We start from the raw sequence: 72,089 nt of genomic DNA, 5'->3' as shown, positions 1-72,089 counted from the left end.
CATGAGCTCCTTGAAAGCATGAGCTGTCTTTTGCCCTTCTCTATATCCTCAGTCCTTAGCAGAGATCCTGGAACGTAGCAGGAGCTTAATACATACTTACTGGCTGACTGGTTAATATTAAGCTGCTGCAGTTCAAGAGTTATGAGTTGCCTTGGCCCCATGTATTTCCTATATGTTGGCCTCAATGACATTATATTTTGAGCTTGTGCTCACTTTCTCCATGGACAGAGTATACATTTGTAGGAGAGTGCATCTTTGGCTTATGTGGGAATTTTTTGTAGCTATTTTTCTTGCTATGCCATTTGAGTGAATGACTTTGCTAAAAGCTAATGAGGAAACACATTAGTAGGGGCTCATAACCTATAATTTTAGAAGAGGGGGGTGTGGCACAAGGTAGGCCCATGAACCTGAGGTAACAGCTACCGTCTGGGCACCCAAGCTCTGAATGCAAGTAAAGGTTGGAAAATATCCCAAGAGTGGTAATACGTATATACATATATATCTACACACACACACACACACACACACACACACACACACACATACACACACACATATATACACATATATACATGCACATATGCATATGTACACTTGGTACATAATAAGTACTTAATAAATATTTGTTAACTGACTGTGGGTGTGGAAAATCCCCCCACCAATGCAGATCAGTAATTCATTTATAAATTTTAGCCCTAACAGAGTTATCTCAGGCAATGAGAGGTTTAATGATGACTACATAGCTAGTATGTGACAAAGATAGGCCTTGAATCTAGTTTTTGCTAACTCCAAAGCTGGTTCTCTACTATGCCATGCAACCTCTTAGAAGTTTATTTTGAAATATATTTAATTATTTTTCAGCAAATTACTTGGTTTTTCATTTTTACAAAAGTAAATAGAGAATATAGTCCATAAAACTTTGAGAGATCCTTCCAAGACAATTTTTTAAACTTCATGTTTTCATGGGTTCATAGCACTTAGAGCCAGAAAGGTTTTAGAGATTATCCAGTCTGACCCCTTATTTTACAAATGTGAAAACAGATCCAGAGAAGTTAAATGATTTGCCCAAGAACACAGAGTAAAAGAGCTGCAATTCAAATCCAGGTCTAACTCCAAATCCAAGGCTCTTCCTGCTCTATTGGATTCCTTTTTCTCAAGTCATTCCTGAATTGGTGGGAAGTAGCATGGCATCCCTATGGTGTGCTGATATAATAACAATTGAGAAACCTTTGATACCATTAATACCTATAAATATTTGCAGTTTGTTACACAAGCAAGACACATAGCAGGAAGTCTTTTACCACCCAATGATAATTTTTAAAAATCTATTCAATCTATAGAATTATAGAATTTTAATGCTTCTTTCATGAAAAGCAGTTGGATACTGACTGCTAGCTAAAGTTATTGGGAGGAAATTACTTTGTGAAGCTTTAAGTACTATATAAATGTGAATTATTGTTATTATAGGAAAATTACTCTTATTTTAATTTAATGGAGTTGACATAGAAACAGTCCTGGGACAAGCCATTATCCTGCTATTATTTTTATATGTAATTTTCTGTGGACTATTGCACAAGTGAAGAAAATAACTGTATGTTGCAGTAGAATGAATGAATCAATGACAATTACCAACAAGTATCATTAAGTATCTACTATGTGCTAGCTGCTGTGCTAAGTGCTGAAGATATAAATATAAGGGAAAAAAACCCTTTTTCCCCTCAGATAATTTGCATTCTAATTTGAAAAGATAACACACAAAGAGAAAACAGAAATGGGATGCAGAAGAGAGGGCAAGGATCCTAAAAAGAAAGTAAAGACCAGCAAGTCAGTTGAGCTAAGAGTGGAGTGACCACACCCCTCATGAAATAGTGGTTAGATACAAATACAGTTAATGAGGCAACCTCTACTGGCAAGGATCTTCCATTCATAAAAACCATTAGGATATAACCTCATCTTCTGTAGACTCATTGAAAGCAGCCTTAATACAACTGGATTAGTAGACAGAATGACAGGAGTGATATGCACCTTATTCTGTTTCCACATGATTTAGATTTCTCCCAAGGTTCTGGATTTTTAAAGTCTTTCATTTCACACAGATTGTGATCATGAGCATTTGGTATGGAAACACCTATCAAAAAATGCTCAGTTTTTGTGGATCCATGTTGTGTTCAGGTGATTGGGCCACAGTCTAGTCTGTGATCATGGTCCAGTTTCAGTGTAGCTTCTCTGAGTTCTTTGGAATATTTTGGTGTCTATATTTCAAGTAGAGGACTTTTCTGTCAGTACACAAAATAAACTGAAACATTGTTATATAATTCTATTTACTTGGTTATGCCTTGTTAGCTGTGAAATTTTTTTATACTTTCAATTTCCTTATACTACCCTTTTTCTACCATTTCCTTGGAGAATCTGCATTTATCATGAATTCAGACTCATGTAATTCCTGGTTTGATGACATAGTCCTGACTTGCTATTATCAACCCCAGTCTATTTCCTTTAAAATATTCACATAATGTAGCCATTTATTTAATATTTCTTTGTTCACCTATTGTTCAGTGAGTTTATGTGTACGTTGATATTGGAGGGCCTCTTGATTCCACTCTCGGATCTTAGCTATTTGTTGAGTTTTATGTAGAGGTCAGCCATTTTTGTTACATTTAACAAATATAATGGTTTGCACCTGTTGTCAGCCTCTACTATTGCAAGGTGAAGGGATGTCTGCTTGTTCCAGCATTGTTTCTATAAGTTTTTTTTATCTTTTTATCACATATTCTTTATTTTGTTTTTTTCTATCTCTTTTTATTAATTTATTTTGATTTATCAACAATCACTTCAATAAGCTTTTGAGTTTTAAATTTTTCTCTCCCTCCCTCCTCAAGATGGCACACAATCTGACATAGGCTATACATACATAGGCTATTAAACATATTTTCACATTAGTGATGCTGTAAGAAAGAATTAGAACCTAGGAAGAACCACAAGAAAGAGAAAGCAAAACAAAACAGAAGAAAAAAACAGCAAGTAGTATGCTTCAATCTGCATTCAAACTCCATAGTTCTTTCTCTGGATGTGGATAGCATTTTCCATCATGAGACCTTTGGAGATATCTTAGATCCTTGCATTGCTGAGATGAGCTAAGTCAATCATAGTTGATCATCACACAATGTAGCTGTTACTATCTACAATACTCTTCTGGTTCTGCTCACTTCACTCACCATCAGTTCATGTCTTTCCAGGTTTTTCAGAAATCCTCCGGTTTATCATTTCTTATAGCACAATAGTATTCCACTGCATTCATATACCACAATTTGTTCAGCCATTCCCCAATTCATGGACATCCTCTCAATTTCCAATTCTTTGCCACCACAAAAAGAACAGCTATAAATATTTTTGTACATGTGGGTCCTTTTCCCATTTGTATGATCTCTTTGGGATACAGCCCTAGAAGTGGTGTTGCTGGGTCAAAGGGTATGCACATTTTTATAGCCCTTTGGGCAAAGTTCCAAATTGTTATCTAAAATGGTTGGATCATTTCACAACTCCACCAACAATGCATTAGTGTTCCAATTTTCTCTCATCTTCTCCAACATTTATCATTTTCCTGTTTTGTCATGTTAGCCAATCTGATAGGTGTGCTGTGGTACCTCAGAGTCGTTTTGATTTGCACTTCTCTAATCAATAGTGATTTAGAGCATTTTTCATATGACTATAGATGGCTTTAATTTCTTCATCTGAAAACTTCCTACTCATATCCTTTGATCATTTATCAATTGGGGAATGACTCATATTCTTGTAAATTTGACTTAATTCTCTATATGTTTTATCAGAGACACTGGTTGTAAAAATTCTTTCCCAGTTTTCTAATCTTGGTTACATTGGCTTTGTTGGTGCAAAAACTTTTTAATTTAATGTAATCAAAATTATCCATTTTGCATTTCATAATGTTCTCTATCTCCTGTTTGGTCATGAATTCTTCTGTTCTTCATAAATCCGATAAGTAAACTATTCTCCCAGTTTGCTTTGTGTCAGCCTTTATATCTACATCATGAACCCATTTTGACTTTATTTTGGTGTATGGTGTGAGATTTTGGTCTATGCCTAGTTTCTGCCATACTCTTTTCCAGTTTTCCCAGCAGTTTTTGTCCAATAGTTATCACATATTCCTAACATGTTCAGCAATCCTCTTCCTCCCTTTAGTGAGGAAGTGTTAATGTTTCTGCATGTGCCTTCGGGTGTTGGATCCTTTGCTTTGTGAATATTGTACAAATTTTTGGTAGTATACTTTCCAAATCTATTATGGTCCATTTTATAGTTCCAAAAATGTAAATTAAGATTAGTGGTACATAAGCATTAATTTCCTTAATGTACTCTTTTTACAAAGTTTTGACTTTAGAAAGCCAGTGAGTCTCTTAATGTATTCAACCACAACTTTTTCCTTGATAGTTTTATGCTCAATGAATCTTGCCTGGAAAAGAACATGGTTTTTTTTTGTGTCTTCTAGCACATAGTAGGCACTTAATAAATACTTGTTGACTGACCTTAAGCTTGAAACCTTCATTCTCTATCTTTTTTTTACATACAAGAAGAATGTTGTATTTATTGAGTCCAAATGTCATTTTTATATCATTGGAGAGTGATTCCACATGATGAAGGAGTTGTTTAACAGGTTTCTTTTGTTATGTTTTGGTGAAGCCAGATAGCCTAAGGTCATCTATGCACATCAAATGATTAACAGAGTCTTTTGGTTTGATTTCCTCATTAACCTAGAAACCCATATCTACTTCTATTTAGAAGAGACAATGATGTGCTTAAGGCTAGAGAACCTTATATGTATTGATATGAGCTTAAACTTATGATAATGGGCTTAAACTATCTCCCTGAATAATGCTACATTATAAATGAATTATTCTTGACATTATTGTGTTGATTGTACAAATAGGTGACATAGACCCAAATTTGGTAGGAACACTGAAGTATTTGATGTCCATATAAAAATGGTTATCTATTTTAAAGTTTTTCTTGTGGACATCAAATCCTCCTTTTTCCCTCCATAGTTCCATCTATTTTGTATAATTGCAATATATGAACAAACCATGAGTGTGGAACTAAGTCAGAGGCTTTGCAATAATCAATAAAGGCAATTTAATGTTACAGTGCTTTAGGATGACTTGTTAAGTAATTATTGAATCAACACTTAGTTTCTTTATATCTCCCTCCTCAGCCAATGTACTGTTTTTTATGGGTTTGTGTATTTTATGATATAATAATAATAGCTAATATTTACATAGCATTTTAAGGTATACAAGGTACTTCACAAATATTATCTCATTTTATTTTCACAACAGCCATGAGAGATACTAATATTATCCCCATTTTATAATTGAAGAAACTGGGACAAACAGAGGTTAAGTAACTTGCTCAGGGTCACACAGCTAGTAAATCTGAAGCAGGATTCGATCTCAAGTCTTCCTGATTCAAGGTCCAGCACTCTCTCCACTGTGCTACTTGATATAATTACATCATTACATTACATATAGCATAATTATACTGCATGTCCCCAAAGTCTTTAAGCTCTAACAGCTTGAAACTACATTAAGAATTTTCATAAACTCTGTATATAATATTCATTTTATACATAAGCTGAATAATGTGTAGAAAGTACAAAAGCACATAATTGGTTTGTTTGGAGAGATCACTGGTAATCTAAGCTCTTTGCAAGTAGAGATTGTTTCAATCTTTGTACTTGTCTCCCCAGGGGATAGCACAATATTTAGTGCATACTAAGTGCTTAATAAATGCTGGTTGATTGAAGAAAGATGGGATCAGACTGAGAAGTAGCTGGTAAAGTTCTTACTAGTAGTTCCTATGCACTATGAAGCATCTGAGCCAGTGATTATGGATCTTATCTAGACCTATCACTTTTCAGTTTTGCAGAAAAGTTAAAGTTAGGTGTAATTGGTCTGCTAGTTGATTGCATGCCACTGAACTCAAAAAAATTTTTTTTCCAATCTAAGCATATCCATGTTCTTTTCAACATCCTATGATGGTTTTGTTTTGGTCATCTGTTTCATTTTTGAGTAGAATTTATGAAATTTGCATTTAAGTGAAGACTTTCCATGTCTTTGAGTTCTTCAATTCTTCTCTCTTCAGATTTTAACAGCTACTTAATTTTATATCTTATTTTATCTAATCTAAGTTTAGGGATCAGATTATTTCTTACAATTTCTCTCCACTGGTTGCCAATACATTGCTGTGTGACTTGGAGTCTGGGATGCTGTTGAAAAAAAACCAACAGTATAAAGCCCTCACCCATCAATGCAAGCTGTACTGGCAATTTTGTTATTAAATAATCCTGGTAAATAAGGAAAGTATTCATGTATTCAGTCTTTTTCATGTGCACTTGTGGTCAGTGGCATCTGTACTGAAACTTTTCCAGCAGGTAGAATACCGGCATTTTTTATTTGTTTTAGTTTGTCTTGCCCGTTTGTGGTACCAAAGCATGAAGAAGTTTTTCTACTTGCTTAACCATCCTCTTTGTCAAGCTGATCATTATGATCAGCAGATCTTTATAAAGATTATGAAGGTTTCAAGTAAGTCTATGCTGTCATGTCTATTTCTGTGATTCTCTGGAGTGGATACATCACATTGACCAAGGTACTGTTACTATTACTACTAGCTAGCATTTATATATAACTTTAAGATTTGTAAAGCACTTAACATGTATTAACTCATTTGATCCTCACAATGACCCTTTGAGGTGAATGTTACTTTCATCCCCATTTTACAGATGAGGAAACTGAGGTTCACAGTAGTTAAATGACTTGTCCGAAGTCACACAATCAATTACAATGGTAAAATCTTTCTGACTCCAAGTCTAGCACTCTATGTACTGTACCACCTAGCTGCTCCATTACCAACTCAGTCAGTATTGTTGGATCCCAAATGGCTAGTATTTCAGAATTCCTGATAGGTTATCACAGCTACTGTTGGGGTCTCAGGGCACACTGACTCCTTCTCTATATTGCTCTAGGTGGCAGTCACTTACTTTGCCATTGAATCCCTACTCTTAATATGGAGTATAATTTGGACTTTACGAGGGTTATTATTGTTGCTGTTATTGTTGTTATCTCATTCTTCTTGAGACAAGTGGTTACATTATTATTTTATATTCAAATGTGTCATAGAATATACATAGGTAGATAAAATCACTGCTTTTCAACTCTTTTAGTGGTGGCCAAGAAAACTGATCAGTTAGGGAATGGCTGAACAAGTTGGGGTATGTGAAAGTAGTGAAATACTATTGCTCTATAAGAAGTGGTAAACTGGAGGATTTCTGAAAAACCTGGAGAGACTTACATGAACTGAGGCTGAGTGAAGTGAGCAGGACCAGAAGAACATTGTACACAGCAATAGTGACATCGTACAATGATCACTATGATAGACTCAGCTCTTCTCAGCAATACAATGATCCAAGACAATTCCAAAAGACTCGTGACAGAAAATGCTGTCCACATCCAGAGAAAGAACTATGGAGTCTGAATGCAGATTGAAGCATAATGTTTTCACTTTTTTGTTTTTTTTTTTTGTTTTTTTGTGGCTTTTCCCTTTTGTTCTGTTTCTTCTTTCACAACATGACTAATGTGGAAATATGTTTAATATGATTGCACATGTATAGCCTATATTAAATCACTTGCCATTTTGGGGAGGGGAAGTGGAAGAGAGGGAGACAAATTTGGAACTCGTAATATTGTTTAAAAAATGAATGTTGAAAACTATTTTACATGTAATTGGAAAAAATAAAATACTATTAATTTAAAAATTAAAAAAATAAAATAACTGCTTTTTGTAGCTCATCCTCCCTAAACTCATTGGAGGTATGATTAGTATATTTCCAGGTGTGGATAGTTTAAAATTATTATTACTATTATTATTATTGGGTTTTTGGTTGTTTTTGTTATTGCTAGTGACTGTTGAAATTCTATATTAGGCTGTGTTATTTTGTATGAGCATCAGGAAAATTTTCCCAACAGCATAAAATTGGTCCAAAGGAAACTGGCTTACTTTCAAACGTGTAGCCAACAGTACCAGTTCCCATACTTCTTTTAGACATAATTATTTCAGGCTACTGAACCTAGTGATAAATTGATGTGCTAAGGTTTTTACAATATATTGGTGTTTGTTGCACAGCCATACTTCTCTTTTCAACCTTAACTCAAATATGCTGTAAAGTGAAGCTTACTTCAGTTTAAGAACAAGTCTAATTTCTATATCACTGTATGATGGATTAGATATTTTTCCAAACTTTTTGACCGTGTCCTTAGCTAAATCCTACATTAGCTTAGGGAATCTGGGTCAGTGACAATGAGTGAGAAGGAAAAGAAAAGAGGGGGGAAAGTTTAAAAAAATGATTATATGGCCAGGAAAACTTTTTTATTTTAAAAGTATATGTGAGGAGGGATGCTATGGGGTCTGGATGGCTGCTATCCCCTTAATTGCAACCTAATGCCACTAAAAAACCAAAAATTTTCCTGAAAACTCCTCATGCTCAGGAAAAAAACAAGAAAAAACAACTCTGGGGTCATACTCTTCCTTCCAGACAGAGGCAACTCAAGAAGAAGTCAAGTTGCAGAATGTATTCATTTTTCTTGAACAATGATCAGAAAGTGATCTCATTACTGACAGCATTTATTGCCTCTTTGACTGGCTCTGTCTTTCTCTACTTAGTGCTAGACAGCATCCTGCCTGCTGAATGGTGAAGGCCCATTTTCAGTCCTGTCCATGGTACTGGAAGAAAAGAACGAAATCCATTTTGTCTGAGTCCATCAGCCATAATCAACATGCACTTTTCAGGCTGGGATATGGCTTCTTTCTTCTTACTGCTGTCTCAAGGAGGTATTGTGCCAAACTTGTCAAAGAAAAAATAGAAGATAAAGCTGGAGACCTCACCCTGAAGTCTAATTACAGGAAGAGATGAGCTAGTGAAGAAGAATCTACAGGCAGTGGCTATGGAGCAAAAACCTCTAAAATATGAAATTTAAAATACTGAGAAAGCCAGTAGCCAGATTAAAAGGAGGAGGGGTGGCTGCGAGAAGACTCTTAAATGGGATGAAAATGCATACAATATAGGTGACAACCTGTAATTCATATATTGTCACAAATTGCTAAGACAGGACTAAGAGCTTTAGTCAACCAGGATCTTTGTTTCTCAGTAATTGTTAGTGAATTCTGTTCCTCCCTTACTATTTGTGAGAGGCTTCTTCTAGACCTCTCGCATACCAGTAGTGTGACAGAATTATTTGGCTGAGTATGCTTACAGGCATTTCTCAAAGTCAATCATTCTGAAAATTGCCTGTGGCTACGCTCAGCCAAATCAGGCAGCTAGGTGGTACAGTGGATAGAGTGCTGGGGCTGGAGTCAGGAAGATGAGTCTTCCTGACTTTAAATCTGGCCTCAGACACTTACTAGCTAGGTAACCCTGGGCAAGTTACTTATCCCTGTTTGCCTCAGTTTCTTCATCTGTAAAATGAACCAGAGAAGGAAATGGCAAACCACTCTAGTATCTTTGCCAAGAAAACCCCAAATAGGGTCATGAAGAGTCAGATATGACTTAAAAAAAAACAAAAACGAAAGATGAAGCAACAGGTAATTCTCAAAGTCAATCTTTCTATAACATTCTTAATATTTTTGTGGGGTCATGGCCTCCTGGGCAGTCTGGGGAAGCCCATGGACCCCTTCCCAGAATCAAGTTTTTAAATGCATAAAATAAAATATATAGGATCACAAAGGAAAGCAATTGTATTGAAATATAGTTAACAGAATTTTTTAAAAACCGAGTTTATGTACTCCACGTCAAAAACTCTTGTACTAGAAGCCACTCAATGTTGTTGCTGAATTGACATTAAATATACCCCAAGGAGCCTAAGTCTAGAACTGAATCACCAAATAATATGCATTCCCAGTAATTTCTCTCTTTGCCCCAAGTTCTGTGATGGGCAGGCTCCAATCATAGATACAGTCTCATTAAGTAACATGTCTCTTTAAGCCACAGGCAAAATGAAAAGTCAACTCAGTGGGGAAAAAATCAGTCATCAATTGGTGGGCATTATAAAATTATAGATTAAGAACTGGAAGAGGACTTAGAACTCATCTAGTACAACCCCGTCATTTCAGGGATCCCAAGGTTGCATACATAGAAGAGTAGCACAGCTGGGGTTCATACCCAAGTCCTCTAACTCCAGATACAGATGTAGCATCATCCATTTGCTTTTGGCATGGCCAAGTATTATGAGGATCTTTTGCTTTCTGAATCCAAACTTACTATTGCATCATTTGTTTTCAGGATTCTCTTCTATATCCCCAAGTTTCAGTTGTATAATAATGGGATAAGGGCTGTATATAGCTTGCCAGGTGACTTTCTGGAAAGTTAATTCCCTAATTCTGTAGCCAGGCAGCTGTGAGAGCACCAAGCCAACACTCTGTCCACCACAGCTCTTTCTGTGTTTTCACACAGGGCTTTTCAATTCCATCCCGCTTGTATTTATTGAATGCAATTGAAGGAATTGGACTAATTAACTTCCTGAGTTATAATTTTCTTCTTTTCTCTTGTGTGTGGAAATCTTATGGCTTTCTGGAGCATGAAATTTATTAGTTGTAGGGTTTTTTAATGTTTTAAAATGAATTCCAGGCAAATCTCTCAGAAAAAGGAAATTTTGACACAGCATAGGAAAAGATGCAGCCACAGATTCAATGTGTCTGAAACTTTCCTCTGCAGGCTCATCAGAGGATTTCTTTATATGAGTCACCTCTTGCATCAGTTTGGGTTCCCTTTCATTTGTGGTTATGCTTGAAATAAGAGACTTTCACAAGAGACAAGTTGAATAGAAAAAACAAAGAAGTAGCACATGATGAATTCTCTGCTCTAGGGGCAGCTTCAGTGTCTGGGGCTGGGAAAAGGGAATAAACACTGATTAAGCATCTACTATATGAAAGGGACTCAGCTAAACACTTCACAAATATCATCTTATTTGATACTGAGAACAACTCTGTGAGGGAGGTACTATTATTATATTCATTTCATACTTCAGGAAACTGAGGCAGACAGAAAATCAGTTACTTGCCCAGGGTCACATAGCTGGTAAGTCTAAAGCAGGATTTGAATATAGGTCTTCCTTCAGACCCAACTCCACTGCACCATCTAGCCTGAGTGAAGCCTGGCATGTTTGGGGAGAGGAGGAGAAAGGAAATTCACTTCTTTAGCCAAAAGTTTTAATTGATATCCAGGCAGGTGCATTTTGCCAACACATGCATCATTTTGAGATTTCCCTGAAGTCAAAGTCAGTGGGAGAAATTTGGGAGAGTAAGGTCGGCAAGGTGACAAGCTCCATCTGTGCCTGTCCCTTTATCACTGTCCCTCCTCCACTGAGGGAGTCAGTGCTCAGCCTATTGCTTCTCCAAAAGGGACTGGCAGGGCGCTAAATGTTTCACAGGTACTACCTATCATCTTTGTGAGATGAGAAAAGTATTAAGCCCTTCTCAATCAGCCCCTTCTAGGGAATGGAGCCTCTCCTCAAAAAAGACTGAAGAGGGAAGCAAACAAACAGAGTCCACTTATGATTGCCTCAGAGGTGTCAAACTCAGAAGGAACCTGAGCAGACACTTCCTACCTGTTTGACCCAGGACAAGTAATTTAACCTCTTTTGAGCCTCAGTTTTCTCATCTGTAAAGTACAGGTAGTAATGCTTCACAGAGTTGTTGTGGGTATCAAGAGGAATGATGTGTGAAATGCTGTTTGCCTCAGTTTCCTCATCTGTAAAATGAGCTAGAGAAGGAAACAGCAAACTACTCTAGTACATTTGCCAAGAAAACACCAAGTGGGGCCACAAAGAGTAGGACATGACTGAAAATATATGTATGTATATGTATATGTACATATGTATAATGTGTATATATGAATGTATGTATATGTGTGTGTGTGTGTGTGTGTGTGTGTGTGTGTGTGTGTGCGCGCGCGCGTATGAAAACTCATCAGTTCAAGAAATAGACTCAGGGCATTTTAGGTAGCTAGATGGTCTATATAGATCATAGAGAAGTCAGTCTGAAGTCTTCCAGTGACTGGCTGCTTATGATGGTCTTCTAAAATGTAAGACTGAAATATGATTGGCTCCATGATCACATGGTCCAAATTTCTGTAGCAATTAATGAGAATCATTAACTAAACAGCTGCATATACAGATTTGGTATTATAGAAGCTGATGTTTTATGGGTATTCAGTCACCCAAAGCACTTAGAAAATTTAAAACTTTTAAATATTCATTATTCTCAAAGATTATTTTCAATTGATTTGTCTCCATTTACAATAAGAGCTGCAACCACAAGAAATGATTACCAAAAAAATGACTTCTGTACTAGGATTTCCACTTTGCATTTATCATACTGAAGTATCATATTAAAATATATATCATAGTAAGTACCAAGGAATGCTTGAATTCATTTTAGAAAATATTTTGATTACTATATCTTAATATAATTATATTTTACTTTAGGCATTTAAAAGATATTACTCTGAGAAGGGGTACATAGACTTCAATCAGATTGCCACATGGGTCCATGACACACACAAAAAAGGATGAAAACCCCTGTATGAAAGGAATTTTCCTATTGTTTTAACCATTCCAATTTTGATCTCACACTGTGCAAAGTTGCATTTTCAGTTTAAACTTTGTGAGCAGGGCCTCACCTTTTTATTAACATGTAAATCTGTTAATATAATAAAAATGACATTTAGGATAATGAAGTACCAGTCTTCCCATCAGGCTCATTAGAAATGTTACATCCCAAAGTGCCTCCCTGGAAAATAATGGAAATCATTATTTGATACAATGATATGTGTAACATCTCCTTTTAATAATGGCTGTGGATGAACCATTGTAATTAAATGAGGTAGAAATGCATCCCAAGACCTTTCCAGGTGCAGCCATGCTTATGGCCTGAAATTATAGGTTAAGTAGGACTTTAAAATAAAATTTAAATTTCAACACAACTTAATGAAACTATGTCAATGATCTGCCATTTCAATATAACTTATTTATAATTTGTAGACTCCAAGTTAGATTTGTAGTTAGGAAACCTTAGTTTGAATCCTGGCTCTGACGTTTACTACCTGTGTGAACACAGGCAAGCCAAATACCCTCCCCAGGCCTTAGTTAATCATCTGTTAAATGGGCTTGAGGACCTCTAAGATCCCTTCCATCTATGAATCTATGATCCTATGATACAGGAAGGCTCAAAAATGAAAGTGCAGAATTATGGAGCTCAGAAATGTTAAACGACTCACTTCTGATCACACAACTAAGGCTAGAGGAGATGGAATTATGGGCCTATGTCTTTCTGACTCCAAGTAAAGCACTTCCCACTAAGCCACAGTGCTTGATTTAATGAAACTGGAAGCATCAAAATGTTTTAATTGCTTGAAACAATGTTAATGATAATGATAATGCTTGGGCTATTTAGGTTATTTATAAAATAGCCCTATTGTCCAGTACAGTGTCCTACTTTTGGAGCATTCAGTCTTCCAACAGCCTCTCATCTACTATGAATTTCATTATGCAGGAATAGTTGTTGGAACCAGAGGAAAAAATGTGTGTTGTGGGATTTTTAAAAACGCATATTTCTCATTTAAACTTCATCAACCTCATAAATGCTTCTTGAAAAAAAGTTTGTTGGATTGCATTGCTTATTGAATTCATCAGTTTTATTTAATTCTCTTAGTCAAAGTTTTTTTGTCAAAATTTCATCATAATCCATTATGTTTGTGCTTTAATAAACTCCAAAAGATCAGTTTCTTCATCTATAAAAATCTCTAAGGTACCTTTCCAGCACTAACAATTTGCAAATCTATGACATATAGAATAGATTCATCAAATGTAAAGCTAGCAATTACACAGCACTTTAAAGTTTGCAAAAAAGTACATTACAACTTTTTGTTCATTTTATACTCACAACAACCCTGAGAGGCAAAAGCTATTGTTATCCCGATTTTGCAGATGAGAAAACTGAGGGAGAGAAAAGTTAAATGACTTGCCTATGGTCACACAGCAAGTAAGCTTGTGAAGTTGGATTTGAGCTCAGGTCTCTCTGTCTCCAGGTCCAGTATTCTGTCTGCTGTACCAGCCTGTGCCATGCAGCTATAGAGATAACTGGTTTTAGCCCCATTAATTCACAAAACTGTCTACAAAGTCCTCCTTTGATGTCTCATCATGATAAGGAGGTGAACCTGGGTTTTTGAAAGCCATGGCAAGTGAGTCCAAGCTCTGGCAAGTTCTATCACACTAGAAATCAATTAATGATCAATAATTTATAAATACCCACAAAGCACCAAACATTGAGTACCAACAATAATCCACCTCTGCTTTTTTGAGCGTCAGCTAGCTCTCTCCTCTTCTGTCTCATCTATAGTCCATATCATGCCCCTAGCTGAGGGTGTCCCCAAGGCTCTGTCCTGGGTCCTTGTTTCTTCTATCTCTATACTCTTTCACTCAGCATCCTCATCAGCTCCTAGAGGTTTAAATATCAGCTGGATGGTACAGTCAATAAAGCGTTAAACCCAGAGTCAGGAAGACCTGAATTTGAATCCTACCTCAGACACTTACTTAGCTAAGTGACCCTAGGCAAGTTATTTGCCTCATTGTGTTTCAGTTTCCTCATCTGTAAAATGAGGATAATAGTACCTATCTCTCAGGATGTCTGTGAAGATTAAATGAGATAATACGTGTAAAGCATTATACATACTTTAAAGTGCCATATAAATGCTAGCTGTCATCATCATTATCTTTATGAAGATGACTCCAGTATTTGTATATCAGCCCTAGTCTTTCTCTATTGATCTCTGCTTTTATATCACCGACTGCATAGTGGACATTTCAAATAAGGTATCCTATAGGTATAGCTCAATCTCAAAGTGTCAAAAACAAAACTCACCATCTTTTTGAAAAAAACCTATGCTTCTTCTGGACTTCTTTCTGTCAAAAGCATCATCATCCTTTTAGTCACCTGCATTTGTTATTACAGAGTCATTCTCAACCTCATTCCCCTTCACTCCACATCAGTTGATTGCCAAGTCTTGTCATTTCTACCTACATAGCATCTCGGACATCTTCTCTACCTACACATGCACCACCCTTGATGGTCTGCCTCATCACCCTGCCTCATCTCTCCCCACTCCAATCTGTCCTCCACATGGCTGCCAAAGTGATATTCCCCAAAACAGGTCTGACCACATCACTTCCTTGCTCCATAAACTCCTGGGTCTCCCTATTATCTCTTGGATTATATACAAAGTTTTCTGACAGTGAAATGACAGTCTTTCATAACCAGCCTCCAACCCCCCTTTCCAGCTTTATTGTACATGACTCCTTTTCATGGGCTCTATGGTCCAGCCAGATTGGCCTTCCTGCTATTCCTCATGCATGACATTCCAGCTGTCTTCTCTTCACTTTTGCCTAGGCTGTCCCCCGTGGCTGGGAATACTCCCTCATTACTTCCTCCTTTTAGAAGCTCCTGTTTTCTTTCAAGCCCAGATCAAACGTCATTTTCTGCATAAGGTCTTTTCTGATCCCCCAACTACTACTTACTGCTTTTCTCTCAGCATTTTCTTATATTTATGTATTTGTTCTATTATATTTTATCTGTATTTATTCACCAACACATAACCAATAAAGGCCCAGTCTTTCAAGCATAAGCAATAAGCTCTAACTGGTACAGACCTATTTGTATGCTTGGGGAGTTTGCCCAGCAGGGAGTGTGTTATGGGGTTCTCTGCCCTATACTTCAGTCCATGTACAGGTATTCCTGCCCCTTATGGAATGAAAGGAATGTCTTTTAATTGGCTACTGATACAGATGTGGGCAAACCTTTTAAAAGCACTAACTAAGCAAATTGCACTTTTCTACCTTGAGGGCAAGTAAGTCAAGAATTGTAAACCAACATTCTCCCTCACCTCTAAGCTGCAAAGGCCTTCCCCCTCAAAATAATCTTGTATTGATTTTATAGTTTGTATATAGGAACTGGACTTGTGATTTTATTGGTATAGGGCACTCCCAGGTAAAGAACTTCCCTTTACCAATGAAGGTTGGCACCTTCTCTGAAACTTAGAGAGTTATTTAGAACATCAAGAAATTTAGGGTCACACAGCTAGTACATATCAGCAGTGGGGTCTTTCTGGCTTTGAGACCTCTATCTACTAAACCACACTGCCTCATATGCTGTTATATATACTTACACACACAAACACATATACATATATTTACATATGTGTATATATGTGTGTATATACACGTGTATATGTATATGTAAATATAGTCTCTTCTGATAGAATATGAGCTTCTTGAGGGCAGAGACTATATTTCCAGCTCCTAACAGTTCTTGAGACATGGTAGACACTTAACAAATGCTTGTTGATTAATTGTGTATGATCAGACCATTGATTTACTGAAACAAAGATCAAAATGAATACACAGCTAGAATAATGAATAAAAAGAAATGGAATGCATTTGAAACAACTTAATTCTGACCTATTCAAACAATAGAAGCAGGTAGGTGGCCCAGTAGATGGGAATCAGGAAGAACAGAGTTCAAATCTAGTCTCAAACATGTACTATGTGACCCTGGACAAGTCATTTAACCCTTGTTTGCCTCAGTTTCCTCATCTGTAAAATAAGGATATCAATAGCACTTACTTCCAGGGTTGTTGTGAGGATCAAATTAGATAATAATTGCATAGCATAGTGTATGGCACATAGTAAGTGCTATATAAATGTTAGCTATTGTCATTATCATCATTATTATTATTATGGAAAAATAGCTACTGAGAGAAAAAAAGGACATAGACACAGACTATATAATAATTTGATATGGAGTTTGACTATTGTGAATCAGCTCCATAACAAGGAAACACAAAGTGTTTTAAAAGTACCCTGTTAACCAATAGTTAACTTACCAAGTAGAAAACCCAAGGCAAAACCAGCTTAGAACATAAACTCATTTGTAAAATTTTTTGGATTAAGACAACGGGAGTTGGAAGTGGTATTGCTTCCTAGAGCAAAGAGAAACAAGGATGGCAAAATAAATTTTTAAAAAGCTTGGTGAGAGACCCAACTAAACAAGGTCATCCAGAGAACATTAAAGGCTGGAAACTTTAAAAAAACAACAACCAGAAGAAAAATCGAAAGGGAAAGATCTGCAAAGATTTTTATACCAAACTTTCATCATTAAGGAGAGTAGCTCCACTACACTTGGACTCCAACATCACAATCCTGGCTGTGCTTGTAGAAAAATGGCACTTAGGAAAACAAAGATGGAAAAGGTAGCCAGATTAGACCATGCATAAATAGAGTAGATTCATGCTAGACAGTGACAAAATTGTGAAAATGTTAAGGGACTGATTCGCAAGGTATCTGAAGGAGGGAAAGACACAAAAGAGTTAGGAAAATCTCAGATCTTTATCAGCACAAAAAAAAGACTGAGAGAATATTAACAACTACTGAACTATGTACCTAATTTCCCATTTCTATAAAATTATTATGAGCGATTTACATACATATAGAGATCATTAATAGGGAATGGGCAGACCTTTACAAACAATATTTCACAGTATGCCATTAAACACCTGGCTGAAAGGTAAAGCAAATACAAGATCACACTATATTTACTGTTTATTGATTATAAAAATGCATTTGATCCAAAACAGTGAATGCTACCTTAAAGGCTCTCTTTCAACAAACTACTTTTATCCAAATATCAAAATTGTTCAAGATTCCTCAAAATACCCAATCATAAACATCAGAAGACATAAAACCAGGAGATGCAGGATCACTAAAGGTATCTGCTAGTGTTGTCAAGTAGATCCAGCCTAGAGTTCAAGTTGAATATGGGCTTCCTATGGGTGGTGAGGTCTTCTGGATTCTCCTGTTCATAGATGACATCCTGATGATTGCATTAAGTCCTGAAATATGGCAGAGTCCCCTAGAAAATCTCCCTAGAACTGCTCAAAACAGTTTGACCTAAGCACCTATCCAGGAAAAACCAAGTGGAGGAAGACTGTCTATTGCCCCAATTCTCACATGTAGCTAGATGGACAATCTACAAAGATTTTTCATCAGAATCCATATATTCGTATATACTATACAGGCATGTATGTGTGTATATACGTACACATACATATGTCTAGATGTAGAGTGTTTTACATTAGTGCTGTATTTTGCCCATGTAGTACATGTGTATATGCATATGTGTGTATGTATCCACATGGGCCTGTCTAGAGGTGGCTTATAAGGAAGTGAGAATAGGCATCACTAGCATATCCTTTCCTTACCCTTCTCTAAAGGAGACTGATTCCTGCCAGGAGGGGAAATGAGAGGTTGCTTCACTGTCCTCAGACAGAGAGAAAGAGAGAGTACTAGGCTAGAATTATTTCTCTTCTCCTGTACCTGTCGTTAGTTTAGGGAAACTTTTTTTTTAGGTTCACACCATGTTCCTTATTGCTATCCCTTAATGGGAAAAGAATACACCAAGCTATATATCAAAGGCTTGCCTTCTCACCAGCTGCTATTTCTATGATGAACACACATAGGCAAATAGCAAATAAACCCATTTATCTAAGTCAACAGCAAAACATAAATTATAGAATATATACATATAAGAATATATGCCAGACAACACTAAGTGAATGAATTCTCCCATAGGGAGTAAGATAATTCTGTTCAACCAAGACAGATAGTCTTGGATCTCACTCAAGGGGAAATTCCCCAAAGTCTCTAGTGCCACAGGACATGTTGAGAGCTGCTAACTTCTCTACATGTTGGTTTCTTCCCAGAATCTTTCCTTCCCTTTAGGGACATGAAAAGAATCCGGAATGGCATGACTTCCCTCTTGAAGATGGAAGCCAAAAGACCAGATATCTCTCTTCTCTCCAGCCCTCATCAACTCTGCCCTCACTGAGGCAGATACCATATAAATGGCCTTTGAGGCACAGGTTACACACACACACATACATGTTACATATATATATATATATAATGTATATATATATATACACACACACATACATATATATACACATACACATATATACACTTATATATACACCTATATATACACCTATACATACATACATACATATATACATATGTACACCTATATATACACACACACATATATACACACACACACACATATACACCTACATACATACATACATACACACATACATACATACACATACACACACACATCTAGCTAACTAGCTAGCAGTGCCTGAGACAAATAGTACAAAGCAATGAGGGGTTGGACTCAGAATTAAACAAGAAAAGGAAGGTGGGGCTAAATTGTCTCATGAAAACTACTAAGATTTCAAACTTCTCCAGAAACAAAGGCCTTTCCTTTTAATCTCAATATCCTGTCATGGTATGGTTGAGAGACATGGAACACTACAGTATCTGAGGAATTGAAAATGAATATCATACTAAGCTATGAAGAGGCACGTGGTGGATCCATGGAGATTATTGTTGTTTAGTCATTTTCAGTCATGTCTGACTCTTCATGACTCCATTTGATGTTTTCTCGGCCAGGATTCTAGAATGGTTTCCCATTTCCTTCTCCAGCTCATTTTACTGATAAGGAAGCTGAGGCAAACAGGGTTAAGTGACTTGCCCAGGGTCACATAGCTAGTGTCTGAGTCCAGATTTGAACTCAGAAAGAAAAGTTCCTAACTCCAACTCCAATGCTCTATCCACTGTGCCACCATAACATGTAACAAATAAAGAAATTTGAAGAATAAGTGAAATAAAAAATGTTAGCAGTAAAACATATGATTTTGAAAGATGTAAGGAGAGTGAGGGATACCAGATATACAGCCCAAGTATCATTACAATATCAGGGAAAAGTGAAGAAGGTAGCCTAGCACATTAGGCTGAACTCCCCATGATGAGCTTCTGGAAAGATGTGGACCACAGTCATATAGGATGGGCAGGACTGGATGGGTTGCAATTTGTATCATTGGATGGATCTTCCACATCAATGAGACTAGATATTCATTTGAGTTTTTGAATAATCTGAAGCATGAAACATCTCAAACAGAAAAAAGAGAGATTGTTTTCCTGTGTTCATACATTTACAAACAGTTCTTACTATAGATCATATGGCCTCTAATGTCTCTTCTAGTTATGAAACTCTGATCCTCAGATTTCATTGGTTTGGTCACTTCTTCCAGGGACACAAATCAAAGGCTCTTCATGTCTTAGTTACATAAATTTCTGTGGCCAAAGAAATCATCACTTGATGGTCATTTTCCAAGTAATGAATGAGCCTTTCCCAACGAGGCTAGAATGGTTCTTAGATAAGAATCACAGAGATTATAGTCCTATATATTATAGTCCTGTCATTAGTACTTTATTTGTGAGGGCTTTCTGACTTCTTAAGACCTTATCATAACTGGCGCTTCATTGTTATAGCCTTCAGGAAGCCAGAATAATTTCCACCCTTTGAGCAGACTTTGCAAATCTGACTATGTCACTTCCCTTCTCAAAAACCCCCAAGGGCTCCCTTGATCTCAAGATCAAATATAAACTCCTCTGGCATTTAAATCCCATTATAACTTAATCTCAACCTTCCTTTCTGGCCTTATTGCAATTTTGTCGCTGTCCAGCATGAATCTACTCCATTTACACATGGCCTAATTTGGCTACTTCCCCCATGGTCCACTCCATCTGGGCTCCCTGGTGTTCCTCATACATAGAACATGTCTGGAAGGCATTTCCTCCGCACCTCCACTTCTCCGAATCCCTTGTTTCATTCAAGGGACAGCTCAAGCACTACCTTCTACATAAGATTTTTTTTTCTGATTCCATTTGCTAATACCTCTCCCCTCCCCCATATTCACCTTATAACTTTTTATCTATTTGTAGAATGCTTATATATTTGTATGTTGTCTATCCCAGCTAGATTATAAATTCCGAGAGAGAGAGAGAGACAGACAGAGACAGAGACAGAGACAGAGACAGAGATAGAGGAGGAGACAGAGAGGAGGAAGAGAAACAGAGAGGATAGAGGGAGTAATCTAGGTGAAGAAATCTCAAGAAATGTTGAAGAAGAAGCAATGGATTAAGGGAAGATTCAGATGATCTTAGCAAGGAAACAGGTCACTTTCTTCATCAGAGACTTGCCTCCCTTTGTAAGAACTGTTTTCACTTTTGACTTTGTATCTCTAGCATCTAGCACAGCACTGGGCACTATTTCTATAATAGGCACTACAGTATAATAGTAATAACTACTTGCTGGTTGCTCGATACATAAAGGGAATGAAGAGACAAAATGGGAAGTCTCATTTTTGTTGTCACTCTCCAGACCATCTATTTCAGCAATGGAGAGATTGCCACTCTGAAAAAAGCATACATTGATTCCACCCTGACCGTGGACCATCCCACTCCCAGCAATTCTGCATGAGCTCTGCGACATCAAGCCAAGGTCTCTTCCGAAGTCGTGATCTGCCTCAATACCTCTCAGCAGCTGCTATGTTCGATATCACTGAGCAAACTTGCCAGCAAACACATGCCACAAGGAGTAACATGACACAGTCATCCAAGCCAGTACAAAGGGGGGGGAAATAGTCACTATTGTCAGAGGCTACTGAACATTACATATCCTGTTTGCTCCTACTTTGCTGAACAAAATCATCATCATTTAAATATGCACCCACTGCTTATTCATCTGAACAATCCCCCTCCCCCAAATACTTGTACATGTATGCTGGAGGAGTTGGGATAAAATTGCATAAAAGTTCAACACATAATTAGGAAACACATTTCTCTTACTATTAATTTCATGAATCACTAGCATCCCCTGTATCTTAGATAATTAGCCAAATTTAATAACGTGGGTATGGCAGGCCTCCACTGTTGTCAGGCAAGATGATCATCCCTTTGGTTTTTTAATTGAATTAATTTTGAATGCTCCCACTACCATCTGCATGAAATATAAATCCAGCATTTAAAATAAATCCTGAATCTAGAACTTTTCCACAGAAGTAAGAAGTCAGAGGATAATATAAGCTAAGAAAAGAGATAAGATGCACAATTGCTCAACCTCGTATGTGGAGGCACATCTTCTGAGAGAGGCAACCAAGGACAATGATTGGGGGAAACACGAATTTTGTTACTTGATCAATATCAGCCATTAACATTGCTTTAGGAAGGATACCATGTAACCAGACCATTTCACGGAACTGGTGAAATATTAGAGGAGGATTTCTTTGTAGGAATACAAAATTCTAGCAGATGTAGAATATAGTATGTAGTCTGGCAACTGGTTGGTGTAAGTCATATAGCCAAGAGAGCTATAACTAGGGCCAGGTGACTGGGGCTTTGTTCCAGGGTACCAACATCTAAGGGACATGACACATTTCCTCCCCATCACTAAAAATATATCTTGTGATCTTCGACTAGCTCCATGCTATGTAACTCTAGGAGCACCTTGCCCCCTCCCATCCCATTGCCACATATTCTACCTGCCACCTTCCCCACTTTCTTCCTCCTCCTAATCATTGTCCAGTGCGACTCACCAAACTGGTTCAGGATATCTTTTGAGCCTCTTCTAATCTCCTCAACTGAATTTGCAGTGAACAGTTCCTAGTCATAAACTCTCACTCGCTCTTTATATACATATATACACACACATGTACATATATATGTGTGTGTGTGTATATAATCCATAATATTTCATGTCCATGTTCAAAAATTCCAAAATTCCTCTATCTGATCATAATATTCTACCATTCTACCTCTCTCTATACCTACTACTCCTGAATCTATTCTTCATCCTTACTCTTACATCCAATCCCTCCAATCCTTGATACTTTCCCAGGCCATTATCTCTGCTCCGGTTATATTCTCTTCCCTTTCCAGGATTGACCCCTTGGTGAACTAGTTCAACTTTACATTATTTTTACTCTAGGATATTTTGCTCCTTTACTTTATTTCCACTCATGCTTTAAAAAACCCTAACCCTGTATTACTCCTTCCATCCATTTCCTATACACATGCTACTTAACAGAAGTAAGTTACAAAGCCATGCTGACTGGGTCCACTACAAATATATGTCATCTAATCTCAACTATGTCCTCACTGTAGCAAATCAATCTTTCTACTCCTCTGTAACTGATTTTTATCCAACTTACCACAGAAACTGTTACATACTTTCTTTTCTTTCCTCAGTCATCTCACCTACAATTTGAACACCTTGTTTTATTCTTCACTAAAAAAAAAACTGAATTCATTCATGATGAGCTCCCTCTTCTGCCCATCACCTCATCTCACATTCCTCTGACATTATCCCCACTAAATCCTGCTTTAATACAGTCTCTGAAAAAGGAAGTGACCGGTCTCCTTGCTAAGACCTGTAAGTCTTCACTTGATCCCATCTCCTCCTATCTTCTCCAGCATTCCTCCAGATTTTTCCATCCACATTTCTCCCATCATCATCATCTCTGTCTCTCTCTGTGTCTTCATCTCTGTCTCTCTCTTTGTCTCTCTGTCACTCTGTCTCTCTCTCAATTTCAGTCCTTTTCTATCTACCTCTTCCCTGCTGCCTCCAAACACTTCATCTTTCTAACTTTCCTAACATCTAGCTATCACTTTATATGTCTCATCCCCTTCTCAGCCAAACTCATTGAAGAAGTTGCATATACTCAGCATCTCCACTTCCCTCCCTCTTCTAAACTCTCCACAACTGACATGATACTTTAACCGAAACTCTTATGCCCCAAGTTATCACTTATTTCAATGGCTAAATTTCATTTTCCTCTCCATTCTCATACTCTTTTTTCTTTCTTGTTGGATTTGATATGGTTGACAACCTTCTCCTCAACCATATGTTCTCCTCTCTGGGTTTTCATGGCACTGCTTTTTCTTAGCTCTCCTCTTTCCTGTTGAGCCGTTCCTCCTCAGTCTTCTTTGCTGGGTCTTCATCTATAGTATATGTTTTGGATGTGCACCATACCTCTGTCCTGTGCCATATTTTTTCTCTCTATTCTCTCTTAATGATCTTACTTACTGATATCATCAGTTCTTTGAGCTCAATTATAAACTCTGTGTAGATGATTCCCAGAGAATCTATGTATCCAGCCCTGGGCTCCAGTCCTGCATCATCAACTGTCTAACGAACATTTCAATCTGAATGTCCCATAGATATCTCAATTTCAACATATCCAAAATGGAACCTATCATCATTCCACCAAAACCTTCTCCTTTTCCAAACTTTGCTATGACTGTTGAGGGTACTGCTATCCTTCCAGTCATCCAGGTTTGAAAACATAATGTCATTCATAACTTCTCACTCACCCCTCATATCTGATGAGACACCAAATCTGGTCACTTCTATCTCTTATACGCATCCCATTCTCTATATTCACACAGCCACCACCCTAGTGCAGGCCCTCATCATCTCTTGCCTGAATTATTGTAATAACCTCTTAATTGGTCTCCCTGCCTCAGGTCTCTCCTCCTTCCAATTCATCTTCCACATACCTGCCAAAGTGGTTTTCCTAAAGCACAGGTCTAATCATATCATCCCCATTCCTCAGTAAATTCCATCAGCTCCCTCTTATCTCTAGGATCAAATGCAAATAGGAGTTTAACATTTAAAGTTCTTTATAAGCAGATCTCTTCTAATCTTTCCAGTCTGCATCAACACTTCTCCCTTCCATGTACTCTATGGTCCATCCAAAGTTTCTGCTTGCTATTCCTCACATGACATGATGTCACTTGCAGCCCCTCATTGAAAACCTACTCTTCAAAGGCATATAAACTGTGAGCCCAGAAGGATATATAAACTGTGAGCCTGCCGCCATGGTTGTCTTTGGTTTAAGAGACACAGCCAAATGACCATACTCTGGCCTTATTAATAAAATGATTAAATTACCCAGATACTATGCCTCTCAAACTTTTTTAATCATCACATATCTCAAGTGTCACCTTGGGAAACCCACCCCTTGTATTCCCCTGCCTGCACTCACTGTAACAAACACGGCTTAATTAATTTGTAAGAGTGGGTGTTGATTGAGTAAATCACTAAATTTATCTCACTCCATCAACAGTAAGTGATAAAAGTACTGATACCTTAAGGAGGTGAAAAGTCTCAGGCAACCTCAATCATATGATTTAGATTCAATCGAACAATCAATTATAGGCTTTAAATTAAATGAGAAAAGTCCTTGAATGAACTATAGTGATGCTGCACAGAAATCATGCTCTGATTGTCTGAGGAAACTTGGTTGTGCCCTAGAGATTATCTGTAAAATATCCAGCCAGTTTAGAATGGCTTCCCAGACCTTTTTGGAAAGAAACAGATTTTAAAATCTGAAAGATAAATAATTCATTATATCATGGTAAAATTTTTGCTTCAACCACTATTCCTTCTTTTGTTTTCTTTTGTGTTTTCTTTCCCTATTTTCTCCATTTTTAATTATTTTAGTACCTATACCTGAGCTCAAAGCCTGGATAACAATTTCATCTTTTTTCCTTTTTTCTCTTTTGACACTAAAGTGCTTTTGCTTGAGACACAAGTAAAGATGACACAGGATGTAAGCCTTCAGGCTTATATGATCCCCTCCATCCCCTCAGAAGTGGTTTAGGCAAATGCTTGTCCATCATCTCTCTAAATTGCTATGCAGTGCCATCCAAATATAGCACTTCCTCCACTGATCTCTCCAGGTAAATGGAGCTCCAGAAAGGTGAAGAACAACAGCAGATTTGTCTCTGCAAGGAAACAGCTTCAGTAAAGATCTTTGCTGAAAGGCACAATTATTTTCTTGTAAATTATCATCCTCGTTGTTGGTGATGGATGGACGGCTCTTGTCTGTGCTTCATTGGCTAGATGAGTTCATAGATCTCATTAATACTGAAGGCTAATGCCTGAGGGAATTTTTTTTTTTGGCATTTTGGGTTGAACTTCATTTGAAAGAGCTCAACTAGATATCAGGAGTTCACAGCATTGGCCATTTTACCCAGGAATTCAGCAAAAGTCATTTAGCTTCCTTGGGCTTTTCCCCCTATTTCATGCTAATCCTTTCAAAAGTATTTTTACATCCTAACACCCCCCTTTTGCTGTTATGAAATTGTATAAACCACATCAAGGAAAGCCTATCTTTGAGAAGAGCCTGAGTGGCACATTATGAACTGTGCAGCTCCCACAGAGCAATTTAAAATGATGAATATCCTTTTCAAACATCCTTTTCAAAATTGCACATGGACTTCAGCCAGTCACAAGACAGAGATGTGGAGGATGCATTAAACAACCCATCTGGTCCTCACATCACTCATCATTGATTTATAACCCACAGTAAGTCATTTGGCCAACACAAACAGAGCTGATGAGACAAGTGCACCAGGGACCAGCTGAGGCTTTTAGGCAGTGTTTTCCACTAAGTGACATGTCTGTGGCACTAATATTTATCTCAGACTTGCACCTAGAGGTGATCAGCTGCTTTTCGGAGGGGAGCCTCAGGCATCCAGACACAGATGACTCCTCAACTCCCTTGAAGCTCTTGAGGAAATATGTAGAAGCTGTCTAATGATTTCTATGGCCAAAGACTCAAAACTCTTTGCTATGGTGGATTATGTCTCTCTTCCTTGTGCAAAACACAAGGATATTCATTTCTGTACCTTCCTACCTTCTGCCCCATTAATTGAATCTTTTTGTGGTCCCTTGCTAGATGAGACTGACAGCTTTATGGAAGGCCAGGAGAGGGCACTGTATATTATAAGAAATGGAAGACAGAAAGGCAAAAGTTTGATGCAAGCGACCCACAGAAATAACTATTGCTAGTCACTCTATTTCAAAGTCCTCAAACATTGAGTCTTCCACCATCACTCTCCATTAGAGAGATACATGATGCATAATGGAATTTGTACAAGTTCGTGTTAGGTAGAGTTTGCTTTTGGTCTCCCCCTTCTTTGTGAATACAGCCTTCATTGAGAAATCATTGTTGTAACCTACCTTTTTAGGGCTCCTCTTATCTGTGGCCTGCCATTCCAAGCCTAATGCACTCCTGTTGCCTCCTTTCCTCCCACTGAGCGTAGACTCAGGTGTTACCTCATATCTTGACATTCCTCCTAATTCCTTTTACCCACTGCTCCCACCATGCATGCAATTATAACATCAATCCTCCAATGTTATGGCTTCCAAATATTGGTATTTCTGTACAGGGGAAATGGGAGTGATGAATACTAAAACACGGAACATGGCACAACCACCTTCCATAAATCTCCTCACTCACACAGTCCCTGTCTACATTCTGGGGCTGCCCCAGGGATTTAAGAACCCAGATACTCACTTATTCTTTTGCTTACTCATATACACATTACTTCCACTCTTCACTCAAACACAAGAAGAACATTGATAAGTAAGGCAGAAAAGGGAGATTGGTTAAAGAAAATTATCATGTTTAACCTGGGGAAGAGAAGATTGGGTAAGGGAGGCAGGGGAGAAAATGGTCATTATCTTTAAGTATTTGAAGGGTTATCATTTGGCCCCAGGGTGCTAAACCAAGAGTAAAGTGTAGCAGTCATGAAGAAATCAATTTATTCTTGAACATCTCTTTTATACCACTTCCTGTGTGCATGTCTGTGTGCAAGTCATCATTAGTAACATATTACAGCCTCTTCAGACCCATTATACTTGTTTCTATTGTGATTTGCATAACTTTAGATTCTTCTGAACACAGCAAGTGCCTAATAAATGTTTGTTGGACTGAGTTAAACTGAATTGCTCAAGATACACAATTAGTTGAGCAAATCTAGGGTTTGAATCCTTGAATCCAAAACTCTGACTCCTAAGCTAGTTTTCTTTCTGCTATACCATACTGTCCCACTTACATAATGACTTATATTATACTTATTTACATAATTGTCTTATCCCTTCTATTAGACTGTAAGTTCCTTGAGGGAAATAACTCTTGCTCATTTTCATATTCCTCATGGTCCCTAAAACATAAAAGACACTGTATAAATTGTATTATATTGAATTGGAATTCTATGGCTAACAAAGAACTGGAAAGTGGACAAATGTATTTCTGGGCATTGATCATATGTATGGAAAAATAAAGGGAAAAGAGCTTAGAAAAAATACTTAGCAAAGAATAAAATTTCCTGGACCCCTGCCTGAAAACCTTCAAGTCTTTTTAAAAAGTATCTGAAATTCACAAAATTGCTTGAAAAAAGGCCACCATTTAAAGAATTTCCATACAAGCAAAATTAAGAACTGAAATCATGTGGTTAATTTCAATCTGAAATATCCAGATAACTAAGATTAAAATATTCTGCTTTTGTCATCCAGGAATTGCCTTCATTACATATTATACTTTGAAATTTCAATGGGCAATGAAGAAATCATTGTAGTAATAACAAAAGAAGAATCATAACAATTAATGAAACCACCAAAGTAAGGTGAAGTACATTTGCCCCACGTCAACGTGGTCTTTAGTCCAGATTCAGGCTGGACTACTTACAAATGGCATGCAAACCTTCTCCAGTGACTTATAGAGTAGTAAACCACAGTTTTCCAGGAAGTTGGAGAGGGCTTAATATCTATGGAAAATTTGTTTAGACTATTTTTGGGAAGATAGTACAGCTCTGATACAAAAAAAAGAATATTTGTCAAAATTAGAGATTTTCCATGCAGAGACCTGCACAGTAGATACCAAAGGGTGATAATGGAGAAGACAGTCACAGAATCATAGATGGAGAGCTGGAAAGAACCTTAGAGATCACCTGGTTTAACTCTTTCTTTTTTAAAGATGAGGAAACTGGGGGCAACTAGGTGGTGCGGTGGAAAGAGCACTGGCCCTGGATTCAGGAAGGCCTGAGTTCAAATCTGGCCTCAGACACATAACACTCACTAACTGTGTGATCCTGGGCAAGTCACTTAACCACATTGCCTAGCCCCTAAAAAAAAGTAATTAAAAAAAAAAGATGAGGAAACTGGCACCCCAGGAAAATTAAGTGACTTGCTCAATTTCTCACAACGTAGGTAGTAAAGGGATTAAGGCCCAGAGAGGTTAAAAGAGGAAAGCATGAGAATGGATAAGTGTCCACCTCAGCAAGGCTGGCCTATATCATTAAAAGAGTTTAGCAGCCAAGATGGCGGAGAGAAGCCATGAAGTTGCCTGAGCTCTACCCAGTTTCCCTCAGAAACAATGTTAAATCAAGCCTCTAAAAGAATTCTGGAGTGACAGTATACATAGAAAGACAGAGTGAAACAATTTTCCGGCCCAAGATAACTTAGAAGGACTTCAGGAAAAATCTGTCTCCCTTGGGTAGAAGGGGAGCAGAACCCAGCACGGGTGGTGTCTGGGCAAGCCAGTGGGAGGCTCTTAGTCACAGCACAGATCAGCAACCAAGGCCCCATGGTCCTGGCTCAGAAGACCAGTGTTGCAGACAACCAGCTGTGAGGCCTCCAACCCTAGCATAGCAGGCAAACTGCCAGCCCTAGAACCCAGGGCACAACAGGGAAGACTAGGCTGGGCCACCTTGTGCAGTGGGCAAGCCACCAGCCCCAGAGGTGCCAGGGCACAGAAAAGTGAGTGACCAGGCCTATGGTCCCCAGTACAAGAAGCTTGTGACAGTGCCCCCACCAGAAGCAGAGGTCAACTTTAAAAAACGAGCAAAGAAAAAAAAGATACCTGACCACAGAAAACTCAGGGAAGATCCAAATACAAACTCAGAAGAGGACAACAATGTCAAAATGCAGAGCCTCAAAAGGAAATATGAATTGGTCTCAAGTCCAAAAAGTCCTCTTGGAAGAGCTCAGAAAGGATTTTAAAATCAAGTAAGAGAGACAGAAGAAAAATAAGGAAACGAAATTAGACTTATGCAAGAGAATTATGAAAAAAAGAGTTTACAGCTTGGAAAGGAAGCACAAAAATTGACTAAAGAAAACAACTTAAAAACTAGAATTGGCCAAACAGGAAAAAAAATCCACTGAAGAAAGCAACCCCTTTAAAAGTAGAATTGGCCAAATGGAAAAATGAGTACAAAAGCTAAGTGAAGAAAAGAATTCCTTAAAAATTAGAATTGAACAAGTAGAAGGTAATGTCTCTATGAGACATCAAGAATCAAACAAAATTAAAAGAATGAAAAAATAGAAGAAAATGTAAAACAACTCATCGGAAAAACAACTGACCTGGAAAATAGATCCAGGAGAGCTAATTTAAGAATTATTCGACCACCTGAAAGCCATGATAAAAAAAGAGCCTGGACAGCATCTTTCAAGAAATTAGCAAGTAAAACTGCCCTGAGGTCCTAGAGCCAGAGAGTAAAATAGTCATTTAAAGAATCCACTCATCACCTTCTGAAAGACCCCAAAATAAAAACTCCATGGGATATTGTAGCCAAATTCTAGTACTATCAGGTCAAGGAGAAAATACTGCAAGCAGCCAGGAAGAAATAATACAAATATCAAAGAGTCACAGTCAGAATTACACAGGACTTAGCAGTTTCTACATTAAACAATCAGAGGGCTTGGAATATGATATTCCAGAAGGCAAAGGAGCTTGGATTACAACAAAAAATCAACTACCTAGCAAAACTGAGCATATTCTTGCAGGGTAAAAGATAGACATTCAGTGAAATAGGGAAGATTCAAAATTTCCTGATGAAAAGACCAGAGCTGAACAGAAAATTTGATCTTCAAATACAAGACTAAAGAAAAGCATAAAAAGGTAAACAGGAAAGAAAAAAAACCCATGGTATTCAATAACATGAAACTGTTTACATCCCTACCTGGGGAGATGATACTTGTAACTCTTAAGAACTAATATCTCTACTATGGCAGTTAGAAGAATACTTAAACAGAAGGTGTGAGTATAAGCCAATTAAAAAATAATATTAAGGATTGAAAAAAGGATTGCACTGGCACAAGAGCAAAGGGGGAGGAAGACGGGTAAATTACATCACATGAAGAAGCATAGAAGACCTATTACAGTAGAGGGAAAGAAGGGAGGGGGTGAGCATTGTTTGAATGTTATTTTCATTGCATTTGGCTCAAAGAGGAAATAACATACACATTCAGCAAGAAATCTGTCTTACCATATAAATAAGTAGGAGGGAAAGGGGAAAAGAAAAAGGGTGGGGATAGTAGAAGGGAGGCAGTGGTCAGAAGCACAACACTGGTGAGGAAGACAGGGTGAAAGGAGAGAGAGAGAGAGAAAGAAAAGTATAAACAGGGAGAAAATAGGATGGATAGAAATACACATAGAAATTCACATAACTGTGAATGTGAATGGGATGAACTCTCCCATAAAATGGAAGTGAATAGCAGAGTGGATTAAAAAGAAGAATCCTACACTGTGTTTTTTACAAAAAAAAAACACATTTGAAGCACAGAGAAAACACAGAGTAAAGGTCAAAGGTGAAGCAGAATATATTATGCTTCAACTGAAGTAAAAAAGAAAAAGCCAAGGTAGCAATCCTGATATCAGACAAAGCAAAAGCAAAATTGGATCTAATTAAAACAGAGAAGGAAGGAAACTATGTCTTGCTAAAAGTTACCATAGACAATGATGTAATATCAATACTAAACATATATTCATCAACTGGTATAGCATCCATATTCTTAGAGGAGAAGTTAAGTGAGTTATAGAAAGAAATACACAGCAAAACCATATTAGTGGGGGGTCCTCAAACACCCCCTCTCAGAATTAGATAAATCTAACCAAAAAATAAACAAGAAAAAAGTTAAGGAAGTGTATAGAATTTTAGAAAAGTTAGATATGATAGAACTCTGGAGAAAGTTGAATGGAGATAGAAAGTAGTGCATGGCACCTGCACAAAAATTGACCATATATTAAGGCATAAAAATCTCAAATTCAAATGCAGAAAGGCAGAAATATTAAATTCATTTTTTTCAGATCATGGTACAATAAAAATTGCATGTAATGAAGGGCCATGGAAAGATAGATTAAAAATTAATTGGAAAGTAAATAATATAATCCTAAAGAATGAGTGGGTCAAACAGTTAATCACAGAAACCACCAATAGCTTCATCAAAGAGAATGGCAATAATGAGATAACATACCAAAATTTATGGGATGCAGCCAAAGCAGTAAGTAGGAGAAATTTTATGTCTCTAAATGCTCACATGAATAAAATGGAGAAAAAGCAGATCAATGAATTGGGTGTGCAATTAAAAAAGCTAAAAAGAAAAAAGAACAGATTAAAAAATCCCCAATTAAACACCAAATTAGAAATTCTGAAAATCTAAGGAGAGATTAATAAAATTGAAAGTAAGAAAACTATTGCACTAATCAATAAAACTAAGAACCAGTTTTACAAAAAACAATAAAATACACACACTTTTGGTTAATTTGACTTTAAAAAAAAAGAACCAAATTACCACTATCAAAAATGAAAAGGGTGAATTCATGACCAATGAAGAGGAAATTCAAGGAATGATTAGGAGTTATTCAACTGTATGCCAATAAATCTGACAATCGAAGTGAAATGGATAAATATTTACAGAAATATAAACTGCCCAGATTAACAGAAGAGGAAATAAAATACTTAAATAACTCCATTTTAGAAAAAAATTGAACAAGCCATCAATGAACTCCCTAAGAAAAAAATCCCCAGGGCCAGATGGGTTCACATGTGAATTCTACCAAACATTCAAAAAACATTTAATTACAATACTAGATAAACTACTTGGGAAAATAGGCAAAGAAGGAATGTTACCAAATTCTTCTTATGACACAAGTAGGGTGCTGATACCTAAATCAGGAAGAGCCAAAACAGAAAAAGAAAATTATAGACCGATTTCTCTAATGAATATTGATGCAAAAAATTATAAGTAAAATATCAGCAATGAGATTATAGCAATTTATCACTAGGATAGTACATTATGACCAGGTGGGATTTATACCAGGAACACAGGGCTAGTTTAACATTAGGAAAACTATTAGCATAATTGACCATATCAATAAGAAAATGAACAGAAATCATATGATTATCTCAACAAGATGCAGAAAAGGCTTTTGACAAAATACAGCACCCATTCTTAGATTTTTTTTTTTTGCTAGGCAGTTGGGGTTAAGTGACTTGCCCAGGGTCACACAACTAGTATGTGTTGTGTGTTGTTGTATGTCTGAGACTGGATTTGAACTCTGGTCCTCCTGACTTCAAGGCTGGAGCTCTATCCTCTGCACCACCTAGCTGCCCCAAAACCCATTCTTATTAAAACACTAGAGAGCATAGGAATAAATGGAGGTTTCCTTAAAATGATCATTAGTATCTATAAAAAGAAAACCATCAGCAAGCATTATCTGTAATGAGAATAAGCTAGAAGCCTTCTCAATAAGATCAGGGATGAAATAAGGATGCCCGTTATCACCACTAATATTCAATATTATGCTAGAAATGTGAGCTTTATCAATAAGAGAAGAAAAAGAAACTGAAGGAATTAGAATAGGCAATGAGGAAGCAAAACTATCACTCTTTGCAGATGATACGATGGTATACTTAGAAAATCAACTAAAAAAACTACTTGAAATAATTAACAAATTTAACAAAGTTGCAGGATGTAAAATAAACCCACATAAATCATGAACATTTCTATATCTTACCAACAAAGTTCAACAGCAAGAGATAGAGAGAGAGAAATTCCATTTAAAGTTACTATAGACATTATATAATATTTGGGTATCTACTTGCCAAGACAAACCCAGGAACTGTACAAACATAATTACAAAACACTTTTCACACAAATAAAGTCAGATCTAAACAATTGGAAAAATATCAAGTGTTCATGGGTAGGCCAAGCTAATATAATAAAAATGACAGTTCTACCTAAATTAACTTACTTATTCAGTGTCATACCAATCAAACTACAAAAAAACTATTTTATAGAGCTAGAAAAAAATAATAAAATTCATCTAGAAAAACAAAAAGTCAGGAATATCAAGGGAATTAATGAAAAAATGCAAAGGAAGGTGGCCTAATCATACTGGATCTAAAACTATGTTGTAAAGCAGCAATCATCAAAACTATTTGGTACTGGCTAAGAAATAGAGTGGTGGATCAGTGGAATAGAATAAGTACACAAGACACAGTAGTAAATGACTACAGTAATCTACTGCTTAATAAACCCAAAGATTCAAGCTTCTGGGATAAGAACTCACTATTTAACAAAAACTTCTAGGAAAACTGGAAAATAGTATGGCAGAAACTAGGCATAGACCAACATCTCATATCATATACTAAGATAAGTTCAAAATGGGTATGTGATTTATACATACATGGTGATAGAATACCATAAGGAAATTAGAAGAGCACGCAATAGTTTACCTGTGAGATCTATAGAGAAGGGAAGAATTTATGACCAAACAAGAGATAGAGAACATTATCAAATGAAAAATGGATAATTTTGGTTACATTAAATTAAAAAGGTTTTATACAAACAAAACCAATGCAACCAAGATTAGAAGGAAAGCAGAAAGATGGGAAACAATATTTATAGCAAGTATTTCTGATAAAGGCTTCATTTTTCAAATCCATAGAGAACTGAGTCAAATTCATACGAATCCAAATCATTCCCCAGTTGATAAATGATCAAAGGATATGAACAGGCAGTTTTCAGATGAAGAAATTAAAACTATTGATAGTTATGTGAAAAAAAAACACTTTCAATCACTATTGATTAGAAAAATGCAAATTAAAACACCTCTGAGGTACCACCTCACACCTATCAGATTGGCTAATATGACAGAAAAGGAAAATGCTAAGTGTTAGAGAAGATGCGGGAAAATCGGGACACTAATGCATTGTCAATGGAGTTGTGAACTGATCCAACCATTCTGGAGAGTAATTTAGAACTATACCCAAAGGTCAATTAAACTGTGCATACCCTTTGATCCAGCAATACCACTACTAGGTCTGTATCCCAAAGAGATCATAAAAAGGGGAAAGGATCTACATATACAAAAATATTTATAGCAGCTCCTTATATGGTGGTAAAGAATTGGAAATTGAGAGGGTGTCCATCAACTGGGAAATGGCATATGAATGTAATGGAATACTATTGTGCTGTAAGAAATGATAAACTGGAGGATTTCTGAAAAACCTGGAAAGACATGAACTGATGCTGAGTGAAGTGAGCAGAACCAAAAGAACATTGTACACAGCAATAGTGACATTGTGCAATGATCAACTATGATAGACTTAGCTCTTCTCAGCAACATAATGATCCAAGACAATTCCAGAAAAACTAGTGATGGAAAATGCTATCCATATCCAGAAAAAGAACTATGGAGTCTGAATGCAGATCAAAACATATGATTTTTCCCTTTTTTGTATTTTTCATGGCTTTTCCCTTTTTTCTGTTTCTTCTTTCACAACATGACTAATGTGGAAATATGTTTACATGTTTGCACAAGTACAATCTATATTAAATTGTTTGCTATCTTGGGGAGGGGAGAGAGAAGGAAAGGAGGGAGAGGGAAGGGAGGGAGAAAATATTTAGAACTCAAAATTTTATTTAAAAAATGAATGTTGAAAACTATCTTTACATGCAGTTAGAAAAAATATATAAAATGCTATTTTCAAAAAAAAGAAAAGAAAAAGATTTAATACTCAAAAAAAAAGAGGTTAGCAAATACGCAGGAAGCTAGTCTTCTAGCAGCAAAACATAAATGGGAGGAGGCTGGAAGGATGCAAGACAAGGGACACTTTTAACCAAGGACACTTATAACCAGTCTCCCAGAACTGTCCTTGGTTCCCCTTATAGAAAAGCCTGGAAATGAATTTTTTCTCCTTTGCAACCAAGTGTGTAGGGAAGAGAGGTTTGGAAGAGTGGTGGCCACAGGGAGAAGATACTGTTCCAAAGCCAAGTGTAGGTCAGGCATCCAGTTAACTCAACTGCCAGTTTTGAAGTTTATTTGCCAAATAAGCAATTCCTTGGTCTCTGTAACCTCCAAGTTTCCTTCCCTTACTCTAAAAATTGTCTGCTATGCTGATTACCCTTCAGATCACCAGCCCAATTGAATTATAGTCTATTTAAGCTCAACCTATGATCGTATGATCTCAGGAACGCTAAAATATCTGTTCTAGAATGACCTCAGGGTAGCTCTGGCAAGTCTATCCTCTGGCAATTCAGGTCAACTAGAGAAGGTACAAAAACTGGAAAGAGGCCCTAGGAAAAAGGAGTAAGAAAACTGTTTCACGAGTCTTCAACAGGGTCCTGGAGTTAAAACGAAAACTCCCTTAAAGATATAAAAATATGGTAAACGAAAAGGCTAAAGTATACACAGCAACAGTTATCCACAGAGCTTGCCATGCCAGACTCCTTGATTTATACAGATTGCTGTGTTGATCAGCAAGACTTGGTGGCAGTAGCAACTCATATTTGCTTTCTGATGGTCTGCTTTTCTGACTGCCCATGGACATGAACTGAGCAGAGATACACATACAGACAACAGAGCCTTATAGCGATACACAGCCATGGGAACATCTAGCACAGCACATAGTCCAGTTTGGAAATATTCCATGATGCCAAGATAAAATATAAGAGAAGCCCTAGAAGGGAAATTCAAAGAGCAGTTTCTAGGACCAAGTTCATGGTACAAAACACTGTAATTCAATAAACAGAAAGAGGGCTATATCCTCCATTCAGACAGAGGCAAGCCCACTACACAGTGCCGCACCTGTGGTAGGAGGAGAGAGAATGTTTCTGGAGAGTTAAGGCATGGGTTAAGGGAAGAAACCAGGTGGTGGGTTTTCGCCATCAGGGAAGCACGTTGTCCCCCCATCCCCAAGTCTTTCTGCTCCCCTCCCACACCTCTTCACCCCCACCCCAAGTTCCTCCACAACCTGCTTTTCCTAGATGAGGTTTTCTGGGCAAACGCTTCTATGTTCTCTGGGCTTTTCCAACCTGGGAGTTGATAAAAGAAAGGTTCTTCCCCATCTCCATCCCCCGCCCCAGCTTCCCACCGTTCCCTAGATAAGAGACATTGCTAGGTGCGCCCATCCCAGTCCCTAGCAGAGTGGGAGCCTGGCACTGTGCAGACGGAGCTACAGGGAGGGGGTGCATCAAGGCTCAGGGCCATTGGTTGTGGGGGTTGGAGAGTGGGCGGGGGGAAACTCCTCCCTCGGTCTCTTAGTCTTCTGGCAGCGCAGCTCTTTGCCTACCGCTGCTACAGCTCCTGTACTGGCTGGAGGGCGGACCCGACCAGACCAGACCCGGAGCTGTCCCGTTGGTTAACGCTCTGGACACCTCACTCCACCCAGCGCACCACACTCTTCCAGAGGAAGGCTACCCAGCTTGTAGCCGCGGGACAGAAGAGGAAAAGCCGCAGCTCTCTCCCAGTCGGCCCGGTGGGTGGCCTCCCCGACCTTCCCCCGAAGGGTATCCGGATTACAGGTTAGTGCGAGGTGCCCGCCTTCAACGCTCCCAAGGGAATTCAGAGCAGGAGGCTGAAGAGGAGGGGTAGGTGAGGAGCAAACAGCTGGCTACCCGGCCAGCAGGTCGCCGCTTACCATTCCCGGGTCAAGTCATGGGCATCTATCTTCCTTAGTAGATCCTATCTCTCTCTTTGGAGCAGCCTGTCTTCTGAGTGACCATTGGACCCTTTCTTCTCTCCCGACTTGGTTGCAGGGGGAGAACTCATTTCCAGGCTTTTCTAAAAGCCAGCCACGGGTAAAGGTATGGCTTCCCACTCTGAGGGACCTGTCGAAAGTGTCTCTTGTCCTGCACTCATCAGCCCTCTCCCCGTCCACTTTGTGCCAGCCTCCAGACCCCAGACCTCTTACCCATTGGCTCCGTATTTTAGGAGACAGAGTATTCATTCATCGCCCCGTCGGTGGGGGAAGGGGAAAGGGTCCTGGCTTCCCTGAGACCCCTCTGTCGCAGATATCACAGTTGAAGAAGGAAGTTCAGGGGTCGGGCACTGGGCACCAAGGATCTGGACTCAGGCAGCACCAATCACTCCAGGACATATTCAGATCAGAGGAAGAGGGAAATAGAATAGAGATTTGTTCCTCCTTTCCAATATGCTGACATTTATAACATCTCGTATTTCTATAGTGCTTTCTACTTTTCAAAGCTTCTTCGTGTGCGTTATTTCATTGCTCTTGTCTGCCTTTTTTTTTTTCCATCTTCTCTTTCTTAGGAAAACTTGATTACATTCACCGCCCGCTTTCCACGGTAAAAATACATATCTTAGGCAGGGCTTTAAATGGCTAATATGACTGCTCCCGTTAGCAGTAAGTTTTATTGGATACTGGACTCTTTGGGTTCCCTGGCAGAAGTTGTATGGTAGTTCTTTGAGGACTCAATTGGAAACAACGCCCATTCCCAGAGTCAGCAGCCCCTTGCTCCCAACCCTGAAACTCAAAAGCTGTAATCTTCCATTTCCTTTTGGAACTGCTTACAATCGGAGCGTATTGGTTTTGGGAGAGAGGAAACTAGCGAAGTAGAAGGATCCCATTCATTTAAAAAGACCATTGGGAACTTAGTTTTGGTGTCTCTTTCCTTGTAACTCTTGCCTGACTGCTAGCAGAATGGGCCAGGTTTGGCATTTAGACCTTAGAGACAAGATCTACCTCTGAACTTCCTTTATCTGCTTAATTTTCTTATGGAAATGGATTCTGCTTAGGGAGGTGGTGTTGTCGCTGCTAGATAAATAACAGGAGACTTGGGGACAGGTAGGGATTTCTAGAGGTCATCTGGTGGAGCTTGCTTCTTCTTGAGAGGTTTGTGACTACGTCAGTGCAAGAATATGAATATCCTATTAATAAAGGTCTTTGAGAGTGTTGTTACAGTCTCTCCTAGATGTTTCTCCTGGGGTGCTTTTCACTTGAATTTTTTCTGTTTTGTAAACAGATCAACAGAAAAAAGAAAGCAAGGAAGGAAGGAAGGAAGGAAGGAAGGAAGGAAGGAAGGAAGGAAGGAAGAGCTATTCCTATTCAAATTGGAGTTGTTTGTGATTCCTTGATTTTTTAAAAGAATTTTTTATTAGTAAAAAGCAGTAGAATTTTAAAATTACACATTCTATAATCCAGTTGCATCAGATATTGACATACAAGAATACTCATTTTCTTTGTTCACTAAAAATCCTGTTTTGGGCTTAAAAAGAAGAGCCCTCTCTGTCCCCTCCCCTCCCATCCACTGCATTCCTCACCACATACTTGCTTGCAATCAATAATAGAAATGTCTTTGGTGGGGGTATTTGCAAGTGAGACTGCTTCTGAACACCACTGCATTCTGAAACCACTTTCTGATGTCTAGCCTTTGAGGGGACGTGGAACCTTTGAGGATCATAGAAGTATTCTAGGAATATTGGCCTTTGACAGTGGGATAGTTCTTTGATCCTGTGCCTATTACATGCCTGTGATACTTCATGTATTTGGGAATCTCAATAACTGTTGGTGATTGCAGTCATCAAAGAAGCAAACAATATGAAGATTATATTTCCACCCTGATCTTAATAGTTCCAAAACTTTAGCCAGATTCCAAAGTAATGTAATTATTGCTCCAGTCTTTCCTTCTTCCCTCTCTTATTTCTTGCTTTCTTTTGGAGTGCAAAGATGTTTGAGGAGATGGTTGATTAAATGACTTTTTTAGATGGGTTGATTTTCACTATTAAGAGGAAGAAAGATTGATCCATAAAGCAAAAATTTTAGCATTCTGCTATCACTTTTTATCAACTCTATCTCAAAGGCATCCCAAAATGTCTCCTCTCCTCAGCTAATACATTTCACTTTCCTCCTGGGTTTAGGTGTGTAACTTAGTACTCTGTGTTTAGTTTAAGGCACAACAAAATGAAATGCTTTATTAAAGTCTTTTAAGTGGTTCCAGTAGACATGTCTTTAAGTGTCATTAGCTCTTATATGAAAGACAAAACAACATAATTACTACACATAATCACAGGTTTTGCTCCCTGATTCAAAGGGGTCATTCAAGTATCTGAGCTAATACATTTATAGAAATAAAATCAATAAAATAAATTATTAATAAAATGCCACATTCTCAGTTTTCTCAGGTATATATTTTAGGAAGACAAAATACTTTTTAGCTTGTAATACATGGGGAAGATTCAGATACTTTCGAAGACTTTCTAGTTAAAAAACACAAAGAAGGTCAGGGGAGTGGCAACAATGAACTTTAAATGCTTAAATTTTCCAATAAATGAACTGGGGGAGTCTGGGAGGGAGTATAGAAGGGATTCATCATTCTGATTCACAATTTAGGCTGCCAGAGTTTTAGTTGCTAAGACTGATAAGTGCATGTAATATTCTTGAACACTTGATAAAGTGTTTGAGGCTGGTTGGAAATCATTAATCTCTGTATTCATTAAGCTGCTTGAGGTGCCAAGTGACAAGATCCACAATCCATGACTCCAGATTCATCTCATCTGTAATTCTGTATTGTAGCATTTGCATTGATCAAATTTATTTCTCCAAGGTGCACCATGACATGTGACAAAAATTCTTCTGCTAGAATTCTTTGGAATATGAATGTGGTCTATGATCATGTTCACCACCTGGGACTGACAAATATGAAATACTTTCAATTGTGCATTCTATTTACCCAGGTCAAAAAGGAGGTTTTGAACAAGTAGTTCTTCACTATGCAAATGTAAAATTACTGCAAAAACTAGCCAAAGCATTGCCAGCATTGCAAAATATCTGAACTTATTGAGAGTAGTCAAGATTATCATTAATATGTACTAAGCTCTAAACATTTCAAATTCTCTACTATTCTATTATACTGTACTATTCTGTACTATCTGCATGAAAATGGAAATCTCTGTTTCTATTATGTTTTAACCATTTTTCTTCATTATTCTTAGTGTCCAAAAGGCTTGGGAAAAAAAAAGTATCTCCTTTTTGTAAAGTAGGCTCCTTAAGATTGTTACAGGGTTGTATACAAACTTGATGGAGATGGCAAAAGTATAAAGCTGTGAGAATTTGTGTCAGATTCAGGAAACAGAAAATAACTTCTATGACACCATCAGTTCAGAAGCTAAATGGAATTCATTAGGGAGCAGTCAATATATAGATTCAGCTTCCCAGGGAAGCTGAAATAGCAGCCCTCCTAATTAATTTGTCACAAGAGTACTGCACTGATTGGAAGGACCTGTTAATCTGTTGATTATTGCCAGTTAAAAAGGTTTAGTTCTCAGTCATTTGGCACTGCAGTGTTTCATGGTGCCTCTGGTGCCCAGTTTGTGGTTATTTGGTACCTAATTCTCAGTTCTCCATCAGTGACAGGTACAATCTAAGGATTTGAATTAATCAGGTCAAATATTTCATAAAGCTTTAACTAATACTAATCCTTGCAGTGACCTTGAATGAAGGTGCTGTCGTTTTTATAGGCAAGATACTGGAGTGTAGAGAAATCATGATTTGTTCTTGGCCACACTTCAAGTATTGTAATGCTCCTGAGTAGAACCAGGCAAAATGGTGTGGGAAATGTGGGTTTCACCCTAGGCTAGGACCTCCTTCCAGGCTGAAGAGGTGGTTAGGGGTAGACAATTAAGAATACAATTCTACCATAGATTCAAGATGATCTTGCCAGAACTCATTTGTCCTTGCAGTCTAGGTGTGGGTCTACTCCCATTGTTTATGCTAACTTTAAGAGACAAGGATAGTAGAGAAATAAATATATCATGGTAAAGTTCCACAAAATGGAGTATTAAAATCATATTGGCTTTCCTGACCTCAACAGTAATGTAATCATTTTATGTACCATAAGTACAAGTTTCTACTTTTCAACCCAGCACAGGCTGAATCTACATGATGTCAAAGAGTTAGCTGCAAATGAAAAAAAATGTAAATATCTGGATATTTGATATAAGCACATTCAGATTTTTTTTAAAAAGTAGTTGATTAACACTGCTTTTTTTTGTTTTCATCTCTGAGGAAAAGATAAGTAGACATGAGTTCAAAATATGTGCTTTTATGTATACATGACAAAGATAAGACATCTAGGAACTGCAAAATCATTCATATTTTAAGATCTGCATAACACCACTTGTGCATATATATATATATATATATATATATATACATATATATAAACACTTATCTGTTTATCTATCTATCTTTCCATCATCTCTATATAATCTTTTTTTTAGGCAACTGGGGTTAAGTGACTTGCCCAGGGTCACACAGCTAGTAAGTGTCAAGTGTTTGGTCTAAGGTCAGATTTGAACTCAGGTCCTCTTGACTTCAGGGCTGGTGCTCTATCCATTGTGCCACCTAGCTGCCCCCTATATAGTCTTATTTGATCTTCACAACAGCCCTATGAAGTAGGTGCTATTATTATCTCCATTTTAGAGATGAGGCAATTGAGGTTCAGAAAGGTTGCTATGACTTGCTCAGGGTGGTACAGCTTGTAAGTGTCTGAGGCAGAATTTGAATTCTGGTCTTTCTGACTAGAAATCGCCAATAGAGTTGATATTTTTGAAGAAAAGTAGATCATCCTAATGAAGAATTCTGCTGGAATAGAAATACCCAAAGGTAGTTACAAGATGAATGAGACTTGGAAAGAAAAGATTTTTACCACATTTCTATTTTTCTGGATTCTTTCCTCTTGGGAATTTGTCTAAGAAGCAGTGGTTGTTGACGTAATATTTTGGTATTCTGTGATAGAAGTGCTGGATATGCCACTTCATCTCCTTTCTGTAGACATGGCAGACATATCTTATCCTTCAGCACCAGAGCTGTAATGGGCTTTCTTTATAATTGCTTCCCCCCACCCAAATAGGGAGGATCATCTAAAACCTTATTTTTTAAATTTTAATTAAAATGTTCATCCTCTGAGACTATTTCCATCTGTCTCATGCACGCACAGTTGGTCCAACCAGCTCTGCGTTGCCTTGCCAAAACTAGATTCTATTCTGATTATTGTTGCACAGTCCATAATGCTGTCCATAGAAATCCCTCAGCTCATGTTTAAAGATGAATCTGCCCATCTATTACAACCTCAGGTTCACTTTTGTACATCACTTACAAAATGATGCCACTGAGAATATTTATAGCCAGATTCTTACTGCCCTTCCCTTACCTTCCAGAACGGACATCCCTGTGCAGACATTCATCACCCCAGTGAAATTTGGATATCCCAGAGCATTGTCATGAGGGTAGGCTTAGCTTTCACTTTTGAAGGAAGGGCTTATATGCTGGAAACTGCTGAGTTGTTTTTCATTTGTATACTTCTTCTGGGACTTGTAACTAACCTGCTTCAGCAGCCAGTGTGCTACTCAACCCTGGAGCTCTTCAAGCAAAGTCTAGATGACCACTTGTCATGTATGTTGCAGAGAAGGGTACTTTTTCAGATATAGATTAACCTGAGATCCTTTCTAACCCTGCTATTCTATGATCTTATTTTTAAATTTATTGCCTCATTTTCCACAACTGATAAATGAGAGTTTAAACTCAATATGGATTTATCCTTATTATTTACTATTAGCTGATTAAATTGGCATTATAGACATTCATTAGCCTTTAAAATTATTTCAATTACTTGATCAAAATGTTTAAATAAATGAAGAGATGAGATTAAGTAATTTTTGACAATGCCACACAGTGGATGTCCATTGAGCACATGCTGAATGAATGGATATCAATCAATTAGTAAACATTTATTAAGCACCTGCTATGTGCCAGGCATTTTGCTAAGCACCAGGGAAATAAAAAGAGGCAAAAGACAGTCATGCCCTTAAGGAGCTTACAATCTTATGGGGGAGACAACATACAAACAAATATATGTACATACATACATACATATACACACACACATACACACACACATACATGCACACACACATATGTATCAAGCTATAAACAGGATAAATAGGAAATAATTTAACAGAGGGAAGGCACTGAAATTAAGAATGGTTGGAGAAGGCTTCCTACTGTAGAAAGTAGGATTTTAGTTGGGACTTAAAGGAAGTAAGGGCAGTTAGTAGTTAGGAGGAAGGAAAATGTTCCAGGCAAAGGGCACAGCCAGAGAAAATGCCCGGGGCCAAGAGTGTCTTGTTCATAAGAAGTCAGTGTCACTGACCTCTTATCAGGAAATAAGGTGTAAGAAGACTGGAAAGGCAGGAAGGGTACCTCTTATAGATGGCCTTTTCCAGAAATTTAGGTCAAAGGGCCAAAGAGATACAGGATAATGGTGGGGATATGCAATTAACATCCTACTGACCCACTACAAGTACCCTATAGGCTATGGTTAAACTTTTCCTTTTTTTCTCAGTTGTAATGAATACATACCGATGCATTTTCACTTTTTTGCATATTTATCTTGTGCATAGCTGGTTTGTATGTATTTGTTTGCATGATGTCTCCCCATTAGATTATGAACCCCTTCAGGGCAGGGACTGACTTTTGCCTCTTTTTATATCCTCAGCACATAGCACAGTGCCAAGCACATAGGAGGCACTTAATAAATGTTTATTGGTTAATTGATTCTTATAACCACTAGCCCCCATTACGTAAGAGCTGACCAGAACAATGCCTGTATAGTAACAGCTTACTTTTTCATTTACTTAAATATACTAGTGACCAAATCATGAGCCCTTAAATCTATATAGTAAAAGCCTTATGTAAGAGCCTGAAGTTAGTTGAATCCCTTTCTTCAATTCAGTTTAACAAACATTTATTAAGCATCTGCCATATGCAAGACACTTTGCTAAGTGCTAGAAGTAGGAAGACAAAAATGGAATAGCCCCTGCCCTAAAGAAATTTAAATTCTATTATAGTATTGCTGTTAAAAGGGCCTTCCAGTGAATCATGTACACAAGTCAAATAATTCTTAATTATCTACTAGAAAATACACTGGCTTTGACAATCACCAGGGTCCTGATTTCAATCCTACACGCATTCATTATGCCAGGCAAACTGGTCTTTCCTGGATATTCACATGTGGGTTTCCTGTCTTTCATTCCCCAAGGATAGATTCCTCCTCCACTATATGGGACTTCTGTCAAGTAATTCCATTCAACGAACATTTATTACCCACCTACTGTGTTCAAAGTACTAGGGATAAAAAGGCAAAATCAAAGGAGCTGCTTCCCCTCAAAGAATTTACATCCTACTAGGGATCATATGTTCTCAAAATAAGTCTAACAGAAAGGAAACTGAAGAGGGAGAAAGCATTAACTGGGAGGTTGGATGAGGGAGGGCTTCCTGGATGAAGTGACGTCTGAATTTAGACTCAAAGGAAGTTAAGATTTACTGAGACACAGAGCAGAGAAAGGAGCATCTCCCAGACATGAGGAGGGCTTGTGTATGGAGAAGGGAGATGGTGAATCAGGTTCCAAAAACAGCTAGTTCTCAACTGCTTTTTCTAGAACCTTGATTTCATGATGGGAATAGTATGAAATAAGACAGGATGGTAGAGGAACTAGTTCCTTTTCTGAGTTAATCATTGCAAGGAAGGACCACTATACCTTAGGTTATTGCACTACTCATCCCTGGTCTGGGTCCTGGTGCTAGTGAGGAAGGAGCCCTTCAGAAGTGCCTGCTCCCTGTTCTCTCCTACTCCTCTAGTCTGGCATTCCCTCACTTCCTGACCCGGGTCACTGAACCGAGAGAGACTCAGAGCACTCAGGGCTAAATATGTTGACGTGATTTCACACTGGGGCTATTGATTACATGATGCCAAAGTAACCAGACAGTTCCATCAAAAATTCACTCAATCCAGTGAAAAGATTAGTCAAAATGATCCATTAGTTTTGTATAGAAGTAACAAGCAGTTTATGAGTTTTTCACTTTTCAACAAGTTTAATGTTTGCATCACATTTGTATTATAGCCTGAATATGAGTTTATGAATAAATGGCTATGTGCATAAGTCTCTCAGATGTATGCCCCCAATCATACAGCCTCTCTCATCTCTGTTAGCATGCATAACCAAGAGTGGAATTTATGTTTAAGAAATGAAATGTTAGCTCACTTATTAAAGGTCATTGTGGGCAGGGGGAAAGGAATTGAAAGTTACAGAGGATTTAACACTAGATGGACCAGAATTTAAGAATAGATAATACTTGAAAGGACAAAGCAATTTTTGTGCTAATTGTGGTTCTTAACAGTGTTAAAGGGAGAGAGAGCTAGCACACCTGAACTCAGAGACATAAGGCTCCTTGTGTCTATTCCAAAGAAGATATCCAATGAGATGAAATTGGGAAACAGTCACGGGAAAGCCCAGTTTGAGGCAAACATGGCAAAGGTGAGGGGATCACAAAGCCTAGGAGCTGTGTAAGTGTACAGAGGATCAGATTATACATGATCTCAAAAGGCAGAAATTCCTCTTTCTGAGGAAGGATGAATTAGAGTCAAAGACTGTCCTTTGACATAAGAGAAGAGTAACTATGATTTTAACTGTGCATAAAAATCACAGCAGTAGAAACAGCATGACATAGTGGATAGGGGAGCTAGGCTTGGTGTCAGGGAGACCTGATTTTTGGTCTCGTCTCTATGTAAGCATAAGCAACCACTTAGCACCAGAGGGGAGCTAAGACAAAAGCTACGGATGCTTTCCTACACTTTGCCAATGGAGGGAGCTCTCAACCCCATGAAATTAAAGGTCTGGACCTCTCCCAAGAAAATCACAGCTCTGTTTCCTAGGATTGTGATTATTTGGTTCTGTATAAGTTATTAGAGAAATGGTCTATATTTTGTGGATCTCCTCTGACTTTCTGCTCCTTGACCCCACCAGCTCTCCTCCTTTTGAAATTTGAAATACATTTATGGTGAACTTGAGCCTGCAAATTGTTGATTGCTTCTGTATTGCCTCTAACACATTCTGGTCCTGAACTGTTGCCTGAAATGACAACAGACCGTTAAGGGCTTCATTTCCTCCTACTCTTGATAGCATGCCATATCATTTTGTTCCATGTTACAAGGAACATGTAGACAGGATCTTTATTTGCCAGACATTTGATATCCATTTGCCAGCTTCTCGAGAGCATGTAAGAAGAGACAAAGCACTGGCTCTTGGTACAAGCTGGAGATTAGCAGGATCATGGGAAACTCCAAATGGGAACATGATTTCCTGATGAAGTGCATCCTGTCCTCTTCAAATATTCATTATAACCATAAGTGCCCAGCAAAGACGTTTCATTCTGAGCCTGTCGTAAGGATTTCATCCCAGAGCTAGTTTATGTTCTATATGGTTTCTCAACATATTCTGACTCATTGTGTACTCACAGAGTTAAGCTATTACAGGCTGGACAGTACACATTTTATTGTGGAAGCAGTAGCTTTTGTCTTTTCCACATGTATGCACCAATCTCAGTCACTCTCGCAATAGAATATTACCCCATGGAAAGTTTTATTGATGTGCTTGTTCCATATTTTTTTTTTAGCATTTTAAGGCTTTCATCAATTAGTGAGATAAAATTCTAAATTGTTGACCTTCTGCCTTGTTTTAAGAAATGAAATGATTTCAAGAGTGCCAACTCTAGGCCCAAATAAATGTCCAATGGAGGTAGCCATTAATTGAACAGGAAACAGATATCTATTTGCAGAACCTATACTCAACCTATGATTACACCAGTATAAGAAATTCCTGGTGGTTAACTTATCTCACCAATACAGATCAACAATTTATCCCACTTATAGCCATATAGTTTCCTGAGGCATTGATCAAGTGACTTGTCCTAGTTCCTATAGTCAGCATGTCAGAGGCAAAAATCAAACCCAGTTCTTCCTAGTGCCATGGCTGGCCTTACATCTGCTACATCATACTTCCTCTTAAACTTACACAAATAAACCTACCCTATCCCTGATTTGGGGGTGGGGAAAAGATGGCCCAGTTACATAGGAAGACCAAAGAATACCGATAGATAGGTCAAGTGCTCCTTGACACCCAACATCAAGAGATTTAGAGGAAGCACATTAGGTGGACGTCCTGTGGTGGATTTATAAGAGGACATGGTGGAGAGTTGGACAGGATGACTAGGCATGGCTGAGGACACCTTATAATCTCCATTGTTGGAGGGAGCAGCTACACTGTGAGATCTCACTGAATATCCCTGACTGCTTTCTGTGTGTCACCTTGGTAGATCTGCTACCCCCTTTCCTCTCCCATCTGTGTGTTACAGACATACTATTTGAGGTCCCCTTTCTCCCTCTAGACAGCCAGATGGCGCAGTCAATAGAGCACTGGGCCTAGAGTCAGGGAGGCTCCAGTATGGCTCAAAACCAGAGTCAGACACTTACTAGTTGGGGTGATCCTGATCAAGTCACTTCACCTTTGTCTGCTTCAGTTTCCTCCTCTGTAAAATGGAGATAATAATAGCACCTACCTTCCAGAGGAGAGTTATTCTCCCAGGCTATTGCTATGAGGATAAAATGAGATGTTTGTGAAGTGTTTTGCAAACCTTAAAGTGTTACATAAATGCTAGCTATTGTCAATGGCAAATCATTTAGTAAACCTTTATTTGGGGTCCTACTGTGTTCCAGGAACCGTGGGAGGCACTAGAGATACCAAAACAAAAATGAAACATTTTCTGCCTCCAAGAATCTTAGTCTATTGCAGTAAGTGGTACATACATATGTATACATCAACTTGGGGGGAGGGAGTCCGTGGTTTCACTGGTATCAAGGTCTATCAAAATGGAAACTCCTTCTACCAATATAAAAGGTCACCTACCCTGCAATGTACAGCCTGAGAGAATTGCCTGGGGATACTGAGAGTTTATGTGATTTATCCAGGATCATATAGGTAACATATGTCAGAAGTGGAGCACCAAATATATACAAATACAAGGTGGGGAGGTGGTAGAAAAACCAGAGATTTGGAGCTAGAAGAAACGCATCAAATTCAGCCTCCTCTTAGATGAGGAAACTGAGGCCAGAAATGTTAAGTGACTTGCACAGAGATACACAATGAATAAGTTTCTGAGGAAAAAAAATTGAACTTGGTTCTTCCCAATCTAAGCCCAGGACTCTATTCTTTACCTCACCTAGCACTGCAAGCTGCTTCTACAGCTCTTACTAATTAGTCTTTATTAGAACCATTGCTTCACCCCACCTAAGTCAAGATGCTTTCAGAAATGTGCAAGGATTATTAAATTTTCAGTGTGAGCATTTACACCTTGAAAATCAGAACCTGATGTATTATTTTGTTGGTATGTGGATTTAAAGTGATGTAGAAAATGTTAATAACATAAATTAAACTAAAAGTTGGTACTACCTACATTTTTTCTTTTTTTAATTTAATATTTTATTTTTCCCAATTACATGTAAAAACAATTTTAACATTCTTTTCTCAAATTTTGAGTCCCAAATTCTCTCTCTCCCCTTCCTTCCCCCCTCATTGAGAAGGCAAGCAATTTGACATGGGCTATACATGTGTAGTCACTACCTTTTTTTTCAAAGAGCTTGTCATTAACCATTTACCAACACACCACTGAGATGCTACTGCTTTGGTGGCCAGGTAGGGCTTTTCTACCCTGAAATATAAAAGAAAACTACAAGAGGAAGATCCACTTGGCGTTTTCTGAAGAGCACTGGTTAATGCACAGTGAATGCAAGCACATCTCCCAAACTCGGATCTTCAGTTATCCTTGGCAGAGCAGTAATGAGGAGTAAGGCTTCCTAGATGAGTCACCTGTCCACAGTCTCCAGGCACATCTCCCAGTTCAGTTGTTTTTCAGCCATGTCCAACTCTTCATGACCCCATTTGGGGTTTTCTTGACAAAGACGCTGAAGTGGTTTGCCATTTCCTTCTCCAACTTACTTTACAGATGAGTAAACTGAGGCAAATGGGTTAAGTGATTTGTCCAGGATCACATAGCTACTAAGTGTCTGAGGCCAGATTTGAACTCAGGAAGATGAGTCTTCCTGACTGCAGACCAGGCACTCTACTGTGCCACCTACCTGCCTTACTGCAGTCATTTAAACAATTTCCTGGGCAAATTGAAATTTGCCCTCAAAGCTTCTTTCCCAAGACTTGAGCATTAGCAGGTTCATGGGTTTGCTGAGACAGTGAATCCCTGGGCTTGGTTGACCACCCTTCATAATGACTCATGGTATAGGTTCTGTGGGCCAGTACTGGCTTGTTAGCTTTTACTGGCTTATTCCAGAGTATTTTCAGGGTATATTTTTGGTATCCTCAGGGGATAAACTTTGAAGTTTGTATCCTATTTTCTTTTCATGAGTATTCTGCTAAATATGAACCACTAATTCTGGCAGCCCCAAACTATATATACTCACTCAGTCTGCCTGAGCTGCTCATTCCTAAAGTGTCCTCTTTGGAGAGCCTAATTTTCCCTGATAATGGACAGTGGATCACCATGCTTTATCCATCAGTCATTATGGAAGAATGAAAGAATGGGAGAATTTATTTAGCACAATTTGTATGTATATATTATGCTAAAAATTGGGCTAATATCCCAAAAGGAAGAACAGTTAACACCCTAATTAATTAGGGTACTGTACATGGTTCTATTATGAATGACAAGCTTTCATTAGCTTTACTAAACCCTCTTCTTAAAAACTTGATCACAACTACCGTTAGTAATGAAAATATTTGATGAGCCTGAGTCCCTCCTGAGAAATAACTAGGTTTAAGAAATTCACACTAGTTAAGAGAATCTAGGCTATATTGAAAAAAGACCTGGTTTAAGCAAATGAATGGTTACAGCTGATGATACACATGTAAACAACACCCTACTTGGTGAATTTGCTAATAATTCTTCCATGGCGATATATATCTTAAATTCAAATCTTAAGCTGAAACATTTTGTGAACACACAGCATATTTTCAGATAGATATTTATATCTATTTATTTCTGTATACCATTCAGATTCATGCAATTAAAAAGCTGAAAATATCTTCAGCATGAAGATAAGGCATGAGTATGGTATCATACTTTTAATCACATTTCTTACCTTCCTTTGCCTAATCTCTCCATTAACTTGATGGAGGTAATTTTTCTCCATAAAATAATAACATCACACAGCTTACAGGGGAGAGATTGGGGCACCACCCCTACGTTGGAGATTTTTCTTTGGCTCTGTCAACATAAACACAATAGAGATTTGAGGAAATTATCTTAAATTATTCCTCATTCCCAACCCCAACTTTTCACCTCAATTATCCAGATATTTCAGGTAGAAGTACTGAGTTTTTTGTTTGAATCTCCAGTATTACTAGCACTTAATTAAAATTGTTTATATAATCATAATTTGATTTGTACATCTATGAAAAGTAATTATTAAGTGCTCACTATATTCCAGGCATTGGGGATAGAAAGATAAAAATGAAATAATCCCTGCCCTCAAGGAGTTTACATTCTATTGAATGTAATATTTTCCTCCATGATTCTACCTTCTCCATGAAGCCCTCCTTGATTCCCCCAATCAGTATTTTATAGAGCTCTTTCCTTTACAAAAACCCTCTAAAGTAGGTAGTGTATTAGTATTCCCATTTTACAGATGAAAAAACTGAGAGTCAGAAAGGGTTATGCGACTTGCTGAGGTTCACTTAACTAATAAATGTCAGTCAGGACTGGAACTGAGTTCTTCAGACTCAATGTTTCTGCTACTATGTCACTCTTGTTCTCATACAGCCTTTGTATGTTTGAGATCTCCTTTATATAATTCTCATTTTTAGTCCAGCAAATAACCAGAGAACCATTAGCCTCTTCAATGTCACCCTCTGCTGTTCCCAGGAATTTTAGCTGCCCACGAACTTGTTTAGAATTGTTTTTTCTGGTCCTTCTAAGGGAAGTGTTGGGTAGACATCCTCTCCTAATTGTCCTTCACATTTCAGTTCTACTCTGTCTTTGTAGAATGGTTTCAGGTGCTTGCTCTCACGCACTCTACATTTCAGTGAAGCAGGTCGATTTGCTCTTCTTCATACACAGGGTCCCGCCTCCCACTTCCGTGCTTTTGTGTATATTGGCCCCCAATCCTGGAATGAATGCTCCTTCTCCCATTCTCTTGAATACCTACCTAGCATCTTTCAAGACTCAGCTTTCCTGATCCCTCTCCTTCCCTTCCGCCTGCCTTTGTTAGTGCTCTCCCCACACCCTGGATAGTACTTTGTAATTGTTTTGTATAGACTTCATATTTAATTATGCATGCACATATTATTTCCCACAAGTAGAATGGAATCTCATTAGGATCAAGCACTTAGCACTGTAACTGGCATATAGTAGTTACTTCATAATTTTTTTTTTGTATCAAATTATTTGGATTCTCTGAGACCATCCTGGAGTGGTGTGAATCCCAAGAAAATTACTAGAGTGGTCCATCCCCAGAGGGATTCTCTATGTCAAGGATTAGAACCTTGAATTCTGAATAGCAAAGGTCTAGAAAAAGCCCATGAGTACCACTGAGTTCTATAAAATATAAGTTGAGAAGGAAAAATGGGAAAGGAGACAGTGAGAGAAGAGGAAAGAAGAGATTGGGAGGAGAGGGAGAAAACAGAACAAAAGACACATACATAGTAAAGCTTCTATGTTATATGCATAAATATATATACACATAATATATCCTATATATGTTATATAATATGCCCCAAAGATCATATGTAAATTCATTTACTTATAGATTTTAAAGATTATACAATCTTATATGTAAGATCATACACACATATAAGTTTATATATAAAGGCATATATATGAATATATTTTAAACGGCACTAAGACTTTTGGGACACCGTGTATGTGTGGATGTGTGGCTGGACATGTTTTATGTATGTGTATGTGTGTGTGTGTGTGTGTGTGTGTGTATGCACATATACAGGGAGAAGCAGAATATCACTTCCAGTTTATGATCTGATGATTCTTTGAAATAAGGGATAGTAAACAATTTGGAATTTTGTTCAACTAATTGAAGAATGATCCAGAGTGCTAAAAATGTGGTAGAGTGATACTTACCATAGGAAGACAAATGCCACCAGGTAACACACACTGGTACCTGTGCCCAAGATTGTTTAGTAAAATTGGATTCAATTGCTGAGCCTAGCTTGGAAGACAGCTGTAATACAGTCAAGACGGCATTGGATTTAGAATCAGAAAATCTGAATTCCAATCTTGTCTCTGCCATTTGTTAGTTTGGCCAAGTCACTTCAGTTTCCTCATCTGCATAATCGAGATCATAGCATATGTGTTACCTGCCTCAAAGACCTCTTGAGATGATTAAAAAACACAATAGTGGATATAGACTACTTTATTAACCATAAAGTTATCAATTCTAGCTATTTATATTGGCAACAGACTTCAAGGGGTGGCCACAAACTAGAGAGTTTTCAGTGTCTTCCCCCCAAGGAAGCTTAAGAAATCCCTGAGTTTCCATGGATTCTGGAGTTATGGGCTACTGATACCCAATGGACAAAGAATACATTCTAAGCAATAAACAATAGAAGGATTGCCAATAAATGCTGATTTAAAAAAAAAAAGAGTCTTAACGCTCCCCAGAAAACAGCTTGCTGGTTTAGTGTCCTTTAAAACATAAAACTACAGGGTGTTATAAATATTTGCTGGGCCTACCCTTGGAAGTCCTTGATTAGAAAACTGACTTTTGAAACACACCATATTAAGCATTTAATAAGTGCCAGTTAGATTGGAAATGAAGCTACTGGATGAATATATAAGGGATCAAATGAGATGATATTTGTAAAGTGCTTAGCTCAGTGCCTCACACATAGTAGGTGCTTAATAATGCTTATTCCCTCTCCCTTCTTAATCTGGTGTCCCAGGGTCTCCATATCTCCTCCCTGCCCCCTTCCCTTACTGAAGGCACCTTTCCTGCTTTTTGCCTCAGGTACAAAAATTCCTGGTCATGGTTCTGCTGGAAATAGCTGATATAAATGATGTCACTTTTAATTGTGCCATCTGAATGGTAGGTAGCAGAGAAAGAGCATGTCAGTGGACAAATACCAGTCCATTTTTCCAGAGCAGGGACTTGTCTAGTCTTGTTCAAAATAATCACACTTCCCTTTGAAGACTATGCTATTGTATAATCAGATTTCACCGGTAAGAAATTCGAGATTTTTTTCCTTTATACACTTCCTAAATTATTGAATATGATTCAGCACTAAGGGGAAATTGAGCCTGAAAGCTCTCATTAAAAATGCTATAACATCTTGAAAGACCAATATTACTTCCTACTTTCTTTCTTCCACAGACTCATTATAGCTTTTGCCCACAAATCTTCACATCATAATTCTAGGGCTATTTTCTTTATACAATTTTTCAAGTGTATAGGGAGCAACCTTGTTTTTTGCCCAAAGGTTGTTGTCATCATCCCATCCTCCCCTGGCAAGCTTGTATTTTTCTGTAAGCTTCAAGTTGCTCTCTGTTTTATTTCTTATTGAGGCCATCGTAATTATATTAGCCAGAACAGGCAGCCTTTCCTTGAATTGGAGCACAAAGCTCCCTGATCTCTCTAAAGTGACATGACCACATCATGGAAATACTGCCTCAATAGTGTTTTTAAGAAAGAAATTCTATGTACCATAGCAGTCTAGATTTAGAGCTAGAAGGGACTTTAAAAACCATCTAGTTTTCTCCCCCCACCCCCACCCCCTACATTTTACAAGGAAAGAATCTGTTTATGTACCTTTTGATGCTGTTGATCCAGGTCTAAGGAAAGCCATTTCCAAAGCCAGGAGATCATCTATCTATAATCTGCACTTGACCTATTGAAATTCATGATGTCAACCTTTAAAAACTTTTTAAATAGTAGGGCTTTAATTGCTCAGGGAAAATTGACAGAGAGAAGGCAGAGTTGCTTAATTTTCTTTTTGTTTCCCCACAGGGACTTGGCATCTTTGGACTTGGGAGCTTTGGACAGAACAAAAATGGCTAATGGGAGGTTGATACACGAGATAACTAATGGGATAATAACAATGACCTATTATTAATGAGTTCCTCTTTTGGCCCAGTTGAAATACATGCTAGAGTATTAATACAACTGGTAAATGTAATTGCTGAGTCAATATCAATGATCTTTGAAAGATTATGGAAAGGGAGGAGTTACTACAGGACAGGAGAAGGGTAAATGTCTCACTTTTTTGGAAGGAGGAGAGAATGGGAAGTGTACAATATAGATTATTTTACTTAAATTCCTACAGATTCTTGGAAGTGTTATTAAAGAAATGGTTAACAAATATCTATAAAAGGAAACAGTGAATACAGAGGCATGGTGATTTCCTTAAGCACAGGCTAACTGTAGACCAACCTTAAACCTTTCTTAAGTAGAATTGTTAGACTGATAGAACAAAGAAATGCTATAGGTTTTCTTCAACTTTAGCAAAGCATTTGATAAAGTCTCTCATGATATTTTGCTGATGAGTTTAGATAGACATGGGCCAGAAGATAATACAGTTAGTTGGATTCAGAACTGGTCTAATGACCAGACCAAGAGTAGTCATTAAATTGATCAACAGCAACCTGGAAAGAGGTGTTCAGTAGAGTATCCTTGGGATTTGTGATTGGTTCTATGTAACATTTTTATCTACAATATGGAAAAAGTTCTAAATAGCATGCATGCTTTATAAATTTGCAGATGCCACAATGCTAGAAAAGGAGAGCTAGCAGGTTGGATGACAGAGTGAGGATTCAGTAGGACTTTGACAGGTCCTAGATAGAGTAACAAAACAAATGAGAGACACAGTATCCAGGAATAAGAAGACAACATCTCACTGTACACATCATGAATTTTGTGTGCACTTCTGGACATCACATTTTAAGAAGGACACTGATATGTGTCCATAGGGAGAGCAATCAGGGTACTGATGGGATACAAATCACATGAAGTCACATGAGGAACAGTTGAAGGACTGAGGATGTTTAGCGTAGAGATGAGAAGACTTAGAGGAGACATAACTGTCATCAATAAGAACTCTCACGCAGAAGAGGGATTAAATTTATTCTGCTTGGCCTCAAAGGGTAGGGCCAAGAGCATTGGGTTAAAGTAACAAAGAGGCCATTTTCGTGATGTGAACTTTTCTACAAGCACAATGGGCTATCTCAGGAGGTAATGGCTTTCTCCATTCACTGGTAGATTGAAGAAGGGATTCTTTCTAGACGTGGCTTGGCCTAGTTGACAAGTCTCTGAAATTGTGTGATTTTATGATTTTTATTATCTCTTCAAAATTATTCCCATTCTTTTGCTTCCATATTCTCCCAGATACATGTGTGACTAGGAAGCTTTGGTTCATTGTGGACTCCTCCTTATCCCTCACTGACATACTCAATTTGTTGCTAAGTCCTACCTTTTCTGCTTTGGAAATTTCTATCCCCTCTGTCCCCTCTTTTCCATTCCCACTACCACCACCCTAGATCAGGCCTTCTGTAGCTCTTACTGAGACTAGCTAGTTGTTTCTTCTCCATTCTCCCAGCCCTACAGTCAATCATACACATTGCTGCCAGATTAATCATGCTAAAAGCCAGTTCTGACCATGTAACTCTCCTAATGAAGACCTTCAATATCTTTCGAATGCCACTGAATTAACACCAAACTCCTTAGTTTGGCATTTAAGGGCATCAACCTTCTAATCATCAACGATCCTCCCAGCAATCCTTCCAGATTAGCTCGCATTGTTCTCCACCTGCCCTATGCTTCAGAGAGGTCATGCAAGCTCCTCAGCTAAGTCTCTGAAGAATACCTAGGCTTTTTTTTCCCCAGAAACATATATTCTGGCCAAACTAGACTATTTACTGTTTCATATTCCAAAAGTAAATGTCATGTCTCTGTGCCTCTGCTTGGGCTGCCTCCTACACATGGATTCTCCTTTCTCCATCCCCAATTTGTTGAAGTCCTACCCATCTTTCAAGGTTATATTCTCCATGAAGCCTTTCCTAACTTCAGATGGAAGTGATCTCTCTTTCTTATGAACCCTCACATCGCTTTAGGATTCTTGGTATATTTGGTATAATAAATGAAAAAAATGTTAAGGTTGCAAAGTACTCTGTATCTTCACAACAAGGCTAAGAAGTAAGTTATTATCATTATTCCCATTTTACAAATGAGAAATATGAGGTTGAAAGAGGTTACGGGACTTGCCTAAGGTCTCATAGTTAATAAATATTTGAAATAGGGTTCCAACCCCAGACTCTTCCTGACTACAAGTCTGGTGCTCTTCCCTCCTTGCCATGGTTCCCTAGCATTATAGCTGTTAGTGCATTTGTCTTATTTACACCATCAGATTGTGAGCCCTTTCAGGATCAAAGCATAACTAAAGCATCTCTGTTGCAGCACTTAGCCCAGCCCTGTGCATGTAGGGAATGTTAACTGAATGCTCTGGAGCTGAATCAGTATATCTCCCTCAGCTCATGTTCCTCGAAAGTCTACAAGAAATCTAAGTAAGCCTACCGAAAATACTTTTGGGTAGCATCAGAAAAATTATAGATGTACCTTCTAGAAGACAAATCCAATTTGATTTCTTTGTATCCCTACTCCAAACTCAGGAATGCTCACGTACATAGCACAATGGCCTCTGGACTCTATAAGAAACTAAGTTTCAAGTATTTTCTTTTTTGAATTCTATAGAATGGGAGATCTCAGATATGAACTCAAGTAACAGAATTGCAACATCTTTAGTACGTCACTCGTTCAGCTGGGGAAAGCATTTCATTAATGTCATATTGAGATATGTACAATCTAATCTGTTTCAATTCTAGCTCACCTTTACTTATATTTCTGGGAACACTCATTTGGAATGTGGAACAACAAGGTTTGAGTTCGGGGAACATTTAACGAAGATCTATTTGGAGAGGGTCTTTCATTAAATGATTTCTCCAAACTGTCCATTCAGGTTTCATTTTGAAAAAATAAAAAGCTTTCAAGTTCCTACTGAAGGGAAAGGAGCAATAGACAGTGAACTGAAATAAAGCTCACAAACCGAGAGGTTGGCTGTGATAATTTAAGAGGCAGGTATTGCATATTGGCTTTGTCTGTTTGAATAACATACTAAAGTGACCTAGCCAGGGCCATAGAATCAATTTCCATATGGATCATTTAGCTTCATTCTGTTTCAGGGCTGTAAATGGTGCTCCTTACTCCAATCAGATGTGTTGGGAATATAAGCATAATAGGGACAGAACCAGAGTATGTGAATGGATCCTCAGAATCTACCACAGCTACTTGGAAACAGTTCAGATAGCTTACCTTAGCTTCTTACCTGTCTTATAGAAAGTTAGATTTTTGAGGACAGTAGTTTTTTTTCCTTGTCCCCCGCAAGCTTAGTCAGGTGCCTTACATATAGCAGGATCTTCACCTATGTTTCAGGAATCAAATTGAATAGACTATAAAATTGTTGGGCCTCAAGCATTTTCTCTTGTCAGTATAAGGAGAGAGAAAATATAGATACCAAGGTAAAGCTAATCAACAGCTGATCAGTCTGGTAGAAATGAAATGCTTGGAAATGTAAAGACACGGACAACATTTTTAATGTGTAAACAATACAAACATGGAGACAGAAAGATGGCTGTCTAAGGGAGGAAGCAGTTTTAAGGGGCATGGCTTATTGCACCAGAGAAAAATTATGCTCATGGACTCAGGCAGGGAATTCCAGGCTAATAAGGGATGTGGAGTATGAGTTATTCCTTTGCAACCCATGTACCTCACTACCATTGTATTCTAAGTCAAGCTCACTCTTCCTGAAAGCCTGAGTGTATTTCTAGGACGGAGTAGCCTCATGTACTGTTTGTTTTTACTCTCCCACTGGCTTATTATTAGAGGAAAGCATAACAGTAGGAGTTTATGAGCAACAGAACTAGAAACCCAGACCCTTGGGGTTACCTCTAGAGCCTTGAGAGGAGGAAATAAAGTAAGCCGTTCCCTGATGTTCCCAAACTACTAGTGGGAGTGGGAGCTGGGAAAGTGACCCAAAAGACACGTGAAATAAACAAAAATAGAAAAGAATAAAGTAGACTTGATTCATAATGTAAGAGAATTCCCTGCTGCCTACAGTTAACACCAGCTGATTCCATCACCTGTACTTGGCTGATGCTACATAAAATCAGACTGGTGTATTTCTTGGCCTAATCACTTTGCAAGAGTAGACAAAGCCACTCAGCCATTCTCTGTTCACTTTGTGATAAGAGGATATCTGACTTAACTTTCATAAGGCCATTTACTTAAGATGAGCACTTCACACAACTAGCACGCAAAATCAAGCTGAGATACCAACTATTGGCTAGTTCCCTGCTTTACCCGATGATAGAGATCTTCTTCTATTCTTTGACATGCAAATCATTATCTTTCCCAATTGCTCTTTGAAATGCGATTGTACACATCCGCTTATATAAGCAAAACCTAGATAATGTGTGCAGCCTAAAATGAACGCTCAGGACTTTTTTCACATGCCCTTGATGTGGCCTGCTCCCTGAGCATGATAAATCGCGGTTGTTTTCTTTATTATCTCTGCATTGGGGATTGGGGATCGTCAGCAATGCCTAGTCAACAGACTCCAAGACAATTTCATGACAGCTTCTTACCCTGAGGAGAGCTGACAATGTCTCTACCCTTCTCCATGGTTCAATCCTTAAACGTAAGAGGATGTGACTTTTCTCCATGGAATACAATGTTTTCCTCTTAATAACTCCATAAAGGACATAATTTGCAATTGAGGCAGAAGGGGCACTGAATGACCTTTGGTTAGTTGGAGCAGCTAGCTAGGAGTAAAAGCCCCTTTGTCTTGAGAAACGATGTATTTCTTCTCTGTTGCAGCATGTCCCTGCTGTCACTCCAACTAAACTTAATTAATAAAGGACCTTAATTTCTCCCACAACCTGTTTGCCTTGTCCCAGTATCCTCCTGAGTTAGTTTGTTGAATCTGGGAAAAAATGGCTGACCATGAACTGAATCTTTCCATCTATGATAATTTATAGTGTTGATATACAGCTCTCTTCTTCCCAACTGCCCATACAATAAGTTTCTGAAGATTGCTTAGGAAACAGCATCAAAATCCTGCTGCCCCTGGCCATTATGTGTCACCTGGAAGGAGAGGAATTTGGAGAAGCAGGGCAGAGAAAGGGCAAGGGTATGCATTTTAGATGAAGCCTCATCTATAGTCTAAATACAGTCTGTTTGGGAGGAACCATCCAGAAAGGATCAATCTGAAGAGCCCTTTATCCCAGAGGAATTGCAGATTGATTGGATTTCACCTCTGTACTGCCATCCTGCCCTTAATGCTTCCTACACATAAACATGGAAAATTAGGTTTTTATTCATTTCTGGCACATCACTATTATCCATACACTACAGAATAAAATACTTAAACAATAAAATGAAGCGGCATGCAATTTTCATCTTGAGCAAGAAAATGGAAAAAAATGTTTTTGAATTCTACCAAATTAAATATCTGCTTAACAATACATGTACCCCTTTCTTCTAGATTAGAGGGTTGAAATGAAGTTGATATTGCTGCCATTTTAAATTTAAGTAGTTGATTTGAAAATTATATTAAATCTCAAACCTTTTTCTCTAAAGTAATTTAAGGAGAAGAATGGAAAATCGGGACACAATATTTCTTTGTTCATTCTGTATCATCATATTAAGGTTATCTGGTAGAAGAGACATTTTACAGAAATCTTCCTTTACTATGGGCTTCCTATATATTATTTCAATAGGTGACATTAACTCACAATGTGCTACTCTCAGAAACCTTTGAAGGTTAAGCAGAAAAACACTTAGTATTGGTCAGTTTTCTCAGAACCTAGAAATAATAAGGATTCTTTTGTTCTCTGCAGCTCAGCTGCTTTATAGCATGACAGTTCTCCTCTGAGCCTCAGTTTCCCCACTAGTTAATGATACAGATCATTAGTTAAAATAACTGATATTTATTGTATTTATCATTTATTGATATTTATTATTTATATTGTATTTTAAACTTTATGAGTTTTATTATATATTATTTATTTACACTGTACTTTACATTACACTTTCAAGTTTACAAAGCATTTTCCATTATCACATTATGATATAATATAGTATAAGCATAGTGTAACAGAGTATATATAAGATAATAAAGCATAGTATATATTCAATATATATACTATATTAGGTACTATAGGATATAGTATAGTATAAGATATATAATATAGCATAGTGTATTTTATAGTATTATATATAACAGAATATATAATTTATGTACTAAACTATATATACTGTATGCAAAATTGGTTGGTGTCCTGTGTTCTTGAAGGGGCCCAAAATGACATCGCTATATTAGAGTCAAGTTACAGGGTATCCAACTGTAGCTGATCAGACCAGTGTGAGCTCAGAAGGCTCTACCACAGGTTGGGCATAAATAGTCCATGTGAATATTTGGGGTGGATTCCCTAAATTTGCACATCTTGCATATGTGTGTGTCTGTGTAGTACATTTATATGTATGTATAGAGTATATATACTATGTAATAGTATGGCAACTAGGTAACTCTGTAGATAGAGTGCTAGAGTCAGGAAGACCTGAGTTCAAATGCGGTCTCAGATATTCACTAGCTGTATGACCTTAAGCAAGTCACTTAACCTTATTTGCCTCAATTTTCTCGTCTGTAAAATGAGCTAGAGAAGGAAATGGCAACTACTCCAGTATCTCTGGCAAGGAAACTCCAAAATGGAGTCATGAAGAGCTGAACAGACTGAACAACAACATATATAGTATACTATAACAGTATATAGCATAAGATAATTATATATAATATAGTATTAAATAATGTAATATAGTATTTGTTGTTTATGTAACTCTTTAAGATTTACAATTTGCTTTCAGCAAAACAACTCTATGAGAGAAACTGGATCATACCTGCTTTACAGATAAGGTAACTGAGGCTCTTAAAGGTTAAGCAATTTGCCCATAGTCACACAGGTAATGAATAGTAGAGCCAGGACTCAAAACTAGATCTTCTGACCGTGTGGTGTGTGCATGCCATACTATCTCTAGGAGATCAGGCCATAATGGGAGAGCACTGGATTTAGGGTCAGCAGACAGGATTTGGCTCCCAGCTCTGCATCCTGCTACCTGTGTGACCTTGAGCAAGTAATTTAATTTCACTGGGACCCATTTTTCACATCTGTAAAGTGAGGAGGTTGGGCAAAATGATCTCTAAGTTTCCTCCCAGTGCTACTTGAGCTAGACTAGGGCTCTGGGCTACTACACTCATGTAAAACATCCTGGTCATACAACAAAAAAGTTAGTGTTACACTCAATATTCAATTATAATTCTTCCTTTCTTTAGGACTGTTAAGACCCTGGGCAGTAAAATGGAATTAAAGTCACCAGGCAAAGCATAATGAGCTGTAGGAGGCAAATTATTTTAGGTACTACCAAGATGTTGTCACTGGCCTACCCAGAGGAACTTGCTAAGACTCATTAGCCTGCTCTAATAAGGACAGTCCCCTCAGAGGCTGTTCCTTTCTGGGAATCATTAGTATAGCCGTGCTCTGGCCATAACCAGGGAATGTCAGACTCTTGAAGAATCACATATTTAATTATATTTGGAGAATAGAGAGGAAATGCAAGTTTTAAAGGTAAAATGAAGGACAGAGAAAAAATAAGTGGTGCCATAGGAGCTGTTTTGCCACTAGCATTGTGCCCTTGGGGGATGAGATTTAGACAATTATTTTGAAATTATATAATTCTCTAATGAGCTCCATTTTTCCCTTCGTACCAGGGATCATACCCTCCTGGATCACAGACTCTCCAATTGGAAGAGACCTCAGAGCTTGTCTAGCTCTACCCATAGCTAAGCAGGAATCTCTTTTTCCAACATCCCCAGTTATCCTTCGGCTTCCACGTGGAGACTTGCGTTCAAAGAAGCCCACTCCACATTTGGTCTATTATAATTGTTAGGAAGATTTTCCTTATATCAACCCAAAAATTCTGCAACTGCTACCAGTTTCTCCTAGTTCTGCTCTCCGGAGTCAAACAGAACAAATTCAGTCTCTTTTCCACATGACAGTCCTCCAAATACTTGAAGCTTCTCCCCATGTCCCACCTTCCAGATTTCCTTTACCCAAAGTGCTTTACTGATTCTCATGCATGTATTACCTTCGACCAACACCAACATGTGGTCTGCTCTGCTCATTGCCCCAAATTCTTTATCATCACATATGTACTCTTCATTGAATTTCCATTACTGTACTCTATAGGATGATACCCAAGTTTCCATCTAATGTAACCATATTCTTCTAGGAAGAAGAAATCAATTAAAGATGTACTGCTTTCCTGCATTCTACTCTTCTCTGTTTTTAATTCATTATAATTTCTTTATACCTCTTTTTCTTTTCTCTCAACATACTCCAAACCTACCTATTTCTTAATTGCAAAAATACATTTGACTCTCCAACTTAGTAGCTATGTAGATGTCCAATAGATTAATATTTCTGGGTGACCTGTTAGGTTGCCTTCTTTTCTCCAGACCAAATATTCTCACTTCTTTCAGTCGATTCTCCTATGGCATAGTTTCAAATCATCTCACCATGTTAGCATGTCCTCTCCTTTGGACTTCCTTCAGCCCATTGAAATCTTCTATGGACATGAAAAACAGAGTATTCTACTCATCTTTTCTAGAGGTATCACTTTGCATATTAAGCTTCACCCTCTAGTCTCCAGTGGCCTAAATGAGCCATTGCCCTAAAAAGAAAGCTTCTTGTACCCTCTTTTAAGGAATTCCGGAGGCCCTGCCCAGAGCAGGAGCTATCATAATAGCCAGCTCTACTCTATTGCATTCTGGAAAGAGCACTGGACTTGGAGTCAGAAAGACCTGGCTTCAAATCTTGTCTCAGAAATTTACTATCCATGTGACCCTGGGCAAGTCACTTTGTATCACCCAGACTCATTTTCCTCACTTGTAAAATGAAGTTTGACTCAATGGCCTCTAAGGTCTCTTCCAGCTCTTACTTTATAACATCTCTGTCTTACCCTAGGCGAGGTCAAGATAAGAAGGAATTCTGCATGGTGGCGGGGGAGAGGAGATAGAAGAGAGGACAGACTAAGGGAAGGGATATTCAGAATGCATGCCATCTTGGGGTGGGGGGAGGGGTGAGATGGGGTGAAAATTTGGAACTCAAAATCTCGTGGAAGTAAATATTGAAAATTAAAAATAAATTTATATTTTAAAAAAAAGAAATTCTGCATACCATCTCTCTCTCGTAGAAAGATTGAGTTCATTGATTTCTACCACACTTTAGCTCAAACCTATCCACCAATATCAACCTTTTTTTCTTTAAAGTATAGAGGGGGAGAAGCTAGGTGGCGCACTGGATAGAGCACCAGCCCTGGATTCAGGAGGACCTGAGTTCAAATCCGGCCTCAGACACATAACACTTACTAGCTGTGTGACCGTGAGCAAGTCACTTAACCCCCATTGCCCAAACAAAAAAAAAAATTTAAAAAAATAAAGTATAGAGGGGAAAGAAGAGAAAGATGGAGAATAGAATTAAAGACAAGATGCAAGATGTATACGTTTTGCTTAGTGTAAGTTGACAATCGACAAGCTGATTCACGGAAATGGTGGGAAACTCTGAGTGATTTGAATACCTTACGTTTAAAGGAACCAATATAGGACAAAGAAAATCTATGCTTTCTTTTTTCTAGAAACAATTAACAGGCTTGGGTTACATATTAAAGCATAGAAACATTTTGACTTTGTTTTTATCCTCAAGGAGACTACAGTTTAATAGGAGAAACAAGACAGACAACTATGTAGAAACTACAAATGCAATTATTCCCAGAGTTTGCAGATAGGGGAGAGCTGGTCTGGGGGTGGGTTGATGGGTTTCAGAACTGGTGAAATTTGAATTTCCTGGAGGAGGTAGACCTTGATCTGAATCTTTGGGGGCCTGTGCACAGAGCTTCATACTGCAGCATGTGTTGAAATTGCAACAGATGGAACACATAAGAAATGTATTTTAATTTTATCTTTAGCAACTTGGAGAAACCTAGCACCTAGTGTACTGTGGAGAGAAAATAAAAGTTCATTGTCATGTCGTTGTTCATAATGTGGTAAACCATACTTGCTCCTAGGGAAGAGTTTTGGTTTTTCTCCCACTAGGTTTAATAAGCATGTTTCATATAGGTACACACACACAAAAAAAAAATAAAGAAAGCAAAAATTCAGAATTGCCTCAGATGTTTTCTGAGCAGTGTACTCAATTCTTTCTGTTTTCTTACAGTTCCAGTGGACACCTGATCCTCAGTTGTACTTGTCTGGAAAGCAAGACCGTCTGCTTGGATAAAACAACCTCTGCCAGCATTTCCATAGAAAAATGAAAAACTATAGAATCTGTCCAATTTAAGCCCTGTCTGATTGTCACTTCGATCTCCAACACTCGTTCTGTCTCTCACACCCCAAAGATGTCAGACCCTGACCCTTCATCTGGATTTGTGGGCAGCGCAGAGAATGGAACTTTCCTGGAGCTCTTTCCCACCTCCCTGTCCACCTCTGTGGATTCGTCTTCTGGCCATTTGTCCAACGTCTACATCTATGTTTCAATATTTCTCAGCCTCTTGGCATTTCTGCTCTTGCTCTTGATCATTGCTCTGCAGAGGCTTAAAAACATCATCTCATCCAGTTCATCCTACCCTGAGTACCCTAGTGATGCTGGGAGTTCATTCACCAACTTGGAAGTCTGTAGCATCTCCTCTCAGAGGTCTACTTTCTCCAACCTTTCCTCCTGAAGCAAAATGAAAGAGAACACTTTTGTGCTGGAGGGGGGTTAGTTGCATGCTGTGGTGACTCTTTCAGGGCATCCTGGAAGAGGTGACTCTTTGAGCTCTTAGACTGCCCCTCATCCCTTAGTTTCAATTTCCCTTTTAATTAGCAGCGCTTTTCATCTCTGAACATAATGCTAACACAAACAGCTTTAAGCATCTAGAAGTAATACAGGGTTTCACACCCCAAAGCTGCCTGGCAGATCTAGATCTGTCTCTTAGTAGAGGGATTCATTAATTCCATGGCATTGGACACTCACATGCTCACCTGAAATTCCCCTCATCTATGTGACATCGGGCTGTGTGCTTCTGGACTTCATCTTTTCTGAAAAACCATTTGACCAATGGGACAACCAAACTTCCAGTGAAATATGTGCTTTTTTGCTATTCAGAATTATCCTGTTTTTTCCCCAGTATTTGAAAGAATATTTTCCATGAACCAAATAATTTTTAAAAACAGCTTCAGTTTGAACGTCCCTTGTGAAATTTCTAAAACTTTGAAGAAAGACTCCAAATAGTCAATTTAATTTGATTTTATGAATCAAAATTATATTTGGCCTGGATTGGGAAGAAATTATTTTCTCATAGAGCAAGATAGGAATGACTGTGTGAACCATGCATCAAATTCTCAATATATTCAATCTCTTGGAGTTTTTTCCCCTACTTATGTATCCCAGATCAAATGCTCCCTATTTTTATCATTCTTTGTGAAGATAATGATCAGTTTCAGGCATATCCCAACACAAATCAAAAAGTTGGACTCCTCTTTCATATCTATGATTCCCACCAATGGGAATTAAGCACATGGAGAATAGACTGTAAGCATATCATACTGTCATGACTTGCAGCAACCAACTTGATTGAAGTGTGCTCATGTGTTCAGTTTCATGCTCTTCACACCTTAATGCAGAATTCTGTAAAGGCTACAAGATATCAGGTGTATGGTGATTCACACTAAGTTGAAAGTGTTAGAAACTGAAATGCAAAAACTGTGTATGTATTCTCATTCGAATCGCTAAGTGAATGTTACCTCCATTTTTACTGTTGTCGTATGCTATCTAGTACTGTGAATCAGAATTGCAAGATGAGGTCTAAAGTTGATATTTCTACAAGTGCAGGCTGTAATGATAGGTAAGTCTAGGCTGTGATGGCCAGACCAGCTGTAGCTGGAATCCAAGACCCTGTTCCTGAGACCTGCCATGTAAATGAATACAGGTCTTGCACATGAAAGAAATTAAACTGCACCAAAAAGATAGCTGGCTCTTGAAGTGTCAGAATTTTCTATTTAAATAAAAGCACCCACAGCATAAATAAAGGACTACCACTACTCACTGCCATCAGGTGCCTCATTGTCAAGGTCATGTGTGTACACATGGCAACCCAAATGGCCATTTCTTGTTCAATGGATATTTTTACAGTCCTCTTCATGGCCAGTTCCTGTTCATTTAAAGATTTATAAGACTTAAATCTGAAAGGGATCTTCATAATCTAGCACAGGGGTGGGGAACCTGTGGCCTCGAGGCCACATGTGGCCCTCTAGGTCCTCAAGTGTGGTCGTTTGACTGAATCCAAACTTCACAGAACAAATCCCCTCATGAAAAGGATTCTAGCTAGATTCTAGCACAACCATTGGCTTGGCTGGACAGTCAAACCCACTCAGTCATGAGAATGGCCCCCAAAAGTGACCATTTGTTTAATTCAAGATTTTTCAGGGCATCGACATACCGCTTATGTGGGTAAGTGTGGGAAACTTAGAGAATTTATTAATGTAGAGGGCCTCAAGGTTCTTAATTTTAAATGTAGCTAAGGACAAATCAGGCCAAAGCCATCTTTAACTGATTACATGTTCATAAATAACCCAGGAATTGCACATAGCTGTTACCTTAGGTTGTGTGAGCTTATGCAGAAGTCACCTCTATCATCACAAAAAGTACAGTGATTCATGGAGGAGAGATTCAAGTAACAGAAAAAAAAAATTGAATACAGACCTGCTTTTTATGCAAATGTTGCAGCTTCTCTCCTTTTGTGAATGCATCTAAGTTGGATGAAACACGCAAACATATGTATTTACAATATGGCAATGTCATCTCCATGGCATAGGATCATGCAGATTTTAAAGAGACAATTTTAATTACTGAGGAATAAGATTAGATAAAGTGGCTTTTAAATTTTTTTTTTTAAATCTTCAGTGTCACCGCAAAGTAATCTTTGTTCCCTTTTTCTTCTAAAAGAGATAGATACAAAAGTCCCTACTAGGAGAGCTATTCACAGAAAGAAACTACCATTCAAAGAAAGAATTGAATTGCTAGGACACATCCTGAAAGAAATGTGGCCAGCAATTATGATGGTTCATTGCATTCAACTTCATGTGTGATAAATAGCAGCATATTTAGTAGAAGATAAATTCTATTTGTTCTTCCCACATTTGCCAAGGCACCAATACAACTAGTTGGATTTGTTTTCAGAGTATTGAAGGTGTTGAAAAGGACTGGAAGTTTACCTGATAAATAAAAAAAAATTGGAGCCCATACAAAGTCTGGTTCATTCTGTTTATTATTACTATGACTACTACCACTACTTCGTTGTTGTTGTTCAATCATTTCAGTCACATCTGACTCTTCAAGAACCCATTTTGGAGGGTTTTTTTGGCCAAGATATAGGAGCAGTTTGCCATTTCCTTCTCCAACTCATTTTACAGTTAAGGAAAATGAGGCAAACAGGGTTAAGCGACTTGCCCAAGGTCACACAGCTAGTAAGTGTCTGAAACTAGATTTAAATTCAGGTCCTCCTGACTCCAAGCCCTGGGGCTGTATCCACTGTACCACCTACCTGCCCACTACCACTACTACTATTACGTCCATTTGATGGGGGTGATCTAAAAAAAATCACTAAATATTTGACTTGTTATGCCTTCAACTGGAGTTACTCTGGGGAATCTCAATCTGCTTGTGTATAGTTCGAATGTGGGGCCCCCTAGATGTGACCAAAAGGATTTCCTTTCCCTATCCCATCTCAGATCATATACAAGCCCTAAAGGTAACAATATATTTATTGGGTACAATATGGCCTCCCACCTTCCACCCTCACAAAGAAAATGCAAAGAACTCAAAGAAGCCCATAAACAAGTGCAGAAAACACAGAAAGAACTCATAATAACTTATAAATAATACAATTCTGTTCACTCTCCAGTGAGTATAACTTTTTCCCAGGGTTCTAAGTTTCTCCAGACTTAGCACCACCTAATGTTTTGGACTCCTCATTAGAGAAAAACCAAGACAGACAGCAGATTGATATTCTAGTGAATCTCTCTCTTACTCCAGAGAGACAAATTTGGGGTCTAAAATAGATAGGCACCCCCCTTCCCATGAATGGATAGCAGCTAGGTGTTGTGGAGGATAGGACGCTGGGCCTGGAGTCAGGAAGCCTTAAGTTCAAAGCCAGCCTTAGACACTTAGTAGCTGTGTAACCTTGGGTAAGTCACTTAACCTTTATCTACCTCATGCTCCTCAACTGTAAAATGAGGATAATAACACTATCTACCTCCTAGGTTATGAGGATTAAATAATATTTGTGAAGTGCTTGGCACATAAAGGTACAGTATAAAATATCATCATCATCTTTAACATTATTATTTTATTTTCAATCAATCATTTGCTTTTCAGTCCATATAATGACTAACCCTGTATTCTGCCTCTGATACATACCAGCCCCAGGCAAATTGTTAAGGCTAGAAGTTACTGGTAGAAGTAGAAGTAGAAATTACCTTCACTGACTGCAATCACAAGTCTAAATCAAACACAGAGACAGAGATATACACACATATTTTTCTGTAGGCAGCTAGGTGGCAGTGGACAGAGTGCAGGGCCTGAAGTCAGGAAACCTCATCTTCTTGAGTTCAAATCTGGCCTCAGACACTTACTAGCTATGTGATCCTGGGCAAGTCACTTAACTCTGTTTGCTTCAGTTTCCTCATCTGTACTATGAGTCAGAGAAGTAAATGGCAAACCACTCCAGTATTTTTGCCAAGAAAACCCCAAAATGGAATCACAGAAAGTCAGACACAACTGAAGCAACTTAACAACAATGTATTTCTGCAGGTATATACCTATACCCCTCCATGTATATGTATATGTCTATACACAGACATACTTACATGTGTGCATTATGTGTGTTTATACCTCTACACTTCTCTTGTGCTCTCTCTACATATATATGTAAACAGCTATCTACAGATATATAGATATAGATATTCACATGCACACCTACATATAGTCAATCCTTGACATTCAAGCATTTCACTTTTGCGGCTTCAAGAATTTGTGTGATTTTATTAGTAACCTCATTTTCACTTTCATGTTGGCAACTGAGCGTATTTGCTGCTATGCTCAGTAGAGAAAAAAATGAAAGGCGTGATACGCAAGTTAGTATCCGCAAAAAGGAGGAAAGTCTTCATAAAAGTGCTCATGAATCTGCTCCAGAAAGTGCTAAAGTAACCTCTCCAGTACACAATAAGGGGATTGAAAAAAAATGGAAAAGCAGCAAAATTGTGGGTAAATGAGATGGTGCTGTATCTCGCCTCTCCCATCCCCCGCAGCTGGGCTCACTCCTGAGCATCCCAGCCAGGGAGGCTGTGGAGTTGGGGAAGGAGAGGGGGCTGCCCCCATCACTGCATCCAGCTCATGAAGAGTCACACCAGGAGGGAGTTCTGAACTAAACCAGGGCCACGGACTCACGCCAAGGCATGTGCTTTTCATGGGGGAACAGTTCAACCACAGAACAGAAAGGAAGATTAGAGATGTCAGGTTACCCTCTTACCTTTTTAACCTGGGCTTTTTCTGACGTCTCTGCCCCGGTCCCTTCCCTTCTTGTGCAGTGTCACCTCTACTCTTCCCTGGATTTTATGAGTTATTTCATGGTTACTGTGTTAGGAAAAGTGCATATTATCAGAATTAATATGTTGTTATGAAGAACTGTATCAGAAAAGTGTTTATTCAGCAATCTCTAGTGAAAGATTCCAGTTTTTGGTTTTAGGTCCCAGCAACCTAACCCCCTATTTCCCAAAGGTTCAATGTATCAACATTCCCATTTTTTACTTGCATGCCACTTTCTAGGAACTTCATCTCTGCAAAAGTTGAGGATTGACCGTATGTGCATATCTCCAATAAATTCAAGTGATGTTTAAAAATGATAGCCAGATACTGCTATGTTAAAACTTAAGCATTAAATGCTTACTTCTTTTAAAACCTTACCCCTTAAAAAACTATCAAAGTTATCTGGCACATACTCTTTATGAAACTAAACAGCTTCTTACTTATGGTCTTATTTTCTTTCAAATATTTGACATATGTTGGTAGTTTCCTTCCAATCTTCTGTTTCACTCCCTCCATAATTCTTTGAAATTTTTGATGCAGATATCATTAGATTTCCAGATTCAAATGTCACAATTTTTTCACCCATTTATTTCACCATTTCACCCATTTCCCTATTTTTTTTTTGTCATATACACATTGCATTCCCTTTCAACTCATCCTTTCCTTAACTCATATTCTGGCAAGATTGGTAAGTTCTTAGGAGTGCCAGGTGGCAGTGGTACTGGGCTATGAGAGTAAATCTAGATTTAACATGCTGTGGCTTCTTGGCATTTGCCCCAGTGTCCTAGAGAGAATCCAATCCTAGGCACATTGAGTTGCTATAATTCTAGTACTTGCTATACTACTGCAGCACCTCCCTTGGGCCCCCAAACCTTACCTTACATATTTCTCTTTAGAGCACACTCTAGCCATTTCCTTTTAAGCAATACCCATTATACTCCTTTGTAACAAAGAAAAATGTTTAAACAAACCCCACCTACATACATAGAAACTGTATCTGACAGTTCCTCATCTGTACCAAGGAAAAAGCTCTGTATTTGGAGTCAAAGATACTACCTTTGATATTAGTCCTCGGTTCCCCTATCTGTAAAAATAAGGGGGTTAGACTAGGTGTCTTCTAAGATCCTTTCCAGTTCTAAAGCTAGGATCACATGACCTCTCTCTACCAAGAAGAAGGAAAGGTACTTCATCATCGGTTCTCCAGGATGAAAACTGGGCATCATAGTTCAACCCAGTTTGACTGTCTTTTAGTGCAGTTTTCATCTGCATTATTGTAGTCCTTATACATATTTTTCAGTTTCTGCTTTCTGCACTCTGCATCCATTTCAGTTATATACCACAACTTGTTCATCCCCCAATTGATGAACACCTACTTTGTTACCAGATTTTTGCTATCAAAATCTGCTACTATGAATATTTTGGAATACATAAGCCTTTTGTTTCTATCTTTGACCTCCTCAAGGTCAATGCCCAGTAAACTGTAGGATAGGTGAGTCACAGTGT

At 38.1% G+C, this 72,089-nt stretch overlaps 2 protein-coding genes across 2 annotated transcripts; both read left to right on the top strand.

Annotated features, from left to right (window-relative positions):
- The first annotated feature begins 21,491 nt into the window (after positions 1 to 21,491).
- LOC144454388 (uncharacterized) lies at positions 21,492 to 65,274 on the top strand. The gene is made up of 3 exons (XM_078146201.1): positions 21,492 to 21,638; positions 37,193 to 37,452; positions 65,178 to 65,274. The coding sequence occupies exons 1-3, from the start codon at positions 21,492 to 21,494 to the stop codon at positions 65,272 to 65,274; spliced, it is 504 nt and encodes a 167-aa protein (XP_078002327.1).
- Positions 65,254 to 68,237, top strand: SERTM1 (serine rich and transmembrane domain containing 1). Its single transcript, XM_020967650.1, has one exon. It carries the CDS (start codon positions 65,359 to 65,361, stop codon positions 65,680 to 65,682), a length of 324 nt encoding a protein of 107 aa, XP_020823309.1. The 5' UTR covers positions 65,254 to 65,358; the 3' UTR covers positions 65,683 to 68,237.
- The last annotated feature ends 3,852 nt before the right edge of the window (positions 68,238 to 72,089 follow it).

Source organism: Phascolarctos cinereus, unplaced genomic scaffold, assembly GCF_003287225.1.
Source record: "Phascolarctos cinereus isolate Bilbo 61053 unplaced genomic scaffold, phaCin_HiC Scaffold_726;HRSCAF=1367, whole genome shotgun sequence".
NCBI classification, from domain to species: domain Eukaryota; kingdom Metazoa; phylum Chordata; class Mammalia; order Diprotodontia; family Phascolarctidae; genus Phascolarctos; species Phascolarctos cinereus.
Note: the sequence above shows the minus strand (reverse complement) of the source record. Positions and strands in the feature narration are given on the sequence as shown.

What these genes read in the sequence shown, in the direction of transcription:
- SERTM1 (XM_020967650.1), top strand. Translation starts at nt 65,359, where the DNA reads ATGTCAGACCCTGACCCTTCATCTGGATTTGTGGGCAGCGCAGAGAAT.
- LOC144454388 (XM_078146201.1), top strand. Translation starts at nt 21,492, where the DNA reads ATGAGCTCTGCGACATCAAGCCAAGGTCTCTTCCGAAGTCGTGATCTG. An exon ending in TGACACAGTCATCCAAGCCA is followed by an intron (nt 21,639 to 37,192) that starts GTACAAAGGGGG and finishes TCGGTCTCTTAG; the next exon opens with TCTTCTGGCAGCGCAGCTCT. An exon ending in GAAGGGTATCCGGATTACAG is followed by an intron (nt 37,453 to 65,177) that starts GTTAGTGCGAGG and finishes GTTTTCTTACAG; the next exon opens with TTCCAGTGGACACCTGATCC.